This window comes from Arachis hypogaea, chromosome 9, assembly GCF_003086295.3.
Source record: "Arachis hypogaea cultivar Tifrunner chromosome 9, arahy.Tifrunner.gnm2.J5K5, whole genome shotgun sequence".
Classification (NCBI taxonomy): domain Eukaryota; kingdom Viridiplantae; phylum Streptophyta; class Magnoliopsida; order Fabales; family Fabaceae; genus Arachis; species Arachis hypogaea.
The window spans coordinates 119,264,965-119,337,053 of record NC_092044.1 but is presented as its reverse complement, the minus strand read 5'-3'; the positions used below and the strand labels follow the sequence as shown (position 1 = coordinate 119,337,053).

The 72,089-nt window shown below is 35.0% G+C and overlaps 6 protein-coding genes across 36 annotated transcripts; 3 read left to right on the top strand and 3 right to left on the bottom strand.

The window, feature by feature from the left end:
- The first annotated feature begins 2,324 nt into the window (after positions 1-2,324).
- LOC140175395 (uncharacterized) lies at positions 2,325-8,746 on the top strand. 31 transcript variants are annotated; one of them, XM_072203691.1, is made up of 11 exons: positions 2,325-2,492; positions 2,616-3,383; positions 3,449-3,511; positions 4,788-4,850; positions 5,578-5,671; positions 5,809-6,028; positions 6,145-6,234; positions 6,523-6,588; positions 7,292-7,637; positions 8,046-8,158; positions 8,497-8,746. In XM_072203691.1, the coding sequence occupies exons 2-5, from the start codon at positions 3,159-3,161 to the stop codon at positions 5,614-5,616; spliced, it is 390 nt and encodes a 129-aa protein (XP_072059792.1). In that variant the 5' UTR covers positions 2,325-2,492; positions 2,616-3,158; the 3' UTR covers positions 5,617-5,671; positions 5,809-6,028; positions 6,145-6,234; positions 6,523-6,588; positions 7,292-7,637; positions 8,046-8,158; positions 8,497-8,746. The 31 variants fall into 31 exon arrangements, with proteins under 31 accessions (XP_072059792.1, XP_072059787.1, XP_072059816.1 ...); XM_072203715.1 differs by lacking the exon at positions 8,046-8,158 and having other exon boundaries at positions 2,336-3,383; positions 5,809-5,894; positions 6,006-6,028; positions 7,292-7,412; positions 7,559-7,637; XM_072203710.1 differs by having other exon boundaries at positions 2,336-3,383; positions 5,809-5,894; positions 6,006-6,028.
- A 6,644-nt stretch (positions 8,747-15,390) lies between these two features.
- LOC112712636 (alpha-methyl-mannoside-specific lectin-like) lies at positions 15,391-16,459 on the bottom strand. Its single transcript, XM_025765559.3, has one exon. It carries the CDS (start codon positions 16,425-16,427, stop codon positions 15,585-15,587), a length of 843 nt encoding a protein of 280 aa, XP_025621344.1. The 5' UTR covers positions 16,428-16,459; the 3' UTR covers positions 15,391-15,584.
- A 21,099-nt stretch (positions 16,460-37,558) lies between these two features.
- Positions 37,559-39,314, bottom strand: LOC112712635 (lectin). Its single transcript, XM_025765558.3, has one exon. The coding sequence runs from the start codon at positions 38,437-38,439 to the stop codon at positions 37,642-37,644; it is 798 nt and encodes a 265-aa protein (XP_025621343.1). The 5' UTR covers positions 38,440-39,314; the 3' UTR covers positions 37,559-37,641.
- A 3,540-nt stretch (positions 39,315-42,854) lies between these two features.
- Positions 42,855-43,914, bottom strand: LOC112712625 (lectin-like). Its single transcript, XM_025765554.3, has one exon. The coding sequence runs from the start codon at positions 43,892-43,894 to the stop codon at positions 43,019-43,021; it is 876 nt and encodes a 291-aa protein (XP_025621339.1). The 5' UTR covers positions 43,895-43,914; the 3' UTR covers positions 42,855-43,018.
- An 866-nt stretch (positions 43,915-44,780) lies between these two features.
- LOC112709645 (uncharacterized) lies at positions 44,781-46,595 on the top strand. Its single transcript, XM_025761527.1, has one exon. The coding sequence runs from the start codon at positions 44,781-44,783 to the stop codon at positions 46,593-46,595; it is 1,815 nt and encodes a 604-aa protein (XP_025617312.1).
- Positions 46,596-67,448: 20,853 nt separating this feature from the next.
- LOC112712627 (galactose-binding lectin-like) lies at positions 67,449-68,513 on the top strand. Its single transcript, XM_025765556.2, has one exon. It carries the CDS (start codon positions 67,522-67,524, stop codon positions 68,347-68,349), a length of 828 nt encoding a protein of 275 aa, XP_025621341.1. The 5' UTR covers positions 67,449-67,521; the 3' UTR covers positions 68,350-68,513.
- The last annotated feature ends 3,576 nt before the right edge of the window (positions 68,514-72,089 follow it).

Here is a 72,089-nt window from a genome sequence, read left to right as displayed (position 1 = left end):
CTAGCAAGAACAATTGGCACCTACCGTGGGGCCGAGAACATAAGGTTTTTTCTATTTATCGGCCTCAGCGCTCTCATATTCACCCATGGCTGATGCACCTCCTCCCACACCGTCTGAACTTCTCCAGATGGTGATCGAGCTGCAACAAGCCAACCAACGTATGGCAGAGGCAAATCAGCGCATGATAGAAGAAAATCAGAGAATGGCGAATCAGATTGCCGAGCTAGCAAATGCTCGAATTGAAAATGTAACACCCTACCACACAGGGCCTTACGCTTAAGTCGTAAAGCAGAGGTGGCAAGGTATTACGACCTCTAAAAGAAAATGATATCTACATAGATATAGTTGGGTGAAATCATATTTAGGAGCCTTGAAGAACAAGCTAAACAAATTGATAAACAGAAAATCGTGACACACTCGCATGGATATTCGTAAAACGGACAGGTAAAATCGAAATATAACCGAACACATATATATACATATCAGAGTTTCAAAACTCAGATAGCAAGCTCCAGACTCGACCTGCGAAGCTAAGGCCGACCAGAGTATATAATTATGTATATATACAACCCAAAATAAAACTCAAACCACAAAATAAACCCCTGTATCTCCAAGTCGACCTCTAGGAGGGAAAAAACACAAAATATACATGCGAAGATTCTATAAACATATATACATAGCCTAAAACAAAATATGACAGTCCAAAAGACAGTTCTTCGCTCGTAAGGAAGATACCCAAACGCTCAACGAGGTGTCTCTCGACCTGCATCTGAAAAACAATAACATAGTATGGGATGAGAACCAGAGGTTCTCAGTATGGTAAAGGTGCCCGCATAGTTAATATAAAAGGTCTCGGGAAAGCCAGAGGCATTCCTAGAACTTCGACACTCAGATTTCAGCTTAAGAATTCAACTAAACCAGAAATTAGGTAAGTTGTCTAAGGTGTTCTAATTCTGAATCTAACTTTAACCTAATAATTCACGTTCTGTCTCCTCTAATCCTCCGAATCATTGGTGGAACAATCCTCTCTCCTCACACCTTCGCCAAGAAGGATTTCTCAGAAAACATACACATATAGTTCAAGCAAGAAAAGCACAGGTAGAGAAGCATTTACAGCAAGTAGAACAAGTAGCGGATAAGCAGAATTAAACAGTTAAGCAAACCAAAACAATGCACACTCAAGCAAACAAACAAATGCATATGATGTATGCCTGTCCTATGGCTGATGAGTCTCATCTGTCGGTTATACAGCCAACCCGACAAGTCCTGGTAGTTAACCATTGGACAGTCCCTCTGTGCGCGCATCCCCAAGCTCAATAATATTCCATGGAGTCAAACTCCAAGCTCAAATATAATATTCCATGGAGTCACACTCCAAGCTCAATAGTATAGTATTCCATGGAGTTAAACTCCAAGCTCAATAATATAGTATTCCATGGAGTTAAACTCCAAGCTCAATAATATTCAATATTCATATTTATGCATGCCCATGGGGGAATCCGGGGAGTTAAAGTGCCCGGTCACATCTTGCGACAGAGGGTCAACAAATAGTCTCAAATACACAAGCCACATAATAATCTCTTTCCCTTTTAAAATATTACCTCAAATCAAAACTCCAATTCTTAAAGAAATTTTGGCAATATCTCCTCTAAGACTCAAATTTCTGCCACCCTTCAAGGGTCCCAACTATCAAACCAAACACCTCTCAGTCACTCAAATCATTTCCAGTAACAAATTATTTCATAATCAAACAAATACCAATATTAAATCTTTTTTCAAACCGACCAACTTCAACAGCAAATTATTGACAACAGCTAAACCTCACATTTTATACCATATACACAATCCATCAAATATTCATTCATTTCATTCCTATCTTAAGGTCTTCTAGCCTAAGTTTTCACGTGACATTAAACATTAACTACGAAAAACCAAAACCATACCTTCGTACGGAATCAAAATATTCAAAGCTCTGGAGAAGCTTTTTGACTGAGCTATTGAAGAAGAAAATGTCCAGAATCGTTTATGCCTCCTAAAACTTCCGTTGGCCAAATTCAAAAGAAAGATGAGTTACATCACTGTCAACTTCCACTAATAAAAAAATGGTACCAACGTGTAGGGGAGGAGGTTACGAATACTCTTACCGGATTAGATTTTTGATTGGAGTTACGGATTTCAAGAAATCAAAGCCAGAAGTTTGGTGGGGTTTAAGTTTCCTTTTTTCCTCTCTCGGCTACGCTCTTTTTTTTTTTTAAAGATAAGGAATTCTAATTTTATAAAATAAATTATAACTTATTTATATTTATATTTTTTTTTAAAATTGAGGGTTGCTACAGAAAACAATATTGATCGTCGTCAATAACCAGAGGAGGAAGAGCAACAATCCGATCCAACACACATTTCCGAAACCATTCGAATTGTAGAACCTCGACCTCCACGAAATGAAGGTGCTCAGCTACCGCGAAATGAAGAAGTCCAACCCAAAAATGATTGTAAGCAGTGCTTTTGATTTCGTCTTATGTCGTTGTTTTTCATCTTATTTAGACGGTCCTTCACTTGATTGGTTTTGTTCTTTGCCTGCAAATTCTATCTCTCATTTTTGGGATCTCACGAAGCTTTTTGAGGATTACTTTACTGGATCTACCATCTATCTGCATGACTCTGACTACCTTAATACGGTCGGACAAGGTTAGAATAAAAGTTTAAAAGACTACATAACCCGTTTCACAAAGGTGGCAATGAGTATATCAAACCTCCATCTCGAAGTGCATCTTCATGCCATCAAGAGCAGATTTCGACTGGAAAATTTTCAAGAAGCAATTGCAGTTGCTAAGCCAAAAATCCTGGCTGAGTTCCGCGAGAAAGCTAAAGGACAAATAGAGATTGAAGAGCTGTGACAAGCTCAAAAAACTGACAAGCCTCAGCATTAAGATGAGGAAAAATCTCGAGACAACAAGAGAACTTTCATGCCAGCCCCTTGCTATGATTCATATACTCATTTCAACACGAGGCGGGACGACATCATCAAGGAGATTCTGAATTCTAAGCTCATCAAGCCCCCTCGAAAGGCCGGTAATTACCCAGAGGCAAAGAACTCGCGCCATCATTGTTGAACGCCAGTGAGAGAAAGAAAAAGCTCGAGGAAGAGAGAAAACGTGATGGAGGAAAGAAGAAGGGGATGCTCCGTCGCCACTGAAATTCCACCACTTCTGCTAGGGTTTGTTGCCATCGCCGTTCTGCCACCGTCAGGCTGCTGTGCTGCCGCCGAGGAGCTCGAAGAGATGTCTCGCCGACATCATGCTCTATCGCCAAGCCGTTGCGTCGTCACTCATCTCTTCTTCACCATCGCCGCTCATCACCATCGTCGTATCCTCTGTCACCAGGTAAACATTCTCTGTTCTGTATCCTCCCTTTCTCGCTCATTCTCTAACTTGCTCTCACTTTTCAGTTCGAAGGTGGGCATGGTTTTGATAATGATGATGAACTGCAATGGCTAATTGAGATAGAGAAGGTATGTATCAATTTTCAATTGGTTCTGTGAATTTTGGGGGAGGGGGGTTTGGGTTTGAATTTTAGGTTTTCAATTAGTTTAGCAACTTAAGGAAAAATTAGTGAAAAGAACAGGTTTCACACTGAAATATTTTTATTTATGTCTTGGTTCATACACATTTCTTGAACATAGTGGTTGCTTTCAATTTCTAGCTTCAAGCTATATTTCTCTCTGATGCTTTTTTTGGTTATGTTTTCTTTGCTTTGGGTGTTCTACATGGAAATTTGATAACCAATTTAAATTCTCCTTAATCATATAAACTAGTAATTCATCTGAAAACTAAAGAAGCCTGGAACTTCTTCCTATGATATCTTTGTAGCCTTACTAATTAGGCGTGAGTTGCCGAAGGATCTAAATGTGGGTGTAGATGGCTATTTTTATTCTTATTGTCATTACTAATCAGGTGATCTTTAGTTATTGTGCAATGTGCATGCATGATCATGAATATTTTTTGTTTTTAAACTGACTCATTTTTCTTTCTGCAAAGCCTCTTTAGGTGTTTGCAGTCACACGATTCTGATGTTATTAGTGTCCTTTCTGCTAACATGATGAATCTCATACAGGTAATTAATATTGCTACAGAATGTTGGTATATTAATTCATACAGATAGATTAGCTGTTATTTGATCCAAGGTTTATGAAGGAATTTATGTATTAAATATCTAAGCATTCTTGTTCACATACAAGGAATCATCGGTGGCTTTGATGGTGCACATGTACATTGATTGAATACTAGAACTAGTTCTACTTTGATGTGGTATCTTTCTGATCATTGGCTTTTTATCTGACAATTTCTTGTTGACAGATTCAGTCATTTAAAATTCTGCTTTTGATGTGGTATCTTTTTGAACATTGGGTTTGTTATGCTGATAATTTTTTTTTGGCAGATTAAAGTCTCATCAAAGCACCAGAGGTTTTGCAGAGAGAGAAATAATGATTTTTGTACTTGCTTTGATTCCTTCTATATTCATAGTCCATTCTTCCCTTAGTGTATACTTGACATGATAGTGAAATAGTGATAAATTGTGGTTTCTATCTTACCATGGGTTAAAACCTTTATGAAAATCTAAATTTATAATGGTAAAATTTCTCATCATATAATTAGTTCTTCTTATATGATGTTAGCTGTCATTTATTGATTAGTTTGTACTATTTTATAGTTCAGAAAAATTATTTTCATGTATTTTCCTATCCTAAGCCTTGTGTTTCCTTTCTCATTTGTTCTCGTATTTGATAGGTTGATGCTGAGAGAGCCTATCATCGAAATGCCCTTGTCATTCTAGAGAAACTATATACTGAGGTTAGCCCTTGTAGCCTGAACTATGTATGATAGTGAAATACTGATCAGATTAATGATCTCTGTTTCTATAGTTATAATGTTGTATACTGAATTGGATAGCTTAATTATGTACAAATAGTTTTGTCACTTGTATCGTCTTTCTTAACTTGGATTAGTTTTTCGAATAGTAGCTTCTATGGATTTTGGTTTGCATATGGCTGGAAAGCATTTGTTGCGGGCTATATTAACAATTGAACATTGAACTTGTATGGCTTCTTTGTTGATCATCAATTGTCTTATTGTGTCCACCATTGTAACTTGCAAAATTTTGTTGTTGCAATGTTGCTGGTCTTGTTTCTTACATAGTACCGCTAGTTTTTCTAGTGCTGTTTTTGAAACTGCCTTTGTAATTGCTGTTTTCTTAATTTTATTACTTGCAAAATTTGAACGTATGTTATTATTTCATCACTGTAAATGATGAAAGTTCAGCCAAAAAAAACTGCTAATTTTATGTTATTATCATCTCTAGTTTTCTTTCCTTGCTAATTCTTAAAAAAACTACTCTACTTCATTAGTGCTTCTGATCACTCTTGCTGGTTTCATTAGTGAATTTAGTTTATTATGCATATTATTTTTTATTATAAGGCATATTATTAGTGCTTCTGATCACTCTTGCTTATTTAATTTTTATTAGTGCTTTTGATCACTTTTGATTCCAAATTGATGATTCCATTGTTGATTTTATCAGAGGAAACATGAATTCAGAGGAAGCTGCACAAATTTCTAGAAGAACTACAAAGTCTTTAGCTTCATCTTCTGCACAAATTTCTGCTCCATCTTTAGTTAAGTTTTGTTTGCTTTCTATTTATTTTTTTTTTGCCTTTAGTTTCATCCTATATTATTATTAGCTAACTGGTTTCAATTTTGTTCGTTGGGTTTGAATTTTTTCTCCAAAATCCCTGATTGAATCGTGGATAAGAGCATGTTAGCTAGTTTGAAATCACTTCTAGAAGCTGATCAGCAAAGAATGGCATCCATGATGGAGTAGGTTCAAATTTGTGACAGGTACCTTCTCTTCACTCTATCTGTTAACTAATTCCATGTGTTTTGGTAAAAAGTATCCTAATCTTCTTGGAGTTCCCAACGACCCCACTCTGTTGGAGTCCTTCACAGCAGCATCAAGTTCAATCAACTTGAAGGTCCTAATCTTGTTCCCTCATAATCTTGAATTAATTGTGAATATTCATCTTCTGGAATTTGGATAATTCTGGTAATTAGTTTTGTGCTAAATACTAATGCATTACAATGGTAGCAGATTTCAGACAAAAAAGCTTATATGAGATACTTGGATAATATTTACAAGCAAGATGACATCTCTTAGTTTACGCCTGTGGAGATCTTCAAGGTACACTGGACTGTATATTTTTTCAGTCAACAATATATATAACAAATATTGCAAATGCTTATGTGGTTTTCGTTTAATAGTTCTCAATTTCATAAGGTGGAAACTGTTGTATTTTTGTCCAAATCATTTATTGAATCACAAATTTGTTTTTTGAGTTCATACTATTCAACCTCTAAGACCTGTCATTGTAGTTATTTTAGAATTAAATTTGCTGCACTTGGACCTTCTGTGAAACCTTAACTAATGTTTTATGTCTCTAATCATTTATCCAATTTGCCTTTTGTGTAGCCTTGGTATGCCCATGCGATTGCTGAAGCGATCATGCGAACTGCAAACTTCTCTGTCCCTCTAAAAGTAAGCACATTTTACTTGTGACCATTACCATCTGAATTTTGTTGAAAAAAAATATTTTTCTGATATTAATATTAGGATATTACTGTAAAGTGCATCTTAGTCTTGAACACACCCTGCATTGCAAGTATTGCTGATAGAAATATGAGACAAAGTTTGTCATATTATGACAAGTTAGAAGATATAATTAAACTTAACTACTAGGGATGATTTGCTGTTGTTCTTTTTAAATGCAAATGGGTTGACATTACTAGGGACAGAGGCTATAAAAAAGACCATTGATGGAATTTCAACGTCAATTTTGATAGATTAATTCACACTGGTGAGCGTGAAGAACATGAGCCTTATATTAAAGCATCTCAAACACAAATAATGTATTATATTAATAATATGATAAATAAAGGGTAGAGTATTGCTGTGCATGTCAAGCCAAGGGATATATATGACATGGCTCAAGGAAATGAAGATGTAGTGTACAAAAATGAGCCGTATCAAGAGCAAGAACTTATTAGGGATTATCTGTTTTCTATTTTCCTATAAATGATTCCATTTAGTGATACCTTCATCTCTAGTCTACACTGTTATTATACATTTCTCATGTTTTGTTCATCACTTCAACTTCATCTATTGTTTACTCAGATGCTACAATGAACACCTATAGCAAAATGATTTCATCAATCGTGCTTGTTGTATTTATTGATTCCAGGTCTCTTTTGGTGGAGGCATAGGTAGCTTGGTTACGTTCTTGATACAATTGGTCATGGCGTCAGTCCGAAATACCACAATAGGGTTATTCAAGTCAAATAGATGCCATCTTCTCTTTGCAAGTACTGTAGTACTTAATTGTAAAATCATCGTAATGACCATGAAGTGACCGTAGCAGCATTTATTTATGCAGCATGAAGCTGGCCATTTTCTAGTTGCTTATTATCTAGTAGGAATACTTCCTAATTAAAGGATATACTCTTTCTAGTTTGGATGCTTTCAAGAATGAGGGATCCCTCAATGTTCAAGCTGGCACTGCTTTTGTTGATTTTAAGTTTATTGAAGAGGTAGCTTGCTTTCTTTCTTTAGTCCTTACATGTTTTAATTCGATAAGGTTTCCTATTTGTGACTTTGATGAGTTGGACTCCAAGTCCAAATACGTAACTGATGTATTAGTTGCATTCTTCCACATTGAACATTTTTTTATCATCATGTTCTTTGAGCTGCATTTATTTGATGTGTTAAAACACTGTTAGACTCTCCTTATAGTGTATTTGTTGGAATAAATGATGTCTCAGCTCAAAGTTGTTGTCGTTGTTGCTATTAGCTAGCTCTAAATTCAGCACTCATTATATGGTTAGTGCCACCATTGACAATACATTTAGTTTAGTTTAGTATCATAAAGACTCTCTTATTGATGTCACTACATTAGAAGGATAACTTAATATTAATGATATTTTAGCTCTACTATGTAGATGCTGAAGATAGAGAATCATTATGGACATGTTTTTGTGATACCAATGGATTCCCTAAAGTGGCAGTAGGTGTTCATAGCTTTGGTCACTTTAATCTTGCAACTACACCTGGGGTATCTTCCTTATTCCGTTTTGCTTCCATCTTGAAAGTTTTTTAATGCTGCTAGTGCTAAACCAATTTTTATTGTGCTTTTGATAATATGGCTGAAATTATAGTTGGAGACCACAGTTTAAAATTAAACTCAATAATTAAAGCATAAATTAATTGATAATGTATTCAATGTTAAAAGGTCTTTCATTCAGGATTGGGACCTTCAGTGTAATTATATACTATTGAGGTTGCAGGAAGATTTGGTGAACAAAATTTTAGAGCTTAGTTTGTGTGTATGCTTTAAATCTTTTTTGATGTGTATTTGTTTTATAATTAAATTTCAGTTATGTTTACATATAGATTAATGATGCTGAAAGCGAGCCTACTATTTCTTTTGATGCTAGAAGATCAGCGGGTGATAGCAACGGACATCTGAGGACAAATATTTAAGATTTTTATGTAATTAGATGATATTGAAATATTGAAGTTGTTGTTTTATTTTACTTAAAAAAAAACAGTAATAGTTATGTAAAACAATACCATATGCGATTATGTTTGGAACTAATTGACATTGAATTTTTTTTTTATATATAGAGTTGTTTTATATTGAGGAATTGTGTTATTTTGATATTAAAAAATAAATTTCTAATTTTAGAGAATGTAAATGAGATGAGATTAATGAATGATTTGAAATTAAAAATAAATAAATAATTACAGGATTTGTGGAGGTTTGAAATTTCACAAAATAATTAATTTTTGTTAAATTAAAAAAGCAATTTGTGGAAATTTTAAACTACCACAAAAGTCTAATATAAAATCCTCACTAAACACATATAAAAACCCCACTGAATGAATTGTGGAAGTTTTTAAAAATCTCACAAAGATTCTCGTGGCACTTCAAATTTTGGATGTTTTAGAAATTCCCACAAATCATTTGATGGAGGTTATAAACCTCCACAAATAAGAGAAAAAACTGTCACAAATAAACAAAAATCTTGCAGTTTAACTCTAGAGTAGATCAATAGGCACACACCAACATTAACATGTTTATTCATCTATCATTTTTTTATTAAATATGTGTAATAAAATAAGTGCCAAATAGATTAAAATGATCAATATTTTTAAATTTTTATATCACTTTTTTTAATTTAAATCTATTAAAAAGTTTTTTAAAGATTTTTTTATTGATTTTATACTGAATTTTTTTTTTTTTTTGAAAGTCAATGATCAAACTCTAAATTTTTATTAGGTCATAGAAGTTTGGATGTTATATTATAATATTTTTTTTTTCAAAATTTAAGTCGATAGAAATAGATACATAAATTATTATATTTTTAATAAAATAAAAATTTATAAAGGTAATTTTAAAAAATTAGACCGTTCTTAGCTTCTTTATGTACAATATATGTTTTATCTGTATACTGTTATCGAGTAGATTGTCCAATAATGCAATGAGCTTTTCACAAAAACCTAATAAATAAGCAAGCAAAGGGAAAGAACAATTAAGTTCTAGATCCCCCACACTTTACCTCCTCTAATCTTTACTGAAGTTAAGCCTCTCCTCAACGTTTTTTCACTCAATAATTGGATATCACTAATGTCAAGGTTGAGACTTATTATTCATTTGGCTTTAAATAAGTTGTTGGTTTTTATAAAGTATGTTCTTTTTTTCTTTGTAATATTTCTTTTTGGATTTTAGTATGATAAATTTAACAATGATTTGTCTTTATCATCAGTTTATTCTATTAAATAGCGACATGACAAGTTAAATGTTGATAACGGGAAAAAGCAATTAGAAAAGTTTAAATTTTAATGAGCTAAAATCAATTTCTTTCGATAACAATCAAAATAAAATGAAAAAAATAATGTTATAGAGAAAAAGCCTTGTTAAAATTTCTAATTAAACTTACTTGTAATATAGAAGTATATGCATTAGTAATTATCTTATTCACAAGTATCAACACAATTTTAATTAAAAATATGTTCTTTAATAATTTTTTTATTTTTTTAATATAATATCAGAATTATAATATTTTTTAATTATTTTTTTTGGCTGCCCAAACTCCTTTATATATGAGAGTATTATTTATATTATTTTTTTTTATTTTTTCGTTTGCACTTAAGTTCTTACAATTCTGTGTGTAATATATTTTTTTACCATTCCATTCTGACCATTTTGGGTGTGTTTGGGTTCATGTTGGAAAATAAAAAAGTTCGTTTGAATGTCTTGAATGTCCCATTGTTGGTAATTTTTTGGAATTTCTAACCAGAAGTGCTTTCACCTCTGAACGTACATTCACGTGAAACTAAAAATTTAACTTTTGCGTTTACGTTGAAAAGATTAATTACCGTTGGAGAAATTAGGTAAGAAATTTATTTTATATCTACCAACTGTACCCTTCATTTCTTCTATAAAAAGGATGTCTATAACCACATAATTTCACAGTAATTTTCTGTATATTTTTCGTTACAAATTTTTTTTTATTAAACTCTTTCAGATTTGTTTCCATCACTGTCAAGGTAAAGATTTTAATTTTTTTTTAATTTTTTAGTTCTTTCTTTCATATTTTGATTTTTATATTTTTTATTATATTTTTTATTTATATGATAAATATTTTTTATATTATTTTTTTAGTGTTTTGCTGTTATTTTTTAATTTTCTATTGTTATATTTTTATTGTATTTTTTATTTATATGCCAACTATTGTTGATATAAATTTTATTTTTATTAATTTTTATGATATTTTTATTATTTTTGTTTATAAAATAAATTAATAAGATCTATTCAAATATTTAAAGTAAAATAATAGAATAATATAAAAAATTATTTTAATTGATGTCTCTTTTAGTAATTTTTTATCTAAAAGTGATTTTGAGTAGTATAATTCAAACAACATTTATTTTATTATAATAAATTTTAATATAAAAATTGTCAAATATAAATCACGTTAACACAAACTTACTTTTCATCAAAATTAAATTTATAAAATCACTTTTATGCAAACTCCCATTTGTAACTGTAATCCAAACACACACTTTATCTTCATTTCATTTTAGCAGTTTTGTCTACGTTTTATTTTATTTTTTAATAATTTTATCTGTCTCGTTCCAACAATTTTATTTGTCTCGATGTATTTTTTATACATCTTGTTCCAGTATTTTGTCCTGTTTTAACAATTCTGTTTGTGTTTTATTTTGACAATTTCTTCAAATACATTTTTTTTAACTTAATTAAGCTTATTAAATAAATTACTTTTATTTTGATTTATCAAATATTGTGGTTATAATTTTAAAAAAAGTATAGTTAGAAAACCAACTTTAATAAAGTATTTTTAAAAGTTAAAATTTTACCAAATCTAGCCAAAAGATCGAAAGCCAACTACTCTTTGGCTTATTATATGGCCTATCGTCTATATCCGTACATGTTTCACAAAGAAATGGTGCTGGGAAAAATATAATAGAGACCAAGGGGATATTCCAAATTTTGGAAAAGTATTGAACAATAATATTGGTGAATAATATAAATAATGGGGTTAAAAAAGTAAATTAACTACATGTAATTAATAGTTTAATTAATTAAATTCTAATAATAACTATATTTTAAATTAAAAAAAATCAGAATTTTTATATTAAATTGATACTCTACAACTAATCTGTCATCTTATCTTTTTTTTATTAGACCCTTTTTTCTTTTTTACTCTCAACCCAGCACACTCTAAGACTAGGGATGTTTGTAGTACGGTTTAATTCGATTTTTTAGAGAAAAGTTATCTAATCTAATCGTTTAATTTAATTGCGGTTCGGTTTGATTTGATTTTTTATTGAGATCATCCAAACTAAACCAAATCAATTAAATTCGGTTTGGTTTGGTTCGGTTTATTTGATTTTTTCAATCGATTAAAAAATATATCATACTATTTCACAAAGCCATAACATATAAAATAGTAAAACTACACCCACAAGAGTAAAAAAGGTCTTAATACAAAGAAATTCAACGATAAAAAAAATTATAATATGACAATTAAAGTCATTAAAAGTTTAATAATCTATACAATAAAAGATAAAAATAAATTTTCAGCAAAAGACAATCATATTTTGGTGTTCTCTTCTGCAAAACAGTAAAACATCTTTAAGCAAATCAACCTGAAATCAAAAGGCAAATAATAATAATAATAATAATATAGCACTAGTGATTAACATAGATTGAGGAGATACTATCTGTACAATGGTACCTTTGTTAACAAGACAATTATTTTTAATAGCGATCAGATGAAATAGAATGCAGAATAAATTTAAACTAATAATATCTCCTTTCAAATGCATCTTCAAATTTAATTAGCACATTCAATCAAAAAAAGATTCAAGTACTCAACAAAAAAAAAATATCAAATACAAGCAAGCTCATATAAAACTAATCAAATCAAGAAGCTAATACTATTTAAAAGGTAAAAAAAAAAGAAAAATTAGCCAAACAAAACAAGGCATGTCATAGCATCATAAATTCACAAGTCAAGAGATACAAACAAAGACAAACATAGCTAAAATCAAAATCATAAAAACACAATTATACAATTCACAAGTTCACAAATTACATAGAACGAACTTCCAACAAATTTTTGCTTCAAAAGTAACAAAGATAAATTTCTACATTTTATTTCAACTAAATTATTTGAACTAATGATTCAGGTCAAATTACCAAAATCATAGGCATAAGTGCATAACCATCGAACCCATAAAATTTTCTTTGTTATACAATCTACACAAAATACAATGATCAAACATGGCATAATCCAGCTCATAATTAGCATGATATATAATAAACAACCAATCGAACAATTATTTTAACAGAAAAAATATTAAAAGCTAAATTACATGATTTCTTTAACACAGCATGAATCGAATCGTCAAACTCTATGTGTGATAAACCCTAGGGTTCGATATAGAAGAGCATGCTGAAAGGGGAAAAAAAGAAAACTAGGAACTTACCTAGTTGAAAATTAGGGTTTGTGAAGGGTGAATTGAATAGAATCAAATGTTGGTGACTCCTTTCAAGTCTTGGAAGAAACGAAGAATGATGTTCGTGGAGGACAACGCAGCTCCTGGTGCTTGGAGGAGATACGACTGCTGGGCGTGGATGATGACAAGGAAGTGAGGAAGAGACAGAGCCCTACCAAGGTGAGGGAAGCGCGATAAGAAAGGTCGTAAGAGGAAGGACCGCGCCAAGAAGCGAGAAGAGGGAAGCGTGAAGACTGACGAGGAAGGGCCACCGAGAGGGTGCTATTTGGCGACGTCAATCGCTGAGAGGACAACGACTCTGTGGAGGGTGGGAGTGGGAGGAGGAGTTTTCGGCGCCGTGGAATGGTCGAAGATTCGAGGGGAGATTGGAGAGTGGAGAGTGGAGAGAGTTGGGGAGTGGAGACTAGGGTTGCTGAGTGTGGGAGCGGCGGCTACTTGGGATTGGGGGCTTTTATATTTAGGGTTTTTTAAGTTACCAATTCAGTTTGATTCTAGTTTTCACTATTAAAATCGAGAATCGAACCGAATCGTAAAAAAAAAAACAACAAAATATCATTTTTTCGGTTTTTGTGGATTTCGATTTTTGTTCGATTTTTGGTTTGTTTGGTTCGATTGGTCGGTTTTGTTAGGTTTGGATCAGTTTTGAACACCCCTACCTGAGACCACAACCGAGTCCCAACCCTCCATTCGACACCACGGCCATCACCACTGGCGACCACCATCGCCTACCCTCTCTTTCTTCCCTCTATTTTCTTTTTCTTCACTCTTCATTTCTCTTCAATCCCTTGTACGCTATCTCTGTTCTTTGTGCAAAGCCCAATCCCAGCGAGAAACCCCGATGCAATTCCAGCAGCAGCGGAGCTCTGTGTCGCTGCAACACCACGTCTGCTACCCCTCTCTTTCCATTCTTCCCCTTTCACCAAAGCAGGTTCCATGCTTCCCCTCTGTCTTTGTGTTCTTTCGTTTATTTATTTTAAATGCTTTTTAATTCTGCTTTTAGTGTTTAGATTAGACTTAGATTATTGGATTGATACTTTATGGATTGCAAAATGTTTGATGGTTGATTTTTCTGGATTGATTGTTGCTTAAATTGAATTCAAAATTCCTGTTTACATATTGGACACACCATATGCTCGATGAAATGCTTGAGTGAAATTTTTTTTGTTTAATTCTTATGTTTGCCCAGCATTTGTCTTAAATTTTGTTCTCTTTAGGCATTATAATTTAGAATTGTGCAGTTTTATGCTATTTTTAATGATGTTTGGATTGAGTTTTGACAAGGCATTTGATTATTATTTTTGTTTAAACACCAAATTGGTTTAAAATTTCAAGTTTGGTCATTTGATTGGTGTAATTTAAGAAGTGCATATCATGTTTAGTTAAGTGAATTGAATGAAACTACCTATTCATGTATGTTTTGAATATAATTGAATTTTAATTAATCCCTCTCTTGCTTTTGTGCCAATTATCTATTTTTCCTGAGTTGTATTCCATTCTTTCTTTTTCAGGATGCGTCGTAAAGGTAAAGAGCCAGCTTCATCATTGGCTCCCGCCGAGGTTCGTCCGAGTAATCAACCGGACATTATGATAGACAATGAGAATGGTTTTTGTTCCTTAATAATGGTAGGTTTTTTTCATGTAAAGTAGGAAATGCTCATAAAAGTTATGAAGTAGTTGTATTAATTGTTAAATATCTAATTAGACCATAAAACTTTCGTCAAAGGTGATTTGTGATTTTGCTTATTTTTCAAGTTTGACAAAAGAATCACTTCTTTTACCGAGGACAAGTTCCGAAGAGATGGCATTGATGTGAAAACTGAATCCATAGTTGTGAAGGTATTTGATAAAGAAATTTCAACTAAAGAAATGAAAAATGGAGGAAAAATCACTATAATGCCATATGGAATGGCTGTCTGGTTAATTGGCATTGGGACTCATCCATTTACCAATGAGGGTGTTGAATGATGTGGAAGAGCTCAATAATAACAAATTGCATAGGGATTGAGATACATTATGTACTATATTTTAAGTCATTTAAACGAAAGTAAATGTTCATTTGAGATACATCATGTACTATATTCTCCCGATATCATATTATGAAATCACTTATTTAAAAAATTTAAGTTTGATCGGTAAAGACATTATATATCCAGCAATATTAACCCTGTTTGTTACCATGATAAATGGTGTATGTGAAACATGTGCAAAATGGATACTCTAGAAGGCGATAACAAGTAATAATGTAAAGATGACAACACTTGTAATAAGAAGATAACAAACTCATACATTATTCATACAAAAGAAAGTTGACGCGCGTGGCTTTAACATTACGAAATAAAAACTTAGACCGTGGACAATACTTGTCATGTTATTTCCATATCTTACATGCATGAAAGCTAGATTTTTGATATAGAGACCATTATTCTTCCATATCATATCATGAAGCGTCCAAGTTTAAGGTAGTGAGGTGAAGTGTACAATAAGGTTGAGGTGAAGGACCAAGATTGAAGCTCATGAGATTGGTATTGTTGTCCCGAAGAAGCTGAGAATCCAACCCTACCCCATTCTGGAAGATGGTCCCTCAAGTCAACCACATAAGATACCTGATACCTTTGACCATCAGGGTAGGTAGCAGTCACTTGTAGGTTTTTAGAGTTAGCATCATAGGTTACCAGAACATTTAGGGTTTGGCCATTTCTCCTCTCCCACTTGGTGGTTGCTGCGGATTTAATAGAGTTCACATCAATTCCGATGTGTTGGTAATTGGGGTCCCAACCATTGGAGTCTTGAGCATAGAAGGTATCGAATTCAACGGCGAGAACTTGGTTGGCCGAAGGGTTCTGGGCAGTTTGAGGGTCAAATAGCCCTAAGGTCCCTCCGGCCGAGTTTTTTGGAATTTGGCTATCCGGTGCCGCGATGAAGAAGGCTATGCCATCGGCACCAATGTCATTAGGCGACTTGATGACGAAGCTGAACTGTGCTTGGAAGTTTGTGAGGCGGTTGGTGCTCTTCTCCCAGAGGCGCACCTGGGTGGAGTGCAAGACTCGACCCACGGTGCTCTTTGCAGGGGTTCCGTTAGCGTCTACCTTGGTGAGTTGGATTCCCTTGCTTGCTGAAAAGGTTGCATCACCTTGCAAGATTAGGTTTCTTTCATCGTCTTGTTCAAATTTGTTGTAGCTGAAGGAAAGGGAATCTAGTGAGTGGGCTTTGTTGAGGAGCATGAGGAAGATGGTTGCTATGGAAAGAAGAGGGAGGATTTTCTTGGAGATAGCCATGGTGATGGTTTGTGTTGTGTGAAGAATGGTTTGAGCCTTATGCCTATTTATACTATCAATATAGGACTATTCCATATTTTTAAATTATCTTTCATTTATATCTTGAAATTAGTATTATGATTTCACTTATATTTATTAATAAAAATATACTACTAAATGGAAGAGAAAGAGAAAAAGTTAATCCACCACACTAAGTTCCTGTTTTGTTATATTGTATTCTTTTTAATCATAACCATATTATTTAAATTAATTTTATTTTAGTTTGACTAAAATGATTCCAGAAATTTATTTTTAGTTTACTCCTCAAATCAAACATATTTAGATTCTCTTTAAGTTAATATCTATTAGTGTAACTTATTCGAAAGGTTAAATAATATTAGTTAACTTTACTATCAGTTACACTAATAATATCTTTAAAAATAATACTTAGTTCTATTTAAAAAAAAGTTCTCCTTATATATATATATATATATATATATATATATATATATATATATATATATATATAAGAGTAATATTATATCACTAATAAAATTAATTCTTTTTTTGCTAATAATTAGTCACTTTTAAATTACTAAATTTTAAACTTTTAATTTTAAATTTTAATGATATAAAAATAAAATATGCATCTAAAATATTGATAAAAATTATTAATATTTTTCTATGTTATCTTCTTGTCCGCTATTCTAAATTTTTAATCTATATACTTTTGTCTCAACTCTCAAGTGTTATCCGTATATCAATATAATATCATATATGGCTCTAACTTCCAAGAGAAATAATTGTTAACCGGGGAAACAACTACACATGGAACGGCGAGGCATCCATGTGTGTTTTTGTTTTTGTTTGGTTTTTTTTTTTTTTTCCATGACGTACATGAATTATAATTAGGTAAACAAAAAAATAGTCGGAATTTGTCTTATTTAACATTAATTAATTGTCGCAATAATTAATAAATGCTAAATAAGGTAGATTATAATTGTTTTTTGCTGATTTTATTTGGTTACCAAATATTTTCGTATGATTTATGAGTTAGAAACTAGAATACCTAGTGCCACAAGTAGTTTGAAAATAAATATAGGAAAATTTGTATCACATATATAGGTGTTTTTTTACGGTAAAATTAATTGTCTAACACACATGAATACGTAGGCTAGGAGTTACGATGCAGTTATAAACGAAAATTAATATATTATCATTTTTATATTTATTTTTTATTTAATAATTCACATTTTTTAATGCAGTAATTTTTCCTAAATTAAAGTACATACTTGGTACGAATACAAGCTTGTTTGCCTTACAAGTCGATATAAGTTGGATTAAATTCAACAAAAATAATCCTCACATTAACATGGCTGTAAACATGCACTCACTTAACCGTTTTAATAGCGCGCTCAAATTATGAAATACGCTTTTTCTTCTTTCTCGATCAAAATTCTAACCCTAAAAATTCAAACGACGCTCGAAGTCTCTCAAAAAACTGTCAAAATCGTCGCGAAAACTCAAGGAAATCTACAAAGAAACTTCAAAATCTCCATAAAAAGAAAGATTATTCAAGGTATTATTTCACTGATCATCCAGTTTTTTCACTTTTTTCTTTCTCATTTCGAACGCAAAACACTAGATAATCGTATTTCTATTTATTAAGTAGATTCATTATGTGTTCTTGGTTTAAAATACATATTACTGTTCTCGTTATATTGTTCAATCGGTGATAACCGTTTTACGTACTGTTTCGCGTATAGTTTAACGTATATTTTCATGTTTTTCTGTGCATGTTTGGAACTGAGTTTGTATAAATAAAAACTTCCGCTGTATCTTAAGTAAATTTGACTGTAACTGGTGATGTTGTTCTTGAATATGGTTCATGTACTTCTGGTGTCATTTTATGCATATTTAGTTGACTTGAATATCATTTTGAACTCATATTATGTCATATAATCTAAAAAATAATAGAGGTGTATATGGCTGGTATTTTGGTATATATCAAGCGAATTCGACTGTAACTGGTGCTATTGTCCTATCCCTGGTGTAGCTAGAAACAGAACATTGTTTTTGTGTTTCTGGTGTCATTTTATTTGTGTTTGGTTGACTTGAACATCATTTTTAACTCTTGTTATGTCATGTAATCTAAGAAATACTAGAGGTGTATATGGCTGGTATTCCGGGTTATATGAAGCGAATTCGACTATAACTGTTACTGTTGTCCTATCCTTGGTGTAATTAAAAATAGAATATTGTCTTTGTGCTTCTGATATTATTTTATGCATGTTTAGTTGACTTAAATATCATTTTAAACTCATATTATGTCATATAATCTAAAAAATAATAGAGGTATATATAGCTGGTATTTCGGTGAGAAACGAATTTACTTATGTAAGGGCAATTGCCCCATTAAATTTTTATAAACAAATAATAAGTATACACATAATATAAGTATTAAAGCCCCTCTTAAAATAATAGGTTTGCCCCATTTTAAATTTTTTAAAAATATATATGTGAAAAATCTAGGTTATTAATTAATAATACAATAATAAAAATTATTGAATTATATAAATTTAATCTATTTATATTAAAAAATTAAATATGCTTGATTAAATAGTAATAATAATTTAATTAATTAATTATCTAAAATTAAATTTAGTTTCTCAAATAAAAATAAGACTGTTAGTATTTAATAATTTTTTAATTAATTTGAGATAAAATATATTATATATTATTTATTTATTTTTACTATTTATTTAATTTAATTTTGGTATTATGTATAATAATTATTTTCATAAAATTTTTTTTACCATGAATATTATAGAGTGTCAACTGTGCAATTAAATGACAAAAAATATTTGAATAATTACTTAATATAAAAAAGATATTATTTATATTTATATATAAAAAATGTAATTGTTTGAGTTAAATTTTTATTTTTTTGTAATTATTTTTGTATTTTTTTTAATTTTATATTTTTTATAAATTTTTAATTATTAAGCTATAATTTTTTTATTATATAAAAAATAATCAATAAAATGTGAGTTGATGGATATAGAGGATATTTGATGAAAAAATACTTTTAAATTAATATATTTTTTTATGTGTTAATTAAATTATTTAAACTTTGACTAATATATTTTGAATTTTCAATATCTAAATATATTTATGTTAAATTTTATTATTTTTATATATTATTTTTGCCTCTATTATTAAAATTTTTTGGATTCGTCACTAATTTCAGTGTATATCAAGCGAATTCAACTGTAACTGGTGATGTTGTTATCTATTAACCTTATGTTTTTATTTCTTACAGTAAAAAGGACAAGCAAGAACCCTGCTGCACCAAAATATAATGTAAGCACATATATCTTAGACCAACTCAATTTTTTTTGTATAAATATCGTTTATTTAAATAATTTTCGTTTCACTTATTTACAGAAAACTTGTGATTTGAGATGATCGATAAGACTTCTAAATGAAAATTTCCAAAACATGAGCAATGAAAAGAAAGCCATCGTCTAGGAATTGAGATTTGATGGTTTAATTTGATGCACATCCCTCCAATAAATGTACTGCATAAACTCTTAAAGGAGTTGACATATTCTTTTAATTTGATAAGAAACACATTAGACACCTCGTACGGTGTGTTGACCATCAACCAGAAAAATATAGTAGCTGTCCTCAGCTTGAATGCATCTGGTAACTGATTACATTAACTATTATAATAGAAGTGTATATGACTGTACTTCGGTGTATTTTAAGTGAATTCGAGTGTAATTGGTGATCTTGTTTTGCTGCTTTTCTTATAGGGGCGCTCTTTCTAAGCAAAGTTAATTTTAAAGAGTTTATTGAAGAGAACAAGGAAGTTTATAGAAACTTTCAAGGCAAAACATTGAAGCAATTGACGGACTTGATAACGAAAATCGGTGTTGACCGTGACGAAGATCAGCTTATGTTAAAGAGGGCATTCATCATCTACATTCAAATGTTGTTCTTGTTGCCAACAACAATAAACAAGATTTCTCCCATCCACATGCCTCTGATTTTTCATGTGGACACCATACGCGAATGGAATTGGGGTGGCCATATCTTCGACTTCCTCATCAAGGGCATAAGTGAGCACGTCTTAAAAAAGAAAAAATCCGTTTATGGCTAGCTCTATGCTCTGATGATTGAATACTTTCACGAATCCAAACACAAAAATAAGATGATGGATGCAATCCCTAGACCACCCTAGGTGATACATTGGACTAAGGAGTTGCTGATTGAGAGGGTAGAAGCTAAAATTAAAGGTTATATGGTAACTGAACAGAATTATTTCTTTAATTTCGGTGTATTTCTTTTATGTATATGATGTAAACCAATGTTTTACCTATTTTAGGGCATCGTCAAGAGGGTAGAGCTAAAAGAAAAATTGACGAGAATACAAAAGGAAGAAAAGAAGGAGAAAAAGAAAAAGACACAAAAGAAGAAGGACATTTCATCGAAAAGTGATAGTGGTACTTCCTCTGAGTCTGATTCTGAACAAGACTCAAAGGAGCCACCAAAAGCAAGAAAACAACCAACTAGAAAAATAAAAAAGTAAGTATTATTTTTAGGTGTATTTTGTCATTTTTACTGTATTTTTTTGCCTCATTATTATTTGCTGTCCAGAATGGTATAGAAAAAGAGAAAGCAGATTGTTCAAGATTTATCTTCGCAAAGCGAAACTAAATCTGATGATGAGTAAAATTCTCAAATTATCATTGGAATGCTATGTTTTCTGTTTATATCAAAATTTTATGTATTAACAGAATGTTTCCCATTTATTGTCAAAAGTAAAGAATTGGAGCGAATAATAAAAGAAAAATCGCAGAAAAAAGTTCAGATTCCTGCAAAAATGTATGCATTTCTTTCGGGGGGGATATTTAATCAATTTTGTTGTCTTTGTTTGATTGATAATTCTTTGATTTTTAAGATGCAATCCAAAAAACTAAAGTGCATTATTGAGGATTCATCTTCTGAAAAAGAAATTGAATCCGATGACGAGTAAGAGACATTGTAAAGCTATCTTTTTTTTTCATCAAAATTTTATTCGTTAACATAATTTTATTTATATTGTCAGAACTGAACAAACACAAGAATTTTTAAGAGAAGCAAAAAAAAATGCCAAGCCTGAAAAAGGTATGTTGCTTTTCGGTATATTTTGGCAATTTTATTATGTTTTTGGTGGCTGATGATTGTTTGCTTTTCCAGGATGTAGGAAAAAAGGACAGATATACCAGAAGGTGAGCTCCACTCCATAGAATCTCACTATGATTCTTCCCAAATGTAAGATCTTTTATTTGATAACATTTCCTAAATCCTGGTGTAACTCATTACTTTGATTTTACTAAATAATGTTTATTTTGTTCTTAGAATGCCGAATGTATACTTGGCAAGTGAAAATGATCTTGTCTTTCAAACACAGACAGATAAGAGCAGTATAAATAAGCTAAGTGATAACATGTAATTTCTATTTCTATTGTCATTTTCTTAATTTTTGTGTTACCATGTTCTGCTTCTGATTCTGTATATATATTTTTTTAGGAAAAAAAGTCCTTTAACGATTTATTCAAGAAAAAAAACTGCAACTATATAAATTCTCATAAAATAGAAGTTGTGTTTCTATTCAATACTTGAGGTGTATTCTGACATGATTTCAGTGTATTTCAAGTTAGGGGAACAAGAAGAATCGTACAATGACCCAGCCCAAGAAAAAATGATTGTTCTTCAAAAAGAGATACATTCACAATCCGAACTGCTCAGCATGTGAGTTTTCCAACTTACTTTCAATCTTCTATTCTTCTATTTTAAGAAAGTTTATTAACTTTTCATTTTTCTTTTCGTTAGACTTCCACTTCAAATATGTGCACCTCCATCAGAGGGAAAAACATCAAGTCCTTTGCAAAATCATCCAATCCCTGCAAAGTCTCCCAACGAGGAATTTAAAGAAGAAAAAATTAATGCGTGAAGAATAATACTTTTGATGTATCTGGTTTGTCTTTGGGTTTATTTGTTCATCGTTAAGGGTTTAAGTGTCTTTTATATAGAGGTGTATTTGGTTCTTAATTCAATGTATTTCTTTTGAATTGAGGTGCAATTATTTTTTTAGTTTAGTTCCTTTTCTATAATCCTGTAGCACTGCACAATCCCATCAACCTGCTGAAAACACACCAACAGCGCCAGCAGCTCCTTCTAAAATGTAAGTTCTACACAATATAACTCTCTTTCAATATTCTTATACTATTTTATATGTTACAATCAAGGTTCTGAAAACTGAACCGGTCATCGAACTGCTCTAGCTACTGGTTTATTGGTTTAATGGTTCAACCGATTTAACTGTGGCTCAACCGATTTAACTGTAGTTCAACCAAAAGAACCATTTTATAATAAAATAATAAACAAAATATAAATAAACACATCAAAATATAGTTATAATCTAATATAAACTTTAAAATATCATACAAATTAATACTACACATACCTAAAGATTACTAGCAACCTAATAACAATAAACATGAAAATAAGGACCATCTCAATTGCAAGAATCACAACAATAATTTAATGAATTAACAAGTTTAAAATCTGAATAAAAAATCCAGCAACTCAATAACAAAAAACAAAGACAATCTTAATCTCAAGAATCACAATAATACCAATAATTTAGCAAATTAACAAATGAACAATTTGTTAAGAGCAAAGCAACCTAATAATCTCAATTGCAAGAATGACAACAATTTAATGAACTAACAAGTACAAAATTCAAATAAAAAATCTAGCAACCCACAATAACAAAAAACAAAAATAATTTCAATTTCAAGAATCACAATAACAGCAACAATTTAGCAAATTAACAATTTGAGAAGAATAAAGCAACCCAATACCTCAATTGCAAGAATCACAACAACTATTTAACGAATTAACAAGTAGAAACTCACAAGTTCACAAGAACCCACAACAAACTACTCCAACCCAATAATCTCATAAGTCAAAATTATTGGATAATAATTCAACCTAGTAACAAGTTATAGCAACAAAATTCACAACTTAACTAACAATAATTATTCATAATTATTCAACAATCATTCAACAAAGTTCACAATTCAATTCACAGTTGACAAAAAAATAAAAAATCTAAATCATACACATAGATCACAGTTCACGGTTCACAATTCATAGAACTTCACAGTAACAACAAATTATTCAATTATAGTTAAAAAGAAAATTACCTAAAAGTTAGAAGTCTTGAACAGAGCACGCAAGAGAGACACACCATGACAAGGTTCACCTTCAAATGGGCTTCGAATGGCCTTTGAATGGGCAGTGGAACAGAGCTGGCGCTAACGACATAATGGCTGCACAATGGAGGGGAAGGAAGGTTGCGACAGCAACTGCACTCAATGGATAAGGGGAACGAAGGTTGCGACGGCTTCTGCGCGATAGAGGGAAAGTGAGGGAGCAGGCGGTGGCTGGACGAAAGTGAGGGAGGACCAGGAGCTCTGGACTGAGTGTAAGAGACAGAGAGAGGCTAGGGCTGGACTCGAGAGTGGAGACTGAAGTAGACGAGTAGTGGAGGAGTTAGGGTTCATTGATTTAGAATCAATGAAACGGCGCTATTTACTTCCCAATTCAAAAAACCGACCGAATCACAGTTCGGTTCGATCGAACGATTTTCGACCTGTTTAACGGTTCAATAGCGATTTTTAAAATTGGCGGTTTTAGCATTTAACCGATCCATTTTTTGCAACAGTTCACAGTTCAACCGGTTCGAATCGATTTTTAGAACTTTGGCCACCCCCTCAATTCACTGCTGCATTAATGATGATTGCTAGGACATCATCATTTGTAAAGCTTGAATTTCCTGCGCTATCGTTCAACTTTGGTTTTCTGAATCGAACAAGAAGATACACTGATTTAGGAGGGTCAATCGACAACTAAGACGAGAAAATAATAATAATAAGTTATGTCAAATATTTTCAAGCAGATGGTTAAGTATTGGTTTGAATTGGGTTATTTGAGCGCAAAAAAAGAGCATTTTTTAAAAATAAAGTATTTTTATTAAATTTTAAATATATTTAGATATATTTTTTAAAAAATATTTTTATTAAAAAATAAATTATTTATTTATTTTAAAAGTAAATAATATCTTATCTAAAAAATAGCAGAAGCAAAAAAATTTTTAATATTAATTTTTTTGAATTTATTAAAATATAAAATAACTTTCAAAAAAATAAAAAATATTTTTAAAAAATTCAATATAAACTGATCCTAAATTTTAATCAAGGTCACTTGTCACTATCCTAATACCTAATCACATATATTTATCTTAATCACAATATTATTTAAATTAATTTATTTTATCTTAATTAAAATTATTTCAGAAATTTATTTTTAAAAATGAAATATATTTAGATTCTCTTTAAATTTAATATCTATTAATGTAACTTATTCGAGAGGTTAAATAATATCAGTTAACTTTACTATATAGTTACACTAGTAATATCTTTAAAAATAATATTTAGTTCTATTTACAAAAAGTTCTCCTTATATATATCAGAATAATATTATATAATCAATAACATTATTTTTTTCTAACAATTAATCAATTTTAAACTATAAAATTTTAAATTTCAAATTTTAATAATAAAAATTATAATAAAATTAGTTTGATCTAATGGTTAGCTCACTAGTTCATTTAATCAAGTGTCACGAATTAGTCTTTATCGATAAACTTTTAAATAAAACTCAAATTCATGACGAATTAGTAAAGATATCATGAAAAATAAAATAAAATATTGATATAATTATTTGCTTTTTTTTTATTTTTCTATGTTATCTTCTTGTCGGCTATTCTAAATTTCTAATCTATATTTTTGTCTCAAGAATTGTTCATAATGGCTCCAACTTTCCAGAGAAATAATTGTTAACGGAGAAGCAACTATGCATGGAACCAGATTACGAATCCGAATTAGATAATGGCGAGGCAGCGAGATCTGTTTTTTTTGTCCCCATGACGTACATGAATTATGATTTAATACCTAGTGGACAAGTAGTTTGAAAATAAATATAAGAAGATTTGTATTACATATATAGATGTTTTTTACCGTAAAATTAATTGTCTTAACACATATATAAATGCATAGGCTTAGGAGTTAGGATGCAGATATAAACGAAAATTAATATATTATCATTTTTATTTTTTATTTAATAATTTATATTTTTTAATGCAATAACTTCTCCTAAATTAAAGTAACAAGTTAAGGAGCTATTCAGATAAAACGTTTAAAACTTTTTTTTTTAAATATTTTTTAGTAATTAAAATTTAATACATATAATCGATTAAATTATATTATTTTTATTAAAATTAGGCTAGACAAAATAATTTGACCGAAAAATAGTAAATCAAATCTTAAACTGATCTAAATTAATATTATTTTTTATAAAAAATGACTACAATACCTTTATTATAGAAAATAACTAAAATACTCCTATTATATATATTAATTTTGAGAATCCTAAATTTTAGCCATTTACTTTTCTACCATCATAATAAAGTTAGGATTTAGAGTTTTCAATATATATATAATAAGAGTATTTTAGTCATTTTCTATAATAAAAGTATTGTAGTAATTTTTATAAAAAAATAATATTAATTTAGACTGATTTAAGATATAATTTATTATTTTTTCGGTTAAATTAATTTGTTTAGTTTAATTTTGATTAAAATAATATAATTTAATCGATTATATATATTAAATTTTAATTATTAAAAATATCTTTAAAAAAATATTTTAAATATTTTTATGTGAAGAATGACTCTTAATAAATTATGTCAAATATTTTACAATAAAAGCAGAAAGTTAAATTCAAATTAGCGTCCCCTGTCCGTATATATCTAATACCTAATTACATATATTCATTTTCAAAAATAATATTTATATATTAAAAATAATTATTAGAATTAAGTATTAATATCTTTGTGTATAAATTTTAATTTATTTTTAATATATATTTATATTTTAACATATATTAGTGACTAAAAAAAAGTGTAACCATTGTATATGGTAACAAAAAAATCGGTTTCTTTTGATATATATTTTTAAATATTTCCAAAATTATTCGGACTACTATATCTATTGTAATAATTATATGGCGTATGCTACGATGACTATTATGTTGATTATAATAGATATACAATTTTGACAATATTTAAGATGTTTCTAACCAAGTTGGGTTGGTCTAGTGGTTAGCTCACTAGTCCGCTTAAGCAAGTGTCGGGGGTTCGAATCTCGCCTTGTGTATGCAGCAATCCATTAGCCAGCGGCAAATCCTTAAATGGAGCTCAGTACCGCGACGGATTAATCCTTAACCTGCACGGATTAATCCTTGACCTGCCGAGTTGGGGAATACCGTAGGAGACCAAAAAAAAGATGTTTCTTTTTTCTATTTCAAAATATTTCTATGCGTTACTAAATTTTTATCGGAAACTATTAATGATCTATTGTAGTATTACTAAAGTTGTATCTAATCCAAGATGCCATCGAGATACCTTCACAATCGTCCATTTTATCTTAGCTTTCCGGACGGTTCCCACCTTACAGGTAATGCCATGTGAATTGATCGACACTGTGTCGTACAACCACCATATTAAATTAGGATGGATACTATTATAAAGATTTTATTATTATTTTTATATGAAGATATTTTATTATTATTATTAAATCATAAATTATATAGTTTAATTTTAAGATATTATAAAAGTATTATTTTTTTAAAATGTAGCTAAACAAATAAAATATACTTTTAACACAAAAATTTTTATAAAAAAATATTTTTAATATTTTTATTTGAGTAGGTGTCTTAAATTAGTACTGCTATACATAATAAATGATGAGAAAATAACATTGGTTGTTTTTTTTTCTATTTTTTTCCGATAAAAGAAGAATTAAATCTAAGATTTAACTAATTTTGCCTTAAAGTACATTTTAAAAATATAATAATAGAATAATTTTAATGTTTTCCCGACCAAAAAAGGATTAAATCTAATAGTAATAGATAAGCAAGTTATATTTACAAAGATGAAACAATTAATCGGCATCATCAAGTGAGGGTTAATTAAAACTACCTCCAGAAAATCCAATTATTGATGATATTATTAGAGGTTTACACGAGTTGAATTAATTCAGATTTAAGAGAGAATGAAAACGAAATGAAAACTAACATGATAAAATTTGATCGGTTTAGATAAGAGTTTTTGTGAGTAAATCTGAATCAGTCTAGTTCAATTAAATTAAATTAGATCGATTTAGATAATTAGATATTCGATTAAAAATTAAATTTAAAAATTTAAAAATAAAAAAATTAAAAAGAGCATATTTTAAAAAAAATATAAATGTTATAAATATAAATATTAAATTAATAAAAATATTAAATAAATAAGTTTTTTAACTAAGTTTTATTAATTATCTTTAGGCATATTTTTTAATTTACATTATTTATTTGTTTAATTTTAATTTTAGCATCTTTTCTACCTCTTTTTAACTTAATTAATTTAGCTGTAAAAAATACTTGTATATATCATAATATTATTGTTATGCAGATTTTTAGTAAAATCTAAATTGGTTCGATATCTGATAATTTAATTTGGAAGCAAAACCTACTCATTGTTAAGGATTTTAGTTTTTAATTGTGCATCAAAGATTCTTGTTGGACTAATGATGAAAAGAAAGAACGTAGAAAGAAAAGATAAAAGGGACAAAGTTTATTTGGAATAAAAAAGATGCAAGAGAAACAAAGTAAATGACTAAATTAAAAGAAAGTAATAAATTGTCTTTGGCATGATCAAAGGACTTTAAAATTTGAATACATTGAAATCAAAGAAAGAAAGAAAAAGGCTTTGCAGAAAAAATAAATTGTTGGAAAGAAAATTTGCAAAAGGAATTGAAATGAAAGTGAAGACTATAGAAAGAACCTTACAGAAAAACAAACTCTGAGTAAGATTAAAAAGTCTCTGGAGATGTGATATTGTAATAGCTTTTCTGAAAATGAATTCCAACATCTATTCGTTTTAAGTTATGTCTATTTATAGCCATTTTTAACCAATTAAAATTCCTTCACGTGCTTTACATACAAAAAAATCAAACATAACTGTTCCCACCACAACGATAGTGTGATAACTGTCTTTAACTGCCTCAATTATTGGCTCCCCGTTGCTTCGATCACAGATCTCATTTTCAATATGCATCTTCAATTACTCATCGATAATTTTCCTTCGATCACCTTGCACACCTTCTCGACATAGTCCAAACAAATGTCTTCAATTTGTTCATCATCAAATTTAAATTATTTTTAGCCAACAAATTGTCCCTTAAATCGACGATTTCTTTCTTAAAATAAAGAATGAGTGGATTCAATAGAACTTCCCTTCTCTTTTATTTAAAACATTAAGAGAACAAAATTTAAACACAAAACGTTTAGAATTCCCAACTGACACTAAATTTTGGAAAACAACTTCATGTCATCACACCCATTAAATACGTGTCCCATCATGCACACTTCTCTATTAATTTCAGACGTTAATCCTTTTCAATTCCAAATTATAAATACCACTCCACTAGCTTTTCACACTTATCCAAAAACTTTTCCGTTGCATATCTTTTCCTTCCTAGTGCCATATCCTTTCATCGTCTTTGTTCTGCATATGTAACAAAAAAAAAAAAAACACTTCCTCCACAAAGTTTCTTACTACTCATTATATTCAAAATCATCTGCTCTCTTTCCTCAAGGTATTTTCATATATTCATTATTAACATTTGAGCTATCAATTACATATATTTATTTCTATAAAGGAGTATTTTTCATTTCACTTATCTCGCAGCTACTTATTTTCCAGAATCATCATGCATATGGCTACTAGTAGCAATCATTCTCCTTCCACAAAATGGAAAAAAAAAACTATGGAGAAAACCCCATGCATAAACCTTTAGATAATAGCTCAGGACAATGACATTATTATTGAAGATCCTATTGATGCTGTTAATGTACAAAAAATTCTTTTCTCCTTGCTGTTGAGGACCAAATGCATTGCTTTTTGAGCCCTTTACTTCCCCATCTGAGATTGATCAAGTCCTTCTTTTTTTTCCTTCTCTCCCTAGCCAAGAACTGTTAGTTAAAAAAAGACATGTATATGGCTCTTTCAATGATCATACAAAACCATTTCAAAATAATTCCAAAACTTTTTCGAAAAGTGTTAACTATATGGCCTGGTTCAATAAGATCGAACCAGAAAAGAAGGATTTTTGGGCCTAGCGTGGCATATATGACCTCTTTCGACTGTTTCAATACTAACTTACTACTCATCATTGGATGATCGGGACCACGTTGTACTTTTGGAGTCGGTTGACTAAAAACCTTCGTTTGCCATGTGGTATGGTTTGCCCTACGACCCTTTTCGATGTGGCCACTATCACAGGGTTAACTCCTTTGAGGATCGATATTTCTCCTAACATGGAACCAAAAAAGAAGTACAAAATCAACTGGAAAGCTTTTCTTACGTGGATTTTATAAAAAATAACATGGGTCAAGGTAAAGATCCCGTTTCTAATGATGAGCACGTAGCTTTTTTATATTTTAGGTTGAATGCTATAGTTTTTACCTCTCGAAGTGTCACCATGCAAAGATTCTATCCATCTCTTGCTGACCTGATCCATGAGAGTTCATCGACCTTATGTCTTTCTAAACTACTCTTAGGTAACATGTATGATGAGCTCGGTCACATGGTAACAAGCCTCGAAAATCGATCTCCTTTCAGTGCAGGGGACCACTCTAGCTCCTTCAATTATGGCTGAATGAACTTTTTGAGACGTTTATAGAAGTTGATGGCATGCATCCTGATTTCAGCTAAACAAACCATTGAAGGCATCTGCCTTACTTCTTTGAAACCAACTTTTCCTGGTCCCAAGATCAGGGTTCTTTTTTGGGAAGTCTTTACCAGATTTTATCGTGCAAAAACCTTTCAGAACGGGGAGCTTGACTTTGCACCTTTTGTTGATTGAAAATGTGGTCCTACTTGGTTTTGAGCACCAATAATTTCAAAGGACAATAATGAGAAGGTGCAATGTTCAAATGACAGAAACTGGAGAAATTACACTGCCATTCAAGTTTTCACTACCAGCATCCCTATGTACAAAAGGATCAATATCGAGTCACTTTACATGCTCTCTATTTTGTGACTCGACAAATAGAATTTTCTCAAGCTTTGACAGCTCCATTCGGTTCAAAATTATCAAGTCAACTGGGACAAAAAAATCTACAACTCCATGTCACTTATAACTCAAGAACTAAAGCACAACAAATATCATCGATCTGAGTATGAAGCAATTGACTTTGTCCCGAGCTGATATGTGACCAAATCTTTTCTTGTTTGGTGGAAAAAATATTATTCTCAATACAATGCAGCCTTGAAGAGATTCTTGAAGGTATGTTGAGGGTTTGTCCAAGCATGGGTGAAAAGTCTACCACTATTGCTGTCTCAAAGAGGAAAGCAGAATCCTCAAAAGCTCTAAGAAAAAATTTGAAAACTTCGAAAACTTCTTCTGCAGTATCAAATTTGGCAAAGGTATCGAAACAAACTATTTTTATTACTTTCTATACTTATATTCCCAATTAAGATTATCTGAAAATTTTTTCATTTTTTTAGGTTAAACAACAACACATCAGCAAGTCTGTTGAATCCCCTTCAGAAAATTCAAGTACTAGAACTTTTCCATCGAACATTGGAGGTTTCGAAACTGACCCTGAAGATATCTCTTCAAGTTCTCACAACTTTACGGATTCTAAAACTACCAAGGTATTTGCACTTTCTTTTTTCATATATGTATAAAAAGAAAAAATACAATCTCTTTATCAAAAAGTTTGTACGCAGAAAATAGCTCCTCATCCAAGGAGAATTAATACCAACCCCACCATTCATCAATTGTCTTTTACATCTTATAGTACTAACTCGATCCCACTAATAATCAATACTGAGCTAAAGAAGACAAAAGACGTTTAGACAGATCTGTTGCAAACTCGAGTTGTCATCGAAGCTCCATCGACCACACATAATGTCATCGTGGATACTCCTTCTGACAGGGTCGAATTCACACCCTTTGCACAAGATCCAATTTTTCACTTGTTTCAAACTAGAGGTGCAGAAGTCAATAATCAAAGGGATGAATCAATCTCAGCCAGGGTGATGATGTGTTGAATGAGCTTCTTAGAGTCATCTTGAAGATCTTTAAAGGCAAAGAAACCAGGCTATCGAGTTTTGAGAACAAACCAGTTCATTTAGATTAGAATCCACAAGTTCTTAACCCTCTTAAAGGCACACATGATCCAAATGTGACAAAAAATTTCATTGATCCTAATGTTCTCGATCTCCTTCAAAAAGTAAAATTTTTGCTTGCCAATCCTGTTGATGCATAGTTCTCGCAAGATGGTCTTGATGACGCACTTAACCAGATTTTGAGTTCTAATATTTTTCTTCAAAATTCTTATGATCATATCAAACCACTTACATCTTTTATTAATTACATCAAAAAAAAAATTTATGTTAGAACGGATTTGTGTTCCATCAAAAGGGAATAAAAGAGGTTAAAGATCGAAGTGTCAAGGTTGAAGAAGTGTCAAGGTTGAAGCTTCTTGATAGACAAAAGAAAGTATTAGATTATAAAATTCATCTGACTGACACTTCTACCAAATTAAACCAACTAATTAATAGAGAAAATGAGTTAAAAAAAATAAACTTGTTGAAATCAGGCAGAATAAAGCTCTTCTCTAAAAGTTTCTCAACAAGTTCCAAAGTAATATTATAGTTTCTATTAATTCTTGTATTATAAAACAAATTTAAATAACAAAATGCAAGTAATTAAAAAAACACATATAAAAAGAAGTAGCATTATTAAATGCAGGAGTAATTATACTAATACATATAAAACTTGCTGAAGTCTATATTGTGCAATATGTATAAATTATACTTGTTCTTGTAAGGATGGGGTTGCCGCTGTATACTTCGGTCCTGTGCTGACCTTTGTTCAGTAGATTTACGGGAACCGACGATTTCCTTGTGAACCTGGACCTGAGCGCGGTACCTGTAAAAGGGACTCCGACACCCAAATTAGTACGAGAATGAAACAAAAGATTATATATATGAAATTGAGAGAGAAATGATTCCAGCAGAAGACTTCAGAGGGTGAAGTAATTTTCTTTAGGAGAGGTATATGCTTCTCGTTTTGCCTGTGTCTCTTTGCTTATGGGAGCGCTGTTTTTATAGAGTTAGAGCTTAAATTGCCCTAACGGTTAATTTGAATGAATCTCGGATTTCCCGAGATTCTTCGGGAGTTAATGTATACGTGCCTAGAGTATCAGATGCACGTGTCTTTTGATCAGACTGACGTGTTCGAGATATATGGCGATAAGCTCCGTTCTTTGATGTGGCCGAGATATATAGTGATAAGCTCCGAGTGGGTAGGGTACCGTACACAGCCCCCAAGCTTAACTTGTGTCTTTAGTTTTATAGCAAGTTGAGCTTTTGAACGACTTATATCTCAGCGTCGGTTTGAGTCTTGGCAGCCCCTAAGCTCAACGTTGCGTTTTAAAACTCCATTCACATTTTTTAAGGCGTTTCATTTTGGGGAACGTGCCAGAAACTTATTTTCCCATTTTTTGGTGAACGTGGGGCAATTAAGTTCCTTAATGACCGGATTTGAACCGTTTTGACCTAGGGTACTTCAACAGTTGTTCCTTTTGGGTCTCCCGCTTGTTTAGTGGGTTTGTAATATCATTTGTTTGGGTTTTTGTTTCAAAGTTTTCACCTTTTTACTTTTTATCTGGCTTTGGCGGTTAGAATGGCTTCGAAAGGTTAGATTGTTTCTCCTCGCTCTGCTTCCTTCTTTTCGTTTTTGATTTTCTATTGCTGTTAGGAAAAAATGGTTAGATATAAGGAAAAAGATAAAGTGAAAGTGGTTGAAGTTAAGAAGGATGATCCTTTCCACTGGGTAGATGATGACGTAAAAATGCGTGCTTCTTCATATTCTACTTCTGAGTCGTTGAAGGAGCGTCATAGTATGAAGCTAGTTAAGGATCATTCTGGTATTGCCGTTGAACTTCTTCCTTGTTCCAATGAGGAGAGGGTTTGCGAGCGTAGGGGGAATTGGGGATATTTTTATATGTACACCCCTTGCTTTACTGAGTTTCATGTTAGATTTTCTTTTTCACCTTTCGAGTGTGATGTATTGACACAGCTTAACTGTGCCCCTTCTCAATTACACCCGAATTCTTGGGCGTTTTTACGGGCTTTCCAGTGTTTGATGGACTTTCTTGAGTATCCGCCTTCTTTGGGTATTTTCTTTTCTCTGTTTCAGTCAAAAGGGGTTCGGAGGGGTCTATGGGTATTTTTGAGTAGCTTCCCTGGTCGTTCCATTTTTTTGCTGTATAAGTCTTCCTTCAAAAATTTTAAACCTTTGTTTGTTAAAGTCCGATCTATAGAGACCGAGTACCCTTTTTACCTTGATGACGAGCTAATAGAAAAATTTTCATTATACTGGTGTTTCGAGCCCATGCAAGTGCTTGAGGCTTATAGAAGTGAGGAGGAGGACTTAGTGGTGGAATTTTTAATTGAAAATTTTGCTGCCGGCGAGTGTTTGTCGATTCCTGAGATATTGCTTTTTGAGAAGGAAAGTGATAAGGAAGGGTTAAGGACATACATAGGTAATATAAATATGTACTTTTTATTAATTGTTCTGTTCTTGTCTGGTCTGTAAGCTCTTGTTTCTGTCTGCAGGAGGGCGAGTTTCGCACCTGACTTCATCTCGGTTGTAGACTTTCCTTGATAAGAAAAAGGATAAGGGTGTTGGTGTTTTTGGCTTACCTAAAACTGGTGCGGGGGAGGTTGCTTTTTCTACTACTCAGCCAGCTTCTTCGAAGAGGAAGAGAGATGGTTCTGAAGACTCGTTGGAAGTGTTATCTAGGGGAGGTAAAGGGTTTGCTGAAAGGTCAAAGTTGGCATTTGATTGTCAACGAAGTCTTCATAGGTTTATACCAGGGGCGAGTTCTCATTCTCTTTGGAGTGAGAACTTCCATTTGGCTGAGCTTTCTGATAGGGCCTCCCAATATTCAGGGGACATGTTGCTTACTCTCCGAGTTGGGGTGGAAGCTTTGGAAAAATATGTTCAGGTGTGTGAATTTATATTCATTTTTGTTCTTTTCCTTTCATGTCGCTTATTGTGTTTGATTCGCTTTTTGTAGACTGTTGCTGCTCGTTTGCTTTGTGTTGGTCGTACTACCGAATTGTTCGGGACCGAGCAGCAGATTGATGCTGAGAATTTTGCTTCTTTAGAGCGAACGATTAAAGAGAAAGAAGGAGTTATTGTTGATATTACTGCCAAGATGAAAGAGAAGGAAGAAAAGGTTTCTGAAGTTACTATGAAGATGAAGGAAAAAGAAGACGAAGTGGCTTGTCTTCATGATCAGATTCGTGTACTTCAAAGTGATATAAGGGATAATGACAAGGCAAAAGGTGAGATGACTGCTCGGATCCATGAATTAGAAGATCAAGGTATTGAAATGTTTATGTCTGGTTTTTGACCGAGCTATTTCTCAAGTTTTGCTTTTCATTCCTGAGTTTGATGTCGACCGGCTTGATGTAATGAAGATCGTGATTGGTGGAAAGCTTGTTCAAGATGAGGCAGGTGAGGATCATGGTGAAAATATTCCTCCACCTGCCTGAAAGTATGATTGTATTAAAAGTAGGAAAATATGATACTTTTGTTTAGTTTAAGACTGATTCTATTTCAGACTTTTGTTAATATTTTGGGATCCAACCGTGACGACGGTTGGTATTTGGAAAATGTTTGGAGCTGTATAAGAAGCTCATGTATGAACGTTAATTTAGCTTTTTCCTGCGCGTGTTTGAATGATAGGTATTGCTTTGATATCACTTTTGGCATTTTGCGATCTTTTTGCCGACTTTAGCGGCCGGTAGTGACGTTATTTTGACTTTTGCTAATGATGAGTATCACATATTATGCAGCTGAATATAATTGATATGTATTTGATGTCTTGTTTTACGAAGTGGTCGGCCTCGTTAAAACTGAAGCCCCTTATCTCAAGAGTAAAATAATTGAAGAAAATGAAGAAAAAACTTGAATAAAATAATATGGATTATCATTGAGTAATCAAGGCAAAATAATAATGATAGCAATAACAATGTAAACAAAAATGAGAGAAATTCGTTACAAGTTGGCTTAGATTCGTATGTGATTCAATTTTTGGTTGTATATAAATAATAAAATCAATTTATTTGATCAAATACTTGTATAATTGTGCTAATTCAAAATTTTTAACGAAAAATTGAAACTGAAAATGCATATATGTAATTAAAATTGTGTACCATTAGATAATGTTAGCAGGCGTATGAGTATCGAGCAATCAAAATGCTATTGAAAAATAGAATAGTACTTACTAGCAATAAAAATTTACAATAGATAAAAACAATTGAGAATAAATGTATCTCATCGTGTCAATAAAAATAAGTAATTTCACATTTATGCTACTTTATTGAAAACTAATTAAAAATTGTTATAAGAAGGAAAAGAACAATTAGTATGAGAATAAATATTGTAATTAGAGTAAAGGCTGTAAAGCAATGTGAAATAAAAAATAAGACAGAACTTGTATTCACAAATAATATATGAATCCCAAATGAGTTTGAACGCTACTACTAAAGGAGTAGAATAGATGATAAGTCTTTTTGAACTAACATCTTCAAAGTACGAAATTATTCATGTTCAAATTGCTTAGATCCCATAGAATTTTATTCTTGATTAAAGATAATGAAATTAATTTTGCTATTTGGTCAAACAGTTATATAATCTTACGAAGCCAATATTTTTTATGTGAATATGAAAATCGAACATGTGTAGTATGTAACTAAAATTGCATACCGTTAAATAATGTTACCGGAAAGTTTGAAATTTATAGTGCGTTGTAGGATTTTGCTCTTCCGCAATTATTAATTACATTATGTAAAAGAAGGTAAAAATCAGACAGAAAAGATCGTGGGGTTAGATATACGGTGAGCGCCAAATGTTCTTGCAAGGATGGGGTTGCCGCTATATACTTCGGTCCTGTGCTAACCTTTGCTCAGTAGATTTACGAAAACCGACGATTTCTTTGTGAACCTGGACCCGAGCGCGGTACCTGCAAAAGGGACTTCGACACTCAAGTTAGTACAAGGATGAAACAAAAGATTAGATATATATGAAATTGAGAGAGAAATGATTCGAGTAGAAGACTTCAGAGGGTAAAGTGATTTTCTTTAGGAGAGGTATATGCTTCTCGTTTTGCCTGTGTCTCTTTGCTTATGGGAGCGCTGTTTTTATAGAGTTAGAACTTGAATTGCCCTAATGGTTAATTTGAATGAATCTCGACTTTTTCGAGATTCTTGGGGAGTTAGCGTATACGTGCCTAGAGTATCAGATGCACGTATCTTTTGATCAGACTGACGTGTTCGAGATATATGGCGATAAGCTCCGATTTTTATGTGGCCGAGATATATGGTGATAAACTCTGAGTAGACAGGATACCGTACAATACTAATCCATATAATTTTTATATACGTATTTATTATAACTGAGCTTCTTTTTAATCAAATGGCATTTGTATTCAAAAATTTAAATCGATAAAAGAAAACACACGAGTAATTATATTTTTAATATTTATTTTTACATAATTTTTTTGAGTTTATATAATTTTTTTTGTATAAATTCGATCTTTATATTTGTTTTATATTAATTTTTTTAAAATTAACGATAATTAAATTCTAAATTTTTAAAATTTAAAGATTTTGATACTATATATCATATAAAAAAATATTAAATAATTTAATGTAGTTAATAAAATTATTTAATATAATATATATCTAGATATTAACCATTACTTTTGTATAAAAATACATCGTATAAATTATCAATTTATTATTATTATTTTACATACAGAAATAGTAATGGACTAGACTTGAACGTAATGTCCTTATTATTATAAGGTCAAATATGGCAACGTAAGAAAGTCCATCCTCTGCCAAGTGCACTCAACGTACTTATTTCTTATTATTATTATTGTTGCGGGTCAAACATTGAATCATGTATGGAAAAAAGGATCTCAGCTATTACACAACTAAGGTTGAATTGAAACTCCAAGAATTGACGTGGTTCACTTCTGCATATTTTCCGGTTGAACCAGAGAAACCTGCATAAACCTGTTCAGGAAGAACACTTCCAAAATTAATGCGATAAGCTACATCAACGTGATTGTTTCCATTAGGGTAAGAAGCAACAACCCTTAGCCTTTTAAGTGAAGGATCATAGGTTATTGTTACGTTCAATGGTTCTCCACTTTGAAAATTCCACCGAGAAGTAGCGGAGGATTTGATGGAATTAACATTAATTCCAATGTGTCTATAGTTTGGATCCCCAATATCAAGATTAGGGTATGTATCAAATTCGACTGCGACAATTGAAGTGGTTGATGAAGCATTGGTTTGATTGCTGAAGAGTCCGAGAAATCCCCCGCCGGAGCGCGGTGGTAGGTCAGAGATGGGAGCGATGAAGAAGGTGATGCCATCGGCGGGAGTAGCGGTGGAGTTAGGTTGAGAGATATTCAAGACAAATGAAGTGGAAATGGTGGCCACCTTTCCGGACATGTGTAAAACTATCGGAAAGGTGGAGAACGTACGACCGACGCTGCCGGATTGGGGGATACCGTTCCGTTCTTTGGTGAGTTCCAAGGCGAAGTTGGGGGAAAAGACCGCGTTGCCTTGCATGAGGAGGTCGGTGTCGGAGTCGAACCGATCGTAGGTAAAGGTGGTGGAGTAGGTTACAGAGGTCACTACATTGAGAGAGTAGAATGTTAAGAAGGTGAGAACAAGTGGAAGAGTAGATGAGTGGTGTTTCTTTGGGATAGCCATAGTTATGGAAATAGAATAATAATGATGATGGGTTTTCTTTCTTAAATACCCAAGGAAGCTAGTTGGTTCTTAAATAGATGATGACCGATCTATCTTTTATTTGTACGTAACATTTTGTGTTATTCTTGACATTAATTTTTGAATATGATTGGTAGCTTATTAAGATTAAAATTAGAGAGGTGAGGTTGACGATACGTCATGTCGGCTGAAGAGAGTCGCCGTTTCATATGTATTGAAGGTTCAGGTTGATGATACGTAGGGAGAAGGACTTCTTGTAGGATCTTGATTATTCTTATGGTCCAGCTCGGTGGCGTTTGATGCTAATAAAAATAGTGATATACAAAAAATAATCGAATGGATCCGATAAGGTAGAAAACTACTATTTACTCCTGAATATTTAAAATATTGATAAATTTTATCTTATAAAATTATCAAAATTTTAAGAAATTATTTAAAATTTTTAAATTATTCTTTTTTTATCTAGATTTAATTATTCTATTGGTCCTTATAGTTTTACGAAATTTTCAATTAAGTCCTTATACTTTTTTTCTTTTAATTGGGTTCTGCACTAATTTTTTTTTAATTAGGTTCCTATTGGTAGTAATTGGCTTAATTGTATAAAAATCCAACTAAAAAAAATTAGTATAAAGACTCAAATAAAAAAATTATAAAAATTTAATTAAAAAAATTAATACAAAAACTTAATTAAAAAAGTATAGAGAACTAATTAAAAGTTTTACGAAATTATAAGGATCAACAGAATAATTAAATCTTTTATCTATTTTAATCCACTTCTAATATTTTGCCACCAACTTTTAAATTCTCAACCCTTTATCACTACCATCTAAATTCATTATCATCCAAATCTCATTCTTAATTACTACTATTTTCATCACCACTGTGGTCGCTATCATCATCATTGTCCATGTGACTACATTTCCACCACCACTAATAACTCGTACTTGGACAGTTTCAAAATCTCTAAACCAATACTCCTCTGTTTCTTTATAAATTTATCATCACTATTACCAGAAATTTAACTCCTCAAAATCTTCCATGGTTGTATTATTTTTAGATTTCTAAATTCAAAAATTTTCTATAACCCCACTTGAAAAACCAAAGCAAAAAAAAAAAAAAAACTAAAAAAGAGCAATAATATTCAAATAGTGGAAGCTCATCTCACACCCGACAATAATTCCTCCTCTCTGTGTTTCATCCTTTCCACTGCATAGCATTCTCTTTCTCTCTCTCTTTCTCTCTCTCTCTCTCAAATAATAGTGACTCCTTCCACCGTCTCCGTACTTACTCTTCATTATCGCACCTTATCTCTTTCTCTTCCCTTTTTTTCTTGTTTGGTCTTTCTCACTTTTGGACCTTTCAACAACGGCAATGATAGCTATGGTTCTCACAGCCGTTGCCTTCTTCTCTTTCTTCTACCTCAATCTATTTTTCATGGAGTTGTTGCAAAAGAGATTTGCAATTCGTTCTCAGACGAGACAAAGAAAATTTGTGATTTATATGAGAAAGAGGATGGACTCGTTGGTAGTGATTAGGGAGAAATGAAATAGTATGATGGTGGAAGTAAAGAGAAGGAGGTGGCAATGGCGACAGTGATAGTGGTAGTTGGAGACGAGTGGTGGTGAGAAAGAATTTGAGTGATGGTGGGGTTTGGAATTGGTGTGGTAGTATTGTGGAATAAAATTTGAATTTAAGGTTAGGTTAGATTAGAAGGTAGTTTAGGTATTTTAAATAATTTTTAAGGTTCGGTAGTTTTGTCAGCAAAATTCCATCTTTCATGCACTACAAGAAAAATGTTGAATATCGTCAGATTTAGTGTCGGACGTTAGTAGCAGATTTATTGGCGGATTTGGCAATAAATTCGTTGGATAAAAAGATTATCGTCAGATTCGGTTTTCCGACGATAAATTCGCCGGTAATAATTGGAAGGAAAAAAAAAGAAAAAATGACGCAATCATTACCGTCGGATTATCCAAATTAGTGCAATGCTGCATTTTGGTCATTTGCAAAGCATTACTGCGGATTATCCGCTGGTAAATCTGACGTTAATCTTGCCCTAAATTCAAACTGCGAACCTTCTCCCCCCTTATTTTCGAACTACTCCCTCTCTCTCTCTCTCTCCCTTTCTCTCTCCCACAAACAACCTCCGGCAGCCCCTCTACCAGCGTTTGCCACCACCAACAACGTTCAAAGACTATGTGGACACCTTACATCGTGTTGGTCGTTCTATCGCCACCATTTTCGTTGCCCTGCCACTATCGCCGCCACCATTGCTGCACTGCTGTCGCCGCTGCTCTCTGTGTTGTCGGAGTGCCTCCTACCTCCCTTCAGGTATATTGTCCTCCTCCTCCTTCTTCCTATTATTTTTTAATTTATTTTTAAAAAATCCTAATAAAGCAACGCTGCTGGTTGGTCACCGCCGCCACCACTTTGTTGTCTGTGATGCCATTACTTCGCCAGAACTGCCTCCTTCCTCTCTCCAAGTATGTTGTCCTCCTCTTTTTTTTCTATTATTTTTTCTATATTTAATTCATGTATTAGTTTAGATTCAAAATTTTTTAAATTCTATTTTGGTTTAAGAATTTTAATCCTATTTGTTATCGTATTATTAATATGCCTTTTACTTATTTGCTTTGGAGTACATGTATGTGCTGTGATTCCTATGTTAATGAAACAAACATGAAACTATGTTATTTAAACTCAATAAATTCAATAATTTTAAATTTTAGACATAAATGAAACTATTGTTCTATGGAATTTGGGTGTGGTGATTGTAATGAAAACATGTCCTAATCCACCAGAATTTTTGTCCTTAATTATTGTTTTCAAAATATAATTTTGGCATTTATTATTTATATTTTTAAATTTTTATTGTGTTGTAGTTGCTGTACATTAGAATCTGGCTTAGAAATTGTGTAGGTTGGGTTAGAACGATGAAGCAAGTCATAGAAATGGTGGTTTTTAATAAGATGCAGAAGTCAATGGTGGTGGCAGTGGACAGGCTATTCCACCACAAAGTATACAACTGTTACATCAAATGAACTTCTAAATTTATGGCACACGACGAGCACAATCAATATAACATCAGTGATCGAGTTAGTAACAATTTTTAACTTACTCATCTAATTTAATTTGCAGTCCTTCTTTATTTCTTAAAATATTGAATTTAGTTATTAGTACTGCCTTTGTAGCTTGATATTTTAGTATTTTTACTTTAGACATGGTTTATGATAGAATATTATGATGGCATTTGATCTATATAGCTTATTTCTCTTAGTGGAATAAGGTTTGGTACGTAGTTGTATTATTCTTATTACGTGATGGTTAAATGTTAATATACCTTCTAGATTTTTTAAAAAAACTTAATGAGCGATTTCTTTTGCTGTTGTTCTTTCAGGTTTGACTGGATCCTTTTAAGCCTTTGAGTAAGCGCAAACATTGGATTGTTGCTGAAATTCTCAAAAAAGCACGCATATATACTCTTCCCACTGCACCAGTATCTGAGAATGTGCTCTCCAACACTAAAGCACTTGCTCCCTAAATTGGTGTAAGGTATTGAAAGAATTTTAGTTGTTAAATTTACAGCAATTTTGTTGTTGATATAAATAAAACTAGAAATAAAGTACAGTAGAGTCAGCTAGTTGTTTGATACTTTATTTAAGTATAGTAGAAATGGTTTATATGCATACTTTTTTATAGCTTGAATTTGATTATGTTGTTTTGTTACTATTAATAAAAAAGCTTGAAATGTAACCTTTGCTTCTATCATCCTCTTAGAAGAAATCCAAAATCTCCTTTATTCTCCGTTTTGAGATTTTGATATCATCTCTAATTTTCTTATGGCAGAAAAAATTTATTGTGTTACGTTCTAAGGTTGATTAGCTTGTAATTTAATGGTTTAAAAACGAATCTTCTTCAATCTCATTTTCACATAAGTATTGCTAGAATTTAGGTTGCCAACTTAGTGTAAATGTTTGATCTCTATTACCTTCAAATTTTAAAGTCAGTTGTTTAATATGCATGAATTATTTTTTTTGTTTATAATTATTTTTTGAGTTAATTAGTTTATTGTTGTTAATTGTCTAATTTATTATAGAAAATATTAAATATTTTATTGACTTATTGTTTATTGTTGTCAATTTTTTAAATTTGTTATTATCTGAGTTAATTAATTTATTTTTTAATTTATTAGTTTAAAAATTATTAAATTTAAACATTTAAAAATATATATTAATTTTTATTTTTTTAATTTAAATTTATCGTCTGTTAAATTCACCCGTAGTTATTAATTTAATTATTAATTAATAATATATTATTTCGATTTATCTTTATTTTCTTTTTTTTTCTTTTCCTTGACATGTGTCACTTTTCCTAACGAAACGAAAACAACAGAAAAGTACAAAAATCAAAACGATCTTATTAGGAAGAGTTCATTGTTCATGGATATATTACATAGAAGGCAGAAACACCACAAGCACAGTGCAGTATTCACATACGTACACAATGGACTACATGCACTTGTCCTTATTATTATGTAGACATGTAGTGTCATGCCCAATCATTACACAACACTTGCAATACCACCTTTCTCAACCCTAAAGCTTTTCCCTAAGATTGAACCAAAAGACCAAGATATTATGTTATTAATTTGTGAGTACTGTCCAGTGGCACCAGAGAACCCTACCCTAACTTGTTCAGGAAGAACAGTGGTCAAATCTATGTCATGAGTGAAGTCCACGTTGTAACCATTAGGGTAAGAAGCAAAAACTCTAAGAGTCTTGGCATAGGGATTATAGAATATTGTTACCGCCACCGGTTCTCCATTTTGAAAGTCCCATTCAGCGGTAACTTCCGACTTAATAGAGTTCACATCAATTCCGATGTGTTTGTAATCGGGATCCCCGAGATTGAGATTAGGGTACGTATCAAATTCAACAGCAACAACTTTGTCCGATGTGGATTTAAAACCAACGAGCTCTTTGCGCGTGTTGTTGAGCGCATTCGAGGCGCTAAAGAGGCCAAGGTAGCCACCACCGGAGTTAGGAGGGATAGTAGTATCCAGCGAAGCGAGGAAGAAGGTAAGGCCGTCAGCCGGGGTATCAGAAGGTGAAGAAATGAGGAAGATAAAGGAGGTGAATATGGATGCTACTGCTCCGGTGGATTTATCGTAGAGCGGAATGGGATCGGAGTACAAGGCTCGGCCGACGCTACCTCCTTGTGGGACGCCACTGCTGTCAACCCTAGTGAGTTGCAAAGCTCCGTTGCTTGAAACGGAAGCGTCGCCTTGGATGATGAGGAGATTCTCGTTACTTTGATCGAACCTATCGAAGAGGAAAGTGGTGGCATCCGCTGAGTTCACACTGTGGAGTAGGATGAGGAAGACGACCACGGAGGCAAGAAGGGGAAGGGATAAAGGTATTTTGGAGTTAGACGCCATGGCTGGTAAGTTATGTTTAGTGTGGGTTGCAAGTTTAGTGCTAATTTATTGGGTATATATAGAGTGGGTGACAGTAGGTTCAAGGCGCATGATGCATGCAAAACGTTACTTCTGTAAATATAAAAAAAATGTTAGGTGGATATTAAAAATTAATTATTAAATTAATTAATTATATATTTATATATGTAATTTAATTTATTTTTAATATATATTTTATATTTTCATGTGTGATACGTCACCCTTATCCTCGGTTGCACCGTAAGCTCGGCACGCAAATATCTGAGGCTGACATCACATTAAACAAGCTCGGGACAAAAGCAGATAAGCTCGGCCTCACCCAATCAAATAAAATGACACGTGCACCATAAAGCTCGGTCCCGTATCAGCCGTCCGAAAATCTTAGCACATGATCAGGACCGAAGCAGCATCACCTAACTGAGAATAAGAAACGTGCTCAACCGGTTTATAGCACCAAAACAGAATATCGTAACCAACCTACAAACTAGGACTGATCCACATGAAAACGGTAAAACAATCTTTATAAAGTCGAACTAATATCCTCAGCAAAAGTCAGGTTCCACTACCAGTTTTCATATTCACTTATTCTCTCTCACTTAATTATTCTCTCTTTCTCTCTCTCTCTCGAGATTATCACTAACTTGAGTGTCGGAGTATCTTTTGCAGGTATTCCCGCCGCGGTGTCTGACCTTGGCCGACGTAAAGCTCTTCCTCCCGGTTGACGACTTGCTCGGAAGTGCTTAAACTCGGCCTCCCTGGTGTTCGGACGAATCACTTGGCGCCCATCGTGGGGCCCGAATACATCTAACCCCACTTTTTCTTTCGTTTAGTCTTCTACTCTATTTTGCAGGATTTCCGATCCCCGAACATGGCTGACAAGGAAAGTCCACAACTTTCACAGGATGACCTCCTGGCTCGAATCGCCGAGCTGCAGGCAGAAGTACGAAGAATAGCCGAGTTGTCTACACAGAACAATGGAGAAAGCTCCAAAAACTCGGCTCAAGGTGCTACAGACCCTTTGAACATTGCCCCGCCAAAGGAGAAGCTCACCCTCGACAACCCCTTCTCCGAAGAGATCACAAATTATCAGATGCCAAAAAACTTTACTCTCCCAACCGCACTGGAGCCGTACAAAGGGTTCCGCGACCCCCAAGCCCACATAAAGAAGTTCCAATCAATGATGTTTTTCAATGGCCCTAAGAACGAGCCCGTCCTTTGCCGAGCATTCCCTACCTACCTCGACGGTGCTGCGCTACTCTGGTTCTCTAAACTCCCTGAAGGATCAATCTCCTCCTTCGAAGACCTTGCCAGATCATTCATCGATTACTTTGCCGCGTCAAGAATCTACGTACACGGATCGGACTATCTCGGCACCATCAAACAAGGGCAGCACGAGAGCCTGAAAGACTACATGACCAGATTCGCTGACGCTACTATGGAGATCCAAGACTTGGACCTGGCTGTTCACCTGCACGCCCTCGAGGCCGGCCTCAGGCCTGGTAAATTCTGGGAGACCATCGCCATAACAAAGCCAAAGACGCTAGAGGAATTCCGAGAGAGGGCGGCAGGTCAAACGGAGATTGAAGAACTCCGAGAAGCCCAAAAATCAGACAAACAACCAAGTCGGAGAGATGAAGAAAGAACTTTCAGATCGCCAGTCAACAGGGACAGTAAGAAACCTTCCAAGCCCGCTTCAAAGTACAACACATACACCAGATTCAATACCAGAAGAGAAAACATTATCAGAGAAATCCTCAATGCCAAAATCATAAAGCCACCAGCCCGAGCAGGAAACTACCAGGATCAAAGGTTCGTAGAAAAAACAAAGCATTGTGCTTTCCACCGAAAGTTCGGTCACACTACGGATGACTGCATCGTCGCGAAGGACCTCCTGGAAAGGCTAGCATGCCAAGGGCTCTTGGACAAATATATCGAGACCCGGAAGGGCAGAGGAGGAAACTCGGACAGGATAGAGCATAAGCAAGCAAAGACCGACGACAAAAAAGAGAGGACGACTCCTGATCCACCAAGAGGACTCATTAACCACATATCAGGAGGATTCGCAGGCGGAGGAGAAACAAGCTCGGCCAGGAAACGAAGCTACAGGGCAATGCTAGCAATCGTAGGAACCATACAACCAAGGAAGGACAAAGAGTCAGATGTGACAATATCCTTCAACCAAGCAGACTTCAAATCGGCAAGCCTTAACCTCGACGACCCCGTGGTAATTTCAATCCAAATCGGAGAACTGTTGGTAAGAAAGACACTATTAGATCCAGGTAGTAGTGCTGATGTTTTATTTTACTCTACCTTTACAAAAATGAAGTTATCTGAAAAACTGATACAACCCTCCTCCGGAGAGCTAATTGGGTTCTCCGGAGAGAGAGTCCCCATCATGGGACACATATGGCTAAAGACCACAATGGGAGAAATCCCTAGGTCAAAGTCAATTGATATTCAATACCTAATAGTAAACTGTTACAACCCTTACAATATTATACTTGGGAGACCCGCCCTGAATACATTCAGAGCAGTGGTGTCCATATTACATCTGTGTGTCAAGTTTCCGGTGCAGGAAAACAAGATTGCTACGGTGTATGCCGACCATCAAGAAGCTCGGCAATGCTACAACGCTGGTCTAAAACCAGTCCAAACAAAACAGGAAGCTCGGCCCCAGGTTTAAGCAATCCACACGTCTGCCAGCTCAGCAACACTAGCCGACCTAGACCCTAGGGAAGATCTTGGCGAAAGACCTCGGCCAATGGACAACCTTCAACAAGTAACACTAACAGCAGACGAGAAGCAATGCACATATGTTGGAGACGCGTTAGAAGGGGCAGACCGAGCAAGACTCATCCACATACTGCGTAAGAACGCCGACCTTTTCGCATGGACACCAGATGACATGCCTGGGATAAACCCCGAAGTCATCTGCCACAAGCTAGCAATCGACAAAACAATCCGACCAGTCGCACAGAAGAAAAGGAACCTCGGAGAGGAGAAAAGACAAGCAGCACTTAAAGAAACCCAAAAGCTCCTCAATGCAGGTTTCATCAGAGAGATTCGCTTCACCACATGGTTGTCCAACGTGGTAATGGTAAGGAAGAGTTCAGGTAAATGGCGCATGTGCGTTGACTTTACAAACTTAAATAAAGCCTGTCCTAAAGATGCATACCCATTACCTTGCATTGACAAATTAGTTGATAACGCCTCTGGTTTCAAAGCTTTGAGTTTTATGGATGCATACTCTGGCTATAACCAGATTCTAATGCACCCAGAAGACCAAAGCAAAATAGCTTTTATAACAGAGCATGGGAATTTTTGCTACAAGGTAATGCCTTTCGGATTAAAGAATGCAGGTGCTACATATCAACGGTTAATGGACAAAGTATTCCAACAGTAGATAGGCCGGAATATGGAAGTCTATGTAGATGATATGGTAGCAAAAACACCAGCACAAGGGTCACACTGTGATGACCTGGTAGAAATATTCAGACAACTCCGAGCATACAACATGAGACTTAATCCGGACAAATGTGCTTTCGGAGTCCAAGGAGGGAAATTCCTTGGATTCATGCTAACCTCACGACGCATCGAAGCCAACCCAGAAAAATGTAAAGCCGTACTGAACATGACAAGTCCAAAGACGATAAAAGAAGTCCAACAACTAGCAGGACGAATAGCCGCCTTATCTCGTTTCCTACCAGCAGTGGCAAACCGATCTTATCATTTCTTCCAGACATTCTCTAAAGGCAAGAAGTTCACCTGGACAGACGAATGTGAGAACTCTTTTTCTGAACTCAAACAGAACCTAACATCACCACCAATCCTCCAAAGACCAGAGACAGGTAAACCATTGTACTTATATTTATCAGTATCTAACCATGCTATAAGCTCGGTTCTAGTAACAGAAACAGGGAAAATGCAAAACCCAGTATACTTCATCAGTAGGGTACTGCAACCAACAGAAACAAGGTACCCGAAGATAGAACAATTGGCACTGGCACTAGTCACTACGGCAAGAAGACTGCGGCACTATTTCCAGAGCCAGACAATCATAGTACGAACGGACCAACCACTAAGGCAGATACTAACCAGACCCAAGCTCGCCGGCAGATTAATAAAATGGTCGGTCGAGCTCTCCGAGTTCGACATTCAGTACGAATCAAGGAAGACACTGAAGTCACAGGTGCTAGCCGACTTTATATCAGAAATGACTAACGATACACAATGTACAGAGGCAAGTTGGAGCATGCATGTGGATGGAGCGTCAAACAAAGAGGGCAGCGGCCCAGGAATTCTACTAAAGGAAGGAGACAAAGTGGTGGCCGAGCAGTCACTACAGTTCCGCTTCAACGCAAGCAACAATCAGGCAGAATATGAGGCCCTACTCGCCGGACTAAAGCTCGCCCTACAACTGCAAATACCTCGAATAACGGCCTATTGCGACTCTTCATTAGTGGTACATCAAATAAAGGGCGAATTCCAGGTAAAAGATCCTCTGTTAGAGAAATATTGGCTCATAACAAAGGATCTAATTTCAAAATTTAAGGAATTTGATATTATTCATGTAAACCGAGAACAAAACACCAGGGCGGATGTGTTATCTAAGTTAGCCACAACTCGGCAAGCCGAAAACACATCGGCACTGTCCCAGCTAACACTTGACAAACCAAGTTTTGAGCAGGATACAGTTCTGAGTATTACACAGGTCCCAGACTGGCGAACACCTTTTCTCGATTACATCAACACAGGCACTATGCCAAATGACGAGCCGAACTTGCCGCTCTTCCGAAGAAGAGCAAGCTTCTATACAGTGCTAGGGAACACTTTGTACAGACGAGGACACTCCCGACCACTCCTTAAATGCATCAGCTGGGAAGAGGCCGAGGATGTCATGGCCGAAACACATGAAGGAGTCTGCGGCAACCATGTCGGCGGCCGAGCTTTAGCAGCAAAGATCCTGCGAACAGGATATTACTGGCCGACGATAAAACGGGACTGCATCTCCAAAGTCAAGAAATGTGATAATTGTCAAAAGCACGCCACCCTCTCGGAGACCCTGGCCGAAGAACTCCACATCATAGAGGTAAGCTGGCCTTTCGATAGGTGGGGATTAGATATCCTCGGACCTTTCCCGAAAGCGCCAGGCCAGGTAAAGTTCCTTCTGGTTTCAATTGATTATTTCTCCAAGTGGATAGAGGCACAACCACTAGCACACATAACGGCAGAAAAAGTGCGATCTTTTTTATGGAAAAATATCATATGCAGATACGGTATCCCAAGAGAGATAATCTCGGATAACGGGAGACAATTCATAGATCATAAGCTCGCCGCCTTTTTAACAAACTTTAACATCAAACATCATTTCAGCTCAGTAGAGCACCCACAAACTAACAGACAAGTTGAATCGGCTAACAGAATTATCTTGCAGGGGTTAAAGAAAAAGCTCGGCGATGCTAAAGGAGAATGGGCCGACCTCATTCCAGAAATTCTATGGAGTTACAATACCAGCATTCAATCTGCCACAGGAGAGACCCCTTTCAAACTGGTATATGGCGCAGAAGCACTAATCCCAGTAGAGGTCAGCGTCCCAACATTAAGAACCGAGCTCTATGATCAATCGAATAACCTACAAGCTCGGACAGCCGAATTGGACCTCGTAGAAGAGGAAAGAGACATTTCTGCCATAAAGCAACGAGCCAGAAAACAATACCTAGAGCAAAGACACAACAGAAAAGTAGTTCACAGGTCTTTCAACAATGGAGACCTCATACTCAGGCGCACTGAGGAAGCCCGGAAACCTCCGGCACACGGCAAATTGGCGGCAAACTGGGAAGGGCCTTTCCGAGTACTCCAAAATCTCGGAAATGGGGCTTACAAACTCGAAACCCTTCAAGGAGAACGACTTCCAGGGACATGGAACATCTCCTCCCTAAGGAAATATCAGTCATGATGTAGTCTGTAATTTGCGAATAATGGTACTCTTTTTCCCATCCGAAGGTTTTCTCCCAAAATACATGGGTTTTACTCGGAGAGGGTTTTAACGAGGCCGGATGCAACAAATCATTGTACCCATACAACTTAATGTGCAATCAAAACGGTTCTCATTTTGACAGTTAGCACACATTTCAGTTAGTAAACACTTCAAATAATCCGGGCATAATCCTCGGAACCCTAACATCACAAGCCGAGATTATTCCTCGGAAAACCTCCACCGCAAAATGCTCTTCCCAACGAGCATACTAATCTGAGCTTCATACTCAGAATTCAACATGCGCATGCCGAGCATAATACTCGGACAAGTACATACTAACATTTTCTACATCGGTCCCTACCACGCATTCTAACAAATGAACATTTAAAATTAATCCGAGCTTTATACTCGGAGAACAACGCGCACATTCCGATATTAATACTCGGAGAATCACATGTAAATACAACAAACGAGTTATCTCGAGCGAATCCTAAGGGATCATCAAAATAGTACATTAAAGCCTCTACTATCCTAATCAACAGGTCAACCAAACAAAGAGTGGCGTCAACCACCGTCAGTAAACACAAAACAGTCGTTTTCCTATAACGGCACACCACTATAGTCTAACCAAAATATATATCACATTAATCAAAGCTATTTGTTTCAAACCGAGCTATATACTCGAAACACAAAACATCACTGTCAAACATTCAGACAAAAGTTCAAAAACAAAACAAGCTCCAAAGATACTATAAGCATTAACAAAACAAATACTAAAGAACTACTCTATCTTATCACCTATGCTGGATCCTTCACTCTCACTTCCAGCAGCACCCTCATCTTCCATAAGTTCTCCATTAACAACAACCTTCATAACATCGAACTTTGAAGAATCAGCCTCGGGATACAACACCTTGACTTGAGAAACAGCGCGGTCAAACCCCTGAGCAAAGGCCTCATAAACCCCGCCTTCTAACTCTTTGACCCGAGCAGACAACCGCTCGACCTCAGATTTCGTGTTCTTCAAAGAAGCCTCGTGCAGTTTCTGCTCCTCAGCAAATTCAAGCTCTCTCTTCTCAATGGAGGAAGACAGCTCAGCAATTTTATCATCTTTTTTCTGGATAATTTCAGTCAACTCCTCCAGGTGTGTAGCTTCTTTTTTCTCCCGCTCTAAGGCAAGCTCCTGAGATCGACCAATGGCAACGACCCGAGCACCAATAACCTGGAAGAAAAATAACTCGGTAAGCAAACAACATCATAAAGGAACACTCAGCAAACACATACAGTTAAGTCACACCTGAAGAAATCGACTGACGCCAGCACGGCCCACCTCGTCAATCATTTTCATATCGCCCGGAAAATAGCAAAGTTCATCAGCCATAACACCAAAAGGATAGAGCTTCGCCCATAAGGATCGACCATGCTCATTCTCATCATACCCATGAAGTCTCTTCTGCGATTCATACGCAGACTCAACCGCTTCAAGTATCAGCGATGACTTTCCCTTACCATCCAACACCTCGGCAAGACTACCCTTAGCTTGACCTCTCTTTCGTTTAGACCTCGGTCCAGGACCATACTGGGCTACCACAGCAGCAGGCCCTTTCTCCACGTTAGATGAAACTTCTCTCTCGCTCTTCCTACGCTGATTGAAATAAGATTTCAACCCGGCAGTGGTAATCGCAGGAGCCCTCTCAGCTGCAAAGCATTGCAAACAACCAGCTCAGATAAAACAAAGAAGGACAGAGACACAAAAACAAATATAACAAAACACAATTACCTATATGATCATAAACAGCCTGCCTATTGGTATCCCACTTCAACATCTCGGTAACTGACAACAAACCCTTTGGACCCAGAGACTTAAACAAGAAATCCAAAACAATGTCATCTTCCAGTAACCTATCATCTACATCCAGGGCCTGGTAAGGCTCGGCACACCAAAACAAAGGAAACCTTTCAACTAAATGCTCGTTCAGGTAAAAAGGAAACTCATCAGGCACACTCCTAACTTTAACAAACATCGATTTGAAGTCCTTAAAAGAAGATTTGTACAGACCAAACACTGCTCGGTGAGGATAACTACTCAGATTCACCCACAGACCCTTATTCACCCCTTTCGCCTGAAATAAAGAAAAAAACAGCCTAAGAGATGGCGGACGGTCTAACAGCTCCATCAATACCTCAAACGCCCGAACAAAGCCCCAAGAGTTAGGGTGAAGTTGCGTTGGGACACAATTCAGCCAGTACAGAACCCCACACTCAAACTCGTGAAAGGAAGCTTCACCCCCAGTTCAGTAAAAAGGCAACTATACATATAAAAATAAGACCAATCATCTAGTCGGTCACAAACACGATCCTCCCTACCACAAGGCAACAACTCAACCTTAATATTACTACTAGGCCTAACCCATAAACCCGACCCCAATAGCTTCACAGATTCTTCATCATCAAATTGGGACTTGCGTTCTCTTACTCTAACGTCAACCCAGTCATACAAACTACCCACATCACATTTCTCCATCAGAAACAAGGAAAGAAAAAAGGCAAGAAGATAAAGACAAAAGCAGAAAAGAGTCAACACTGACCTTGCTTGCTCATTTTTCAGACACAGAGAAGAAAATGACTTTAATCCCACAATACAGCAGTTGGAAAAGAAAAAGAATGTACAAGTAACATAAGTCACAAACGGTTACTCACCCTATACATTTAATTCAGAGTGGCAAAAAAGAGGGAGACATTAAATCCACTGCGGAATCCAATGAACAGGGGTGCCTAGAGAAGCAGAGCGGTTTTCACATCAATCACATCAATAGCGCAAAATTCGAAGCCATTTAAAAACATTCTGCATTTTCGCCAGCACTAAGCCGAGCTCGGGGGCTACAAGGACCATAAGCGACAAACGAAACTCGGCAACCGAGGATTGCGGTATTCCTGGTCCAAAAGCTCGCCTTAGTCCTGTCCGCACCAAGGCAAGCTTGGGGGCTATGATACGTCACCCTTATCCTCGGTTGCACCGTAAGCTCGGCACGCAAATATCTGAGGCTGACATCACATTAAACAAGCTCGGGACAAAAGCAGATAAGCTCGGCCTCACCCAATCAAATAAAATGACACGTGCACCATAAAGCTCGGTCCCGTATCAGCCGTCCGAAAATCTCAGCACATGATCAGGACCGAAGCAGCATCACCTAACTAAGAATAAGAAACGTGCTCAACCGGTTTATAGCACCAAAACAGAATATCGTAACCAACCTACAAACTAGGACTGATCCACATGAAAACGGTAAAACAATCTCTATAAAGTCGAACTAATATCCTCAGCAAAAGTCAGGTTCCACTACCAGTTTTCATATTCACTTATTCTCTCTCACTTAATTATTCTCTCTTTCTCTCTCTCTCTCTCGAGATTATCACTAACTTGAGCGTCGGAGTATCTTTTGCAGGTATTCCCGCCGCGGTGTCTGACCTTGGCCGACGTAAAGCTCTTCCTCCCGGTTGACGACTTGCTCGGAAGTGCTTAAGCTCGGCCTCCCTGGTGTTCGGACGAATCAATGTGTATTTTATATTAATAAATAATTTTAATGATTGTTTTTAGTGTATATTTAATATAATTGTAAATATATAATATTAAAAAATATTGTGTATTTTAAAAATTCTAATAGCCGTTAATATATGCGTGTAAGTGTGGATTTTTAATTTAAATAAATTAAGTAAATGTATTAATTATTAAAATAAATAATTTTAAAAAATGTTATCGAAATTTGTCTCAAGTCTTATCTTATTTTCAGTGTAAATGAGATAATTTTGTACGTATTTTGTCTATATTGTAAACGAGACAAGATACGTGCGTGTGATATGTGTATATCTTATTTATAGTGTAAATAAGATACGTCTAAAATTATCTCGGTTCCAGTATAAATGAGATAAGATTTTGAAACGAATTTCGATAATAATTTTTAAGATTATTTATTTCAATAATTAATATATTTATTTAAAAAAATTCCGTGTTAGTGATTGTAGTGTACTTTAAGAATTCTAACGGTCGTTAATAAATTTATTGGTATTTATTATTTTAAAAAATGATAAATTAAAGTTAATTATTAAAATAATATAGCGTGATTCAACAATAGTTTAATCTATAATATTCAAAATACATAAAATATTATTATAATATACATCAACAAAATTTATTATTAATATAAGTGATGATAGATGGGTACTTTTTTGTTGCATGCATGGTGTCCGATTCCGATCACATCATATGGGTAAGATTTCTTCTTAGCAAAAATTATTATCCGTAGTCGCGCCCCGGGGTAGGGTGGGGGGTGTTGTTTGGGGTGGTTAATACCTTAATGACCTTCCCAAATTAATAACTTTACATATAAAATTTTTTATTTTTATATTTTTGGAGAGAGGAACGGGGTGTTAATGACTTTTTCAAATTAATAATTTTACATGTGAAATTTTTTAATTTTGTATTTAGTCCTCTCTTAATTTTTATATTTTAGACTTCGATTATAAATATTTTTATCTATTATCTTATCTTATTATTTATACTAATGTGATGGCCTACTAAGACCCAATATATATATATATATATATATATATATATATATATATATATATATATATATATATATATATATATATATATATATAATAAGATTTAAAATTTAAAGTAGATCATCTAATGATTTCGTAAACATATTAAATAAACAAAAAAATTTTATGTATTTTTTTTTCATCTTCTCTTTTTTGTTTTTTTTTCTAATTAAATTCGTACAGATTTTTTTTCTTTTTTTTTCTCTTCCTCTTCTTCTTTTTTTTTTTAAATTTACACACACAAATTCTTCTTCTATCCTTCTTCTCCTCCTTCTCCAATGTTGCATCTTCTTCTTTTTCTTTTTCTTTTTCATTATTATTATTACCTATAACACCAATATTTTGCTAACATCTTTATTAGTTCTTATTTTCTCTGGTGCCATCATTAAATAATTTTGGGTTCATTTTTTAGTTTATTTCGATTCATTTATGTGTTAATTGAGGTTCATTTGATGCTGCTAATAAATATTGACCAAATTTTTTATTCTTTAAGTAATTTTTTAACTTTTTGTTCAAATCTTAATCAATTTCAATTCATTTGTGAATTGAGTTAGGTTCACTTGATACTACTTTTAAATATTCACCAAATCCGTTATTCCTTAAAAAATTCGGTTCATCTTTTAGTTTAATTGAGTTCATTTGCATGTAGAAATGAATTGAAATATGCCTTTCTTGCCGATTGAATGTTTATCACTTTATGTACAAATCTGAACCAAATTTGGTTCATTTATTAATTGAGTTAGGTTCACTTGATACAACTTTTAAATATTCACCAAATCTATTATTCCTTAAGAAATTCGGTTCATTTCTTAGTTTAATTGAATTTATTTGCATGCATAAATGAATTGAAATGTACTTTTCTCTCTAATTGAGTGTTTATCACATTTTGTTCAAATTTGAACCAAATTCGGTTCATTTGTGAATTGAGTTAGGTTCACTACTTGATACTACTATTAAGTATTCACCAAATCTAAACCAAATTCGGTTCATTTCTGAATCCAAATGAAACTTGTTCATACCCTGGCCCAATGACAAAGGCCCAGGTCCAAATAAAAGGCCTAATCCGAAGGATTAAGCCTAGCTAAAGCACCGACCTTCATATAAGAAGTCGGTGTCAACTACGACTTACTCTAAAGAAGTCGGACATGAGATTAGCTGGCAGATAAACACTCATTCAAATGAGTAACCGCCCCTAAAATCTCTCTAACCGCTTCATAAAGCCATATCTTAACCTCCCTAAGATAATGGGACGGTTAACACCCTAAAGATATGGCACTACTCCAACGGTGGTTATTGGCTCACCACTATAAATACACTGACAACCCTCAGGTATCTCTAAGCCCAATACTCTCTAGACCTGCTAACACCTTTGCTAACTTAGGCATCGGAGTGTCTTTGCAGGTACCACCCCCCATTCACTCACGAACACAAGTCGGACGGAGTCTCCCGAGCTGCATACTCATACGGAAACCTCCTCCTTCACACATTTGGGCTAGCCAACGCTGTCCATTCATTTAATCTCCGGTTACCCACAGTAACATTGGCGCCGTTGCCGGGGACCCGAGAGATCATCCATTGATGGCGGACAGATCCCACGAAGAAGGCCATGTGGAAACAGATTCTGAACAAGAGAATCTGGACATAGGCAATAACGATGCGGACCTCGCCCTCCACCAGGAAGTTGACAATCAACATAGAGAAGGCACCTCCGGAGTAAAGAACCCGAAGGTAAATTCTTCAGAAGGGTGTGAATCAGAAAAAGGAGGACCGTCCCACGTAACTGAACTCATGGGGTTAGTTTACAGCCGCCTGGAACAGCTAGAACAAGAGCGGGAGCGGCAAAAAGAAACTGAAAAGTACTTAAAAGAGGAGATGGAACGGCGAAAAGAGTTAGAAAGAAAACTCTTAAAGCTGGAATCTTCCCTCAAGAATCACAACTCCCGCGACGAACAAGAAGAGCCGCTCTTGGGTGAAGAGGATCCTTTCAGCGAGGACATAATGAGGGCAAAAGTTCCGAGAAACTTTAAAAGCCCGGATATGGACCTCTACGACGGAACCACGGATCCAAAGCATCATCTAAGCAACTTCAAAAGTCGGATGTACCTAGCTGATGCTTCCGACGCTACGCGATGCAAGGCTTTCCTGACCACTTTATCGAAAACAGCGATGAAATAGTTCGACAGCCTTCCCCCAAGATCGATCACTAGCTTTGAAGACCTCTCAAGGAAGTTTTTGATGAGGTTCTCAATTCAGAAAGACAAGGTGAAACATGCACCGAGCCTCCTGGGAGTAAAACAGGAGGTCGGAGAATCTTTACGAGCTTATATGGAAAAATTCAACAAAGCTTGTTTGGAGATCCAAGACCTGCCCACAGAGGCTGTCATAATGGGGTTAGTCAATGGGCTCAGAGAAGGTCCCTTCTCACAGTCCATATCTAAAAGACACCCCGTTTCTCTAAGTGATGTACAAGAAAGAGCTGAAAAGTACATCAATATGGAAGAAAACGCCAAGCTAAAAGACCTGAGTTGGCGACCTGGACCCCCTCCCTCAACTAAAGAGAGGGAGAGGGAAGCCAAGAAAAAGGAAGAACTCGGTCTCGAGAGGCCAAGGAAATATCACTCTTATACTCCCCTGAAAGTTTCTATAGTGGATGTATACAGAGAGATTTGCAACACTGAAAGACTGCCACCCCCTAGACCCATTAAAAATAAAAAAGGGGGGAGCCGCAGCGATTACTGCGAGTACCACAAGATATATGGTCACTCCACTAACGACTGTTACGACCTCAAGAATGTGATAGAAAAGCTGGCCAGAGAAGGTCGGCTTGATAGATATCTCATAGAAAGTTCGGACAGTCACGGAAAGAGAAAGCGAGATGATATGGATAGAAGAGACCCACCACCGCAGACCCCAGAGAGACATATCCATATGATCTCAGGAGGATTTGCGGGAGGAGGACTCACCAAATCTTCTCACAAAAGACATCTCAAAAGAGTCTATCAGGTCGGGGAAGAGTCACCCGACCTTCCTACCATTTCATTCACAAAAGAAGACGGGCGAGGAATAATCCCTGGACACGATGATCCAGTGGTAATAACTATGATCCTAGCAAATGCCCATCTCCACAGAACCCTAGTAGATCAAGGAAGCTCGGCGGACATTCTTTTCAAGCCGGCTTTCGACAAGCTAGGGTTAGATGAGAAAGAGTTGAGAGCCTACCCCGACACCCTATATGGATTAGGGGACACGCCAATAAAACCACTGGGATTCTTACCCCTCCACACCACTTTTGAGAAAGGGGAAAAATCAAAAACTCTGAGCATAGACTTCATAGTCATAGATGTAGGGTCAGCATACAATGCTTTGATCGGCAGAGCTACCCTTAATCGACTCGGAGCGGTGGTATCCACTCCCCACCTCTGCATGAAATTCCCGACCTCAGCGGGAATAGCAACGGTAAGGGGAGATCAAAAGTTAGCAAGGAAATGCTACAACGAAAGCCTAAATCTGAGAGGAAAGGCAAAGAAGTTTACACAATAGAACTCGGCGGCGCAAGAGCCAGAGAAGAGCTGCGACCACAACTGGGAGGAAAGACCGAGGAGATACAGATCGGCAAAAAGGAAGGAAAAAACACTTATATAGGAGCCAACCTAGGGGAAACTCTAAAACATGGGCTGGTTGAACTCCTAAGAGATAATTCCGACCTCTTCGCCTGGAAGGCCTCTGACATGCCTGGAATTGATCCCGAGCTCATGTCCCACAAGCTCTCGGTTTACCCAGGGTCCCGACCTGTACAACAAAGAAGACGCAAGCTCGGCACAGAACGAGCTCTAATAGTAGAAGAGCAAGTACAGACGCTCCTGGAAGCCGGCTTTATTAGAGAGGTCAAGTACCCAACATGGCTAGCCAATGTAGTGCTAGTCAAAAAACAGAATGGTAAATGGAGAATGTGCGTCGAGTATACTGATCTAAATAGGGCATGTCCTAAGGACCCCTATCCCCTACCAAGTATCGATACCCTAGTAGACTCCAGCTCGGGGTACCAATACTTGTCATTCATGGACGCCTACTCGGGATATAATCAAATCCCGATGTATGAGCCCGACCAGGAGAAAACATCATTCATCACACCCAGAGCTAACTATTGCTACGTGGTCATGCCATTCGGATTAAAGAATGCAGGAGCCACATATCAAAGGTTGATGAATAAAGTGTTTTCCTCTCACCTGGGGACCCTGATGGAAGTATACGTCGATGACATGCTAGTAAAAACCAAGAAAGAAGTCGACCTCTTATCCGACCTCTCACAAGTCTTTGACACCATAAGGCTGCATGGGATGAGACTAAATCCCGCAAAATGCGCCTTTGCGGTGGAGGCAGGAAAATTTCTAGGATTTATGCTAACACAAAGAGGGATCGAGGCCAATCCCGATAAATGTAGAGCCATCCTAGAAATGAAAAGTCCGACTTGTTTGAAAGAAGTCCAGCAGCTCAATGGCCGACTTGCAGCCCTCTCCAGATTTCTGGCAGGATCGACACTAAAATCCCTTCCACTATTTTCCTTATTAAGGAAGGGATGCCAATTCGAATGGACTCCGGAATGCGAGGAGGCGTTCCAAGAGTTCAAAAAGTTTTTAAGCCAACCTCCTATCCTCACCCGACTAGCACCAGGAAAAGACCTCGTCCTGTACTTATCTGTAGCAAACAGGGCTGTCTCGTCAGCCCTGATAAAAGAAGACGAGGTCGGACAACACCCAGTCTACTTCATCAGTAAGGTCCTACAAGGCCTTGAACTAAGATACCACAAACTAGAAAAATTTGCCTACTCCTTAGTAATAGCCTCACGAAGGCTACGACCTTACTTTCAAGCTCACACAGTAAGAGTCCGTACGAACCAACCCATGAAGCAAATCCTCCAAAAGACGGATGTTGCAGGGAGAATGGTTCAATGGGCAATAGAGCTCTCTGAGTTCGATCTGAGATATGAAACTCGGACAGCTATCAAAGCCCAATGCCTCGCCGACTTCGTGGCAGAATACGCAGGGGATCAAGAGGAAAAGCCGACTACATGGGAACTTTATGTAGACGGATCATCCAATAAAGCGGGAAGCGGCGCAGGCATAATCTTGGTAGATAAAAGAGGAACCCAGATAGAGGTTTCCTTAAAATTTGAATTTTCGGCCTCAAATAATCAGGCAGAATATGAAGCCTTGATCGCCGGATTAAAGTTGGCAGAAGAAGTCGGTGCTACAAAGGTGATGATATACAGCGACTCACAGGTGGTAACCTCCCAAATAAGCGGAGAATACCAGGCAAAGGACCCTAATATGAAGAGATACTTGGAAAAAACTTTGGAACACCTTGGACGCTTTGCAGAAACCGAGGTCAAACACATAACCCGGGATCTAAATAGCAGAGCGGATGCCCTATCCAAATTAGCAAGTACCAAACCAGGGGGGAACAACAGAAGCCTGATTCAAGAAACCCTCCAAGAGCCCTCGGTAGCAAAAACAGAAGATAAGCAAGAGGTACTTGAGATAGTCGGTTTAAACCTCGGATGGATGAACCCCTTAGTCGAATACATGAAATTCGACATCCTCCCTAAGGAGGAGAAAGAAGCTAAAAAGATCTGAAGGGAAGCACAACACTACACCTTGGTAAAAAATATCCTCTACAGAAGAGGGATATCGACACCACTGTTAAAATGCGTACCGATCTCAAGAACCGCCGAGGTATTGGAGGAATTACATAGTGGGATCTGCGGAAACCATCTCGGAGCAAGGTCACTCGCCGGAAAGTAATCCGAGCAGGATTCTACTGGCCGACCTTGCAGAGAGATGCCACAGAGTTTGTGAAAAAATGCCAACCATGTCAGATGCATGCAAATTTCCACGTAGCTCCACCAGAAGAGCTCATCAGTATCACTTCTCCATGGCCTTTTGCAAAATGGGGAATGGATTTGTTAGGTCCTTTTTCCCAAGCGCCGGGACAAGTCAAATACCTGATCGTGGGGATAGATTACTTCACAAAATGGATAGAAGCAAAACCATTGGCCACTATCACCGCTCAAAGAAGTCGCAGATTTCTCTACAAAAATATCATCACAAGATATGGGATACCTTATTCCATTACTACAGACAATGGAACCCAATTCACCGACGCCACCTTCAGAAGCTTAGTAGCCAGTATGAAAATCAAACATCAGTTCACCTCGGTGGAACACCCACAAGCCAATGGACAAGCCGAGGCAGCCAACAAAGTCATACTGGCAGGGCTAAAGAGGAGATTGCAAGAAGCAAAGGGAGCTTGGGCTGAAGAGCTTCCTCAAGTGCTATGGGCCTACAGGACAACCCCCCAATCCGCCACGGGAGAAACACCTTTCTGACTAGTTTATGGCGTAGAAGCCATGATACCAATAGAAATCAATGAGCAAAGCCCAAGGGTAACTCTCCAGGACGAAGTCGGAAACATACGGGGGCACAAAGAGGAGCTCGACTTGCTCCCCGAAGTCCGAGAAGACTCCCAGATAAGAGAAGTGGCATTGAAACAAAGGATGACTACAAGGTACAACAAAAAAGTCATTCGAAGAATATTTGCCTCGGATGACTTGGTCTTAATCAGAAACGACATTAGGGTCAACAAATCAGGAGAAGGAAAGCTCGCTGCAAATTGGAAGGGACCATACAAAACCAATGAAGTTTTAGGAAAAGGTTATTATAAAGTAACCGACCTGAACGGCACTGAGCTACCAAGGTCGTGGCATGCTTGTAATATGAAAAGGTACTACAGTTAAAAGCGAACTCTACTCCCTGATGTACTCTTTTCCCAACTTCATGATTTTTTCCCAAAAGGGTTTTTTCTGGAGAAGGGTTTTTAACGAGGCATCATAGTAGAGACTAAGGGAAAATAGGCTATCAAGACCCTTAGCAGCAAGAAGGTACCTCCCCAATTAATAAAGATCTTTTTCATCTGCAATATCTCTTATAAAATCCTTTTTTATTTTTCTAAATCTTTCTACGAAACGCGCCGACTTAAGCTCGACAAAACGTGAAAATTCCATGAACCGACCTAGATGGTCGTCAGGATAAAACGACGAGGTACAAGTCGGCGTAAAGAGGTTGTATGAGTTGATCGTAAAAATTTGGGAACAATCCGACTCATAAGTCGAAATGAGAACCCGAGTAGACAAACTCGGAAATACTCCGAGTAAAAGAAAAACGCATCACAAAAATAACCTAAGTCATAAGAACTCGCTAAAGAAAAATCGAGTATAGGGGATAACAAAAAGAGATTGGAAAACCTGGGAAAAAGTTTAAAGGCTGCCTAAAAGCCCTTAAACAAAAAGGCTCGGAAAAACAAGACAAGCCAATAGGAAAGGTTTTCGGAGAAAGATCAAGAGGATTTTGAAAAATCAAAATTAGAAAAGCATACACGCATAAGGTAACTTAAACCCTTATCCAAAAAAGGGTATTTATTTTGTTAATCTAAAAACCCTTATTCAAAAAGGGCACTTGCCAAAATATTTTGTTTACGGCCTCAAAAGGCCAAAAGAAATTGTTCAAGCATCACCAAACAACATATAAATGAGTTTAAAAAAGGGGGACTCACAAGCCGAGCCCCCATATAGCAATGAAAAATTATTTCTGCAGAGGAGTAGACGGATCACCACTACCAGAATCAGGAGGAGCGCCATCGGGACCAGGAAGAGAAGCACCCGCAGGAGATGAAGAGGAAGTCGGAGGAACAACTGAAGAGCTCGGAGCATCTTTAGAACGAGAAGGGGACTCAATAATCCTCTGCCCCCGAGTCTTCAATTCTGACTCGGAAACAACCACGGGGACAGGAGGATCCACGATAGCACCATCAATAACGACTTTATCAGGATGTAAAGGAGAAAGATCCAAGTCGGGAGCGATAACGCTGACTTGCTCCAGAAAAATTCTCCAAGACTCCTCGGCACCATCAGCAATAGAGTCCTCCAACTCGGCGTACGCATTCCGAGAATTCAGCAAATCCTTCTTCACAGACACAAAATCTTGAAATAAACTCTGGTAACTATCCTGTGCTGTCTTCCTCAAGCTCGCCTCCATAGTGCATTGGGCCCGCAGCTTGCTCTCCTTCTCTCGAAGGCTATCTCTCTCCGCCCTCAGCTTAGCTACCTCCTCCTTCAACTCCCTCTCCTGGTCTTGGTAAGCAAGAAGCCTCCCCTCTAACTCCTCGACCTTCGAGGTTGCCCCCAAAGAGCTGAGGGGAGTCTTCTCAAAGATGTCCAAGAGTTTGCCACAAACACCCGCCGCCCTAAAACTCTCCTCAGCCAGAGTGGTGAGGTGGTTTCGAACAGAAACATCATCCATACTTATATAAGGATAGATGTTCTTTCGGACGAATGCAAGAGCATCCGCCTTAACCCCACCATCAAAAGAAGAGCCAGACTCTGAAGTCTTGCGCTTCTTCTTCTCTGGCTCAGGAAGAAGTTGGGCAGAAGGGAGTGGCCGAGACAAGGTTGAAGAAGAAATCACAATGGGCTGAGAGGGAGTGCCCACGTTCTTAGGAGGAGGAGGAGGAGGAGGAGGAGAGATGATCGCCCTGGCACCACCGGACCTGGCCCGGGACTTTGCCTTAGCCTCCTGAACTCTCTGGTAAGATTCCTGAGCATTCTTTCTTGCCATATCTGCAAAAGAAACAGTTAGCAAAAGTTACAAGTCGGTAAACCTCAAGTCGGCAGAGACAAGTCGGAAATGGGGAATGCATGTACTACCTAGTTGTGATCGAACAAAGGTCAGCGTTCCCTGGAGGAATTTCCTCGTATCCAAGTACGGGGCCCTTCCCCACGCTTCTCGGAAAAACCCCACAATGGCCGCCTCCACCTCGTCCAGGTCATCTAGACCATACTTCTCATAAGGGGAGGCCTCCAGCCAATAGAGGGGAAAGCGAGGGGAAGAATGCTCATCCAGAAAAAAGGGGTGGTGACCCTTTACGGTTTGCACTTTGAAAAAATAATTTTTGAAGTCATGAAAGGATTCGTCAAAAAGGGTGAAAATTCTCCGACCTTGTATGGCTCGGAAAGACACCCATTGTTGTTTATTATTTAGCCCACTAAAGGGCTTAGTCATGTGAAAGAGAAAGAAGAAAATCCTCAAAGAGGTCGGGAAGTCCAAAGCGTGACTAACAAACTGATAAATTTTCAGAAAACCCCAAGAATTGGGGTGAAGTTGGGTAGGAGCAACTCGACAGTGGTGCAAAACAGATATTTCAAAATCCAAAAAAGGAAGAAAAACACCCAAGCGGGTGATCATACATTCATACATAAAGAAAAAATGAGGAGCCGCCTCATTGGCCCTCCCAAAACAAACCCGGTCTTCCGGACCCGGGACTACCAACTCATATTTTGGCTCGTCCTCCTCCGAAGTACAAAGCCTGTGGTGAGTACGAAGATGAGTAATAAACTCAGCGTCGACCAAGGGTTCCTCCCCAAGGACCGTGACATCAACCCACTGAGAAAGAACATCTACAGAGGCCATTTTCTTTATATAATGAAAGGTGACAGAAACCTACAAAAAGAAAAAAAAAAGAAAATCAAAAAACACGGTCCCTAAAGGGAGGAGATACGAAGCCAAAATCTACAGACCAACCTATCCACCCACAAAACAAAAGCATGCAAACACAAGGCATGACATGAAAGAAGCAAAGCTAACCTTTATCCGAAAAGTAAAGGTTGGAAAAAGCAGAAGTCTCCGAGCACAAGAATGCAGCACGAACAAGGAAAGAAGAAGTTTGAAAGATTGCAGAAACGGAAAAATGAAAGAGAGGGAAAGTATTTATAAACATGCTAAGGGGCATAATGGTAAAAGCGGAGCAGTCATTAATGAGATTGCACCGTTACCAAAGCCATCAATCCCTAAATGCCTCCCCAACGGACACGATGCTTGAATTGACGTAATTGTCAGAAACAAAAGGTCGCGAAAATCACGTCGGTTTATAAAACCCGCACTTTTTCCAAGAAAGTCGGCTACGAACCCGAGTTAAATACTTGAACCCAAGCCCTAAAGAAGATCTTGGGCTCAAGTAGGAGCACTGTTCATACCCTGGCCCAATGACAAAGGTCCAGGTCCAAATAAAAGGCCTAATCCGAAGGATTAAGCCTAGCTAAAGCACCGACCTTCATATAAGAAGTCGGTGTCAACTACGACTTACTCTAAAGAAGTCGGACATGAGATTAGCTGGCAGATAAACACTCATTCAAATGAGTAACCGCCCCTAAAATCTCTCTAACCACTTCATAAAGCCATATCTTAACCTCCCTAAGATAATGGGACGGTTAACACCCTAAAGATATGGCACTACTCCAACGGTGGTTATTGGCTCACCACTATAAATACACTGACATCCCTCAGGTATCTCTAAGCCCAATACTCTCTAGACCTGCTAACACCTTTGCTAACTTAGGCATCGGAGTGTCTTTGCAGGTAACACCCCCCCATTCACTCACGAACACAAGTCGGACAGAGTCTCCCGAGCTGCATACTCATACGGAAACCTCCTCCTTCACACATTTGGGCTAGCCAACGCTGTCCATTCATTTAATCTCCGGTTACCCACAGTAACAAAACTCATCAATTAAAAGGAGGAAAAGAAAAAATGCGGCAACAACAGCAACAATAAAAGAATGATGATTGAGAGAAAATACGCAAAGAAGAAGAAAAAATGCAAAAAAGAAAAAGGAGAAAAGTGAAGAAGAAGGAGGAAGAACGCAAAGACAACACATAGCCTCCAAATTTAGAGTGAAAAAGTGTAGAGAGTACTGCTGTGTGCCAGAATTTGAAGGGTCATGCTGTGTACGTGGATCCGCACCTGTATCAAAGAGAATATTATATGTTTTTTATAGTCTATCCGTTGTGTGCTTTGAACAAATATTTCAAAACAGATGAAGTAAATGTTAAATAAAATTATTTCGCTAAACAAAGATAAACAATTATTAATTTGTATTTCTTAAATAATATAAAATGATTAAAATCATGAAATTGTTTATCAGAGGTAGTATATCTTCTTTCCTTTTAATGTCCTCTTATTTTGTTTACGTCTTTCTCATCGATATTATATTTAGAAATAGTAATTATTAGAAATTAAGAGAAGAAATTAGATAAAAGAGTATATATTTATTATATACAAGGTAAATTTTATTGATCGGTGTTAAATAAATTAAAAAATGAAAAAATTAACTATCAAATTTAAATTAAAATATTTTTAATTTAACTAATATTTATAAATTATTCTAACATTCTTCCGTAAATTCAAGTGGAAGCTATAGTAAATATCTTGTTTAAACACTAAAATACTAACATATATAAATAGAATTATAGCAATATCACATGCAAATAAAATTTGAGTAAACACTCAATTTGATCTTTGTGTATTTTAAAATAGGATATGGTGATTTTTGTTGAAAAAATAAATCTATTTCGATTTTCATCTCTAATTTATCTACGGTGAGTTATGGCGACTCTTCCGTCATCTCTTCTCACCAAACTTAACGAAAAAGACCTACGTGACACTTAATGTTATTGATATAGACACTAAGTCACTGTTAAGTAAGGTGTTGGCAAATGAGGAATGGTCAGAAGTTAATTTGTCTCCCTATAAACAATGGTCAAGAGTCGATTTGTTCCTCTATGAACAATTGTTAGGGATCAATTTGTCTTTCTTTAAACCTCTAACTAACAAAATTTTGGAAGCCGTTACCATTTTCTAGACGATAACTTTGACCCCGTGAATTTGTTTTTCGCGCATTCTTTTCTATCAGATAGCATAATATGGGCAACAACATGGTCCTAAGACAAAAAAATGTAAAGTATCGTTTTTGTCCCCAACGTATGGAGTAAGTCTTATTTGTGTTCTTAACGTTTAAATCGTCTTATTTGTATCCCTAATGTTTGTAAGAGTGATTCAATGTTATCCTGCTGTTAATTACATATCATGAGCTTTAGTTGGAGTTCTAAAAATCTCTTCTTAAAGTTAGAATATTAATGTCTGGATCAGAACCAATGATCCACTCCAGATAATAACTCATTAAAAGTTGAAACTAATCCCTGCAACATTTACATAATTCACCTTTTTAAGGACATAATTGAATCTGAACACAAATTTTAAGTATAATATTAAAATCAAACACATCCAAATGAGACCTAATTAAGAATGAATACATCCAAGTGAGAATAATTGAAAAATATAATCTGATCTATTAGTATAATTGACGGCAGGATAATATTGAATCACTTTTATAAACGTTCGGGATACAAATAGGACGATTTAAATGTTAGGGATACAAATAGAACTTACCCCAAACATTAAAGATAAAAACGATACTTTACTCTCAAAACAATAAATCAGAACACTTATCTCTAAACCAAAACATTTTATCGCTAGAGATTTTAAATAAGTAAAATAAATAGCTGAAATAACAAAACATATGTCCTTATCTCCTATAGCTAATATCCGATTTAGATTCTCTTAACTTTAAATTTTATTTTAGAGGATTAAGTATGATCTATTGTCATTTATTTTATAGGTGGGATAAAAAAACATAAAAAAAAATATTTAATAATAAAAAATCTCACTTTATCCTTTAAAATAAAAATATAAAATTTAAAAGATCCAAATTTTTAATATCCACACTAACAAAGTTTAAGTTATCCAATAGCAATTAAATCACCAATATAAATTATATATAAAAATATAATATACATTAAAAATAAATTAAATTATACGTATATTTATACATAAAATATATTAATAACTGATTTTAACTTAGAAATAATATTTTTAATAACTTAATATACACCTACAATAGATTGATTCTTAAATAACTATTATTACAGGAGCTAGTTATTGCCTCTTTCTTCCCTTCCCCTATAAATACTCGAGCAAAATCCCAATGCATGCAAATCATCAAAACCATCCCAAATCAATCTTTTCGGTATATTATTCAAGTATATACTAAAACCCTCGCTCAAATCCTCTCCCTCCCACCATGAAACCATTTTGTGTTTTACTTACTTTCTTGCTCTTGCTAGCAGCAAGTAGTAAGAAGGTGAACTCAGCCAAAACCGAAACAGTGTCCTTCAACTACAACTCTTTCAATCAAGGTAACCCCGCAATAAATCTCCAAGGTGACGTCACTGTTCTTTCAGATGGCAATCTCCTACTCACCAACCTCAACAACTCCAATAGCGTCGGCCGTGTTCTGTATGCCACGCCTGTGCGCATTTGGAGCAGTGCCACCGGCAATGTCGCCAGCTTCGTCACCTCCTTCTCTTTCGAGATGAAGGATTATAACGATTATGATCCTGCCGACGGTATCATCTTTTTTATTGCACCGGAAGATACCCAGATTCCTGCCGGCAGTATTGGCGGTGGAACCTTAGGTGTCTCTGACACCCAAGGTGCGGGTCACTTTGTTGGCGTAGAGTTTGATACCTTTTCCAACAGTGAGTACAACGATCCACCCACTCATCACGTTGGAATTGATGTAAACAGTGTGAAATCGTTGAAGACCGTACCATGGAATAGTGTGAGTGGAGCAGTGGTGAAAGTGACTGTGATATATGACTCTTCGTCAAAGACATTGAGTGTTGTTGTGACCAACGAGAATGGCGATATTACCACCATTGCTGAAGTTGTTGATTTGAAGGCGAAGCTTCCGGAGAGGGTCAAGTTCGGTTTTTCTGCCGCCGGCTCCGGTCGCGGTCGTCAGATTCATCTCATCCGTTCATGGTCGTTTACTTCGACCTTGATAACAACAACTACAACAAGCATCAACAACAACGAAAAGAAAATAATGAGTATCTTAACTGCATGATTTGGTCTCTACGCTACCTAATACTTTAAATAAATAAAGACCAGACCATATATATATGTGTGTGTGTGTGTCGGTATTAAGAATAAACTTTCTCTGTGTCAAATTAATGTTGTATGGTTCAATATTTCCACTAATTAACTCTTCTATGTAGTCCGACGGGTGATGATCATTTAAATAAAATGGAAATGTTCAGTAATCAACAAAAATTAGTTAAAAACAGTGATGACTTATTTTATTTAATTTTTATGAATTATTATAATATTAGTCAATAATTAATGAAAGTTAAATAAGGTTAGATTTGACTATTTTTTTTTGTTTTTTTGTATTATTAAAGACTGAAAAATAGTTAAATTTTATCCTATTTTTTTAATATTTTATCAAATATTTTAGTCTTTAATAAATTTTAATTATCAAATTAATTTTAATTTTTAGTTCATAAACAAATTATTCATCGAATTATATTGTTTGTCTACGTAGATTAATTAATATAATAATTTCATTCTTAAAAATTTTTATGTTTTTTATTTTAAAAAATAAAAACTGATTTGCCTATAATTTTTTGAAAAATTTGACATATAACGCATTTAATTTCTCAAATAAAAAAGTTGAAAATTAATTTAATAATAAAAAATTTTATTAAAAACTAAAGTATTTAATTTTTTTAATTGAATTAGAAGATATTATTTGAAAATAAAATACTAAATTAGGTTGGGAAACAAAAGATATTCTAGAGAGATTGAAACAGACTATTGAGACTAAGATAAGTCCATACAATGCATATCTTGATGTTCAAGACACGAGCAAACCAGGGAGATTGAATCAGAGAGAAAGAGATTGTGAAAGTTGATTTCTTATTCATTATGTTACTCTTTTCGCTTATAATGTCAAGGATATATATATTACTCTCGCCCTTTATTAAAGCCTATTTGACGAACGAGTTGCTAGCTTCTTTTTTTTTTTTTTTTTGGGTGGGGAGGGCGGGGGAATAATTAATCCGCACTTTGGTGAGGTTGTCATGCTAAAAACTACAAGTAAAAATTGATTTAAAATTCACATTCATAATTGCATTCGAATTTGATAGAAATTCTTTTTATTGCTTGTGTCATTGTAATGTTAGATATTATGAATATAATGTCAGAAATTTGGAACAACAAATAAAAGACGCTCTGGAACTCATGAAGACAAATGAATGGAGAATAATATTTATGGGAGATTTTTAGTATTATTCGAGAACACATTTTATATAATTTTTTTAAAGATAATATGGGATGGATGTGTTATTCGTCAAGAAAAATAGATGTGTGGATATAACATGTATATAGATTATGCTAGGTAGTAGGTATATACAAAAAATTATTGAAATAGTGACCGATTTGTTAACAAGGCTACCAAATCCTCACTAAAGAATATCAGGCGCTAAATCGGTCACTAATTTGTAATCAGTATTTTAGTGTTTAATTTGCGACTAATATTTTGGTCGCTAAATCAGTTGCTAATTTGTGACCAACGTTTTAATCTGTAATTCAGTCACTAAATGTGGACCTGCATTTTAGCAATTAACATTTTAGTCGTTAAATCGGTTGCTAATTAGTAACCAAACATTTTAATAACCAATTTTCATGGTTGATTCTAATTTTTTTTATTATCAAATTTTTACTAAATTTTTACATTTAGACTATTAAATATTAAAAAACCATCAGCACAAAACCTACATCTTAATACATAAAAATAAACAATACTTAAATAATAACTAAAATAACAAAACACACTTAAATAATAACCAAAACAACTCATTAATTCAATATCATAGACAACAACAATAATAAATAAATAACACTCTCAAATTTACATTATTTAAAATCTATTAACTAACTAACATCACTGTGCTCGCTCCAGTAGGAATAAGAATCAGAAATTTCTGTCCTTAATTTACAACTTGACATAAAGCCATGCAAAATCTACTAGTGGTATTTCAAAATGGAATTGGCAAAAGAAAAAAAACAAAGATATCATCTTGATGACGAGACTCTCACAAATTCAATAACTACCCATACCACAGGTTTTAATCATCCAGTTCCTTTTGCATCCAAAGCTTTGTAACAAGCTATAAGTAATTCATTCATTTGTCCAATCTAGTCCAAGAGTTGGAAAATCCTCTGCAATGAAAGAACAAGTCAGCTAAGTTTACAAACACCACAGAAACACAAATGAAATGGAACAAGTACCAATGGTTGTAAAGGGCATCTATGGTTGACAATTGACAAGCTCAATGCATGAGAGTACTACACAGGAAGCTGATGTATGGGACAATAGAATTCATAGTCTGAGACTAATAAAGGGTAAGCTATCTATGCCGCAGATATGGTAAAATCTCATCCGACTATATAACCAAAAAATTTGCAGCTCTAGATTGAAGCACTAGTATCCAAGTTCCATTTCCAAGAACCTAAAAGATGGACTGGATTTTTCTATTCCTATGACTTGACCCAAAACCTTTATCTTTTAAGAGACTGAACCTATAATTTTTTTTTAATTATGTAACGGAAGCACCAAAATTTCTCACGACAGGAGAGAGTTTAAATGTAATATAAGGCAATAGTGGTGACGAATACACACATCGAAGTTAGAAAGTTAACCACGAAGATGAACTTCAATAATTCTCTGGAACCCCATATTGGTTCAAGTAGCTTTCCAATAAACAGAAGACTTATTGTGCTAATCACCACCTATAAATTAAATTGTGCAACCAAAGTCAATTCTGAGTTTTCTTCAAAACAACATATAAAACTCTGGAATTACAATGTTCTATAGAACACAAATTTAAGCCTGAAAAACAGTAAGAACATACCCCATATACAGATTGCCCGACATAACCAGTTGTAATGAGATTTTTGGCGAATGGAATCGTCCTGCAAAATGAATGCAACAGCAAAATAACTTCCCAGAGTTAAAAAATTTAAAATAAATAAACTGGATGTAGGCTATGTATAGCCCTTGTATGGAGAGAGCTGAGTGCATCTCACAATGATGGGAGAAGATATGAGTTTTTCATTGCTATGGTGTGAACAAATCGGTCCTTCCGATTTGTTTCATTTTTTAAATCAACAATCACAAATCGGATGTTCCGATTTGTGTTTTTGAAAATAAAAAAATTTTTATTGTTGAAATCGGACCGTCTGATTTCTATTTCAAAAAATAAAAAAACAAATTAAAAATACAAAACGGACCATACGATTTGTAGTTTTTTTTTTATCAAACAAATCGGACCCTCCGATTTGTACTTTACTTTTTTTTTCAAACAAATCGGACCGTCCGATTTGAATAAAACACCACATAAAAAAAACACCTAATCTTTCCATAACAATGTATTACACATATATTTATACAATATAAAAAAAAATTAGCCAACCAAAAGCAAGCTCAGTTATGAAAGAATTTATTGAATACTGCAAAGCAATGGCTTCAGACTTGAGCAAGAACAGGTACAAGCATAGGACTAAAAAATGGTGAAACCTTACTAATCTAAGATTAGGTTTTCTTTCAATCTGAAACTAAGGGAGCTCAAGTCACCTACATCGTCATGGTCATCATCACGATCAAACGAGTTTTACAACTTGAATTCCCAAAATCAAGTATACGATTACAATTGAACTTTATCTAAGCTCGCGAGTTTGATTACCTTGATAATCATGTCTTAAATCAACCAACTATTCCCTAAAATAATAAGATGAATTGGAGGA

What these genes read in the sequence shown, in the direction of transcription:
- LOC112712635 (XM_025765558.3), bottom strand. Translation starts at nt 38,439, where the DNA reads ATGGCTATCCCAAAGAAACACCACTCATCTACTCTTCCACTTGTTCTC.
- LOC112712625 (XM_025765554.3), bottom strand. Translation starts at nt 43,894, where the DNA reads ATGGCGTCTAACTCCAAAATACCTTTATCCCTTCCCCTTCTTGCCTCC.
- LOC112712636 (XM_025765559.3), bottom strand. Translation starts at nt 16,427, where the DNA reads ATGGCTATCTCCAAGAAAATCCTCCCTCTTCTTTCCATAGCAACCATC.
- LOC112709645 (XM_025761527.1), top strand. Translation starts at nt 44,781, where the DNA reads ATGGCTGACAAGGAAAGTCCACAACTTTCACAGGATGACCTCCTGGCT.
- LOC112712627 (XM_025765556.2), top strand. Translation starts at nt 67,522, where the DNA reads ATGAAACCATTTTGTGTTTTACTTACTTTCTTGCTCTTGCTAGCAGCA.
- LOC140175395 (XM_072203691.1), top strand. Translation starts at nt 3,159, where the DNA reads ATGGAGGAAAGAAGAAGGGGATGCTCCGTCGCCACTGAAATTCCACCA. An exon ending in GTCGTATCCTCTGTCACCAG is followed by an intron (nt 3,384 to 3,448) that starts GTAAACATTCTC and finishes CTCACTTTTCAG; the next exon opens with TTCGAAGGTGGGCATGGTTT. An exon ending in GGCTAATTGAGATAGAGAAG is followed by an intron (nt 3,512 to 4,787) that starts GTATGTATCAAT and finishes CGTATTTGATAG; the next exon opens with GTTGATGCTGAGAGAGCCTA.